Source organism: Lepidochelys kempii, chromosome 24 (assembly GCF_965140285.1).
Source record: "Lepidochelys kempii isolate rLepKem1 chromosome 24, rLepKem1.hap1, whole genome shotgun sequence".
In the NCBI taxonomy this organism is placed as follows: Eukaryota; Metazoa; Chordata; order Testudines; family Cheloniidae; genus Lepidochelys; species Lepidochelys kempii.
The window spans coordinates 3,568,143-3,630,122 of record NC_136403.1 but is presented as its reverse complement, the minus strand read 5'-3'; the positions used below and the strand labels follow the sequence as shown (position 1 = coordinate 3,630,122).

Below are 61,980 nucleotides of genomic sequence, written 5' to 3'. Positions count from 1 at the left end.
ACTATGACTCCTGGAGGGGCAGCAGGGTCTAGTGGCTAGGGAACCGCCCTGGGACCCAGGTGACCTAGGTGCTATTCCCAGCCCTGCTGTGTGACCTTGGAGAAGACCCTTCCTCTCTGTCTTCCCTCCTAGCTTTTATCTGACTGGGGCACTTTGGAGCCCTCTCTCTGTGTCTGCGGATCTCAGCTGGACCCTCTCAGTGCTACTGCCACACAAATAACAGCAATGGAGGGTTCAGGTGAAGGCCCAGCTGGAGAGGACGTTAGGAAGATGTTGCACAGGGCAAGAGCCTCATGTTAGCAACAAGGTTATGGGGGGCAATGCTAGGGGGAGGCTGGGGTCTCCTTCCCCAGCATTCCCTGGTCGGGGGCGGGAGGGGGGGATAGGGATGAGAGCCTGCTAAGTCACCCTCCATGAACCATGCTATTTTTTATGGGGGAGGCATCTGTCCGATGCTTTCAGGGGGCTCCGTCCATGCACTGCACACGAGGGTCTGGGGCAGCAGGGACCCAGGGTGGGGGACCCTCATTCACTGAGCTCAGGGAGCCTTTCCCTTAAAGGATCCAAGCGCACATCCTTTCCACAATCCCCAGGAGGCCTTTCGCTGCCCAGAGGGCGGATGAAATGCACCCAGAGCCAGGGCAGGTACGAGGCGCCACGACTTCCGCTACTGCAGGGCGCCTGGGATAGTCCCAGGGCATGCATGCCAGGGAACAAGCTGCGTGCGTGTCTCCCACGCTCGGGTAAGCAGCAGCAGCGCACCCTGGGCTGTTTGCAGCAGGGCTGGCATCCAGCACCCCAGCGAACCAATGCCAAGCCACTGAGTCAGGCTGCGCCTGCACCTTGCTTGGGCAGTGCTCGTGCCAGGCTGAAATAGACGGGCCAGGAAGGAGCACACCGGGGAAGTTACCTTTTGTATTGAAGCCCCAGGCGTGGTTCCATGTTTGAAGACTGTAGCGTGGCCCCCAAATTCCAGCCCTTCCTCTCTGAGTGTAGAACTGGCACGTAAATCCGCTGAGACCTGGCACGTAAATCCGCTCATTCGTTTATGAGTTAATTCGTTTTTAATGAGCCCTTTAAGAAACTTAGCACGCTGAGCCAGACCACTGTTTTCATGGCCTGACAGGTCTTAATAATGGAGTGGTGTAACTGATACGTGCTCCCTGTTGCTACTATAATCTGGTCCTACTACCCTCTCCCCTCCCGTTTAGTCACCTGTTGCAATGTCCTGCTTTGTGAATTCTCTGGAGCCGGGGCTGGCTCTTTGCTCTTTGTGCAATGGGGTTCGGAGGTGCTACTGAGCTACGGAGAACAATGACCACCACGTAGGCCTTTCTCTGAAAGTCTCCCATCCAAACATTGACCCAACTCAACCCTGCTTAGTTTGCGTGAGTCACTAGGTCACGGGCATGGGGAAATCCCGAGTATTGACTGGCAGCCTGAATAGGTTTCTCTTTCCCGCCCCGCTTTCCAGGCCTGTGCTGTGTGCACAATCAACCAGTTCAAACTGGAGGTACAAAGTGGACAGGTCTGCCCTAGCTGCCTTCAGCTGCCTTGAGATGAGCGGTCCAGGGAGTGTGTATTGACTCACTTCTCAGCCGACAGGAACTTTCTCTGTTTAGGCACCAGCCTGTCAATTATACACCCATCCCTGTGGGGCCTGAGCACCGCTCAGTGGCTGAGCTCGGGTGCTATGACCCGCAGTGATGAAGATCAAAGGTCCTGTCAGGGACAGGTTCCTCACCCGTCCAGTCTGCACCTAGGGGTATGAACGGCTGCATTACCTAGAGCCCCCGCCATGCCCTAGCATCCTACAGCTCACACCGAGTTAAGCCATAGTTGCGTAGCGACACCGGTACACACGCAAGCCCGGCTCTTGGCCAGGGGGATGGGATGTGGGATTTTCACCTCTAGGTCACCAGCTCAAAGCCAAGCCTGGGGCACTAGCAAAGGGAAAGCCACCTGAACGTGGGGGGCGTTGGGTGACATGAGCTGCTGGGTCTCAGGCTGCTTCTGCACAGAGAAGTAGTCACCCACCGCTGCAGCTGTCGCTCAGTCCCCCCCTTGCTGGTGATGTCTGCATCGTGTTCTCTGTGGCTGCGGGACAAGGATCAGCAAGGCCAAGGACTGATTGGGCCATGGAGATGGAGCTCCTCTCTAGATGACAACTCTCCAGGGCAGGAGGGCAGTGCAACAGCGTAGCTTGCTTTACCGCCGGCACTGTGCCTCCCAGACTGTGAGCAAAGCTAACTTAATTTATAAGATATGGGTCAGATCCGTAGGTGGCACAAATCCTCATCACCCCCCACAGGAGTCGATGGGCCAGATCCCCAGCTGGTGTAAATGGGCACCACAGCAGCAAAAAGACAAAGCCTCTCCCAGCCAGGAGAGCGGCCCCAGTGTGTGTGTGGGGGGTGTGTGTGTGAGAAATTGGGTTTGTTGATTTAAACCTGCTCACCCAGAGCACCCCCTCCCCAGCTCTCAGGGCATCCTGCAAGCTCCAGGGAGGGGAGAAATGACACCGTCTTCCTTCTCTGCATCGAGAGCCTTATTACAACACTGGCTCTGATTGTCACGAGGGGTATTTAGTGCAGTGCCTGCAGGCCCCACCTGAGATCAGGGCCCCTAGGTGTTGGGGCCACACAAACACCCGGTTCCAGGCTCGTCCACGCAGGCAGCTACTCAGGGAATAACTCCGTGTGTGGACAAGCCCCGAGAGGCAGTCCCTGCCCCCCAGAGCTCACAGCTTGAATAGACAAGGCACATGGCGAAGGGGGTTTTTTACGCACGAAATAAATCTGCTAGTCTTTAAGGTGCCACCAGACTCCTCGTTGTTTTTGTGAATACAGACTAACACGGCTGCCTCTCTGATATGAAGGAAGGGTTATTCTCCCCATCATACAGGTGGGGAACAGTCGGCGGGTAGGCATGGCATTGTGCGAGGGGCCCACTGTGTTCCTGTAGTTATCACTCAGACCACACGGTGGCGCGGCTGTACCACGAAAGAGCCCCCCAGGGGCTAGGCCTCACTCCCCTGGATTTGTGGAGCTCCACCTGGGACGTTCTATGCAAATTATTTAATGGAGTCATTTGCATATATTCAGATTAATTTGCAGATCACCCACACAAATTCCATCTGCAAAGAAGGCAGACATTTTAAACAGGAAGAGCAATTAACCACTGGGACCACTGAGCTGGGGGCGTAGGGGATTCTCCACCACGGACTGTTTTAACATCCAGATGGGGTTTTTCCAAAGCTCTGCTCTAGGAATTGCTCTGGGGCCGGTCTCTGGGCGGTGCTGTATGGGGAGCGGGGTGGGGCGGGGGTCAGATTAGATCATCACGCTGGTCCCTGCTGGCCTTGGTTGCTATGCAAGGGGCATGGAGGTGCCCAAAACTTGGCAGCTATGGGGCAGGGCAGGGTGAAGGGGGGGTAAATGGGGGATGGCTTGGTGGGTGCTCGGGCGGATGCTGGAGGGTGTCGTGGATGCTGAGGTGTCAAGTAACTGGGGAGGGGTCAGAGGTGGTTACTGGGGTGGGGGGATGCTGGGGTTGGTGGTTGTCTGGGTGGAGATCTGTGGGGACAGGTGGCTCTCAGGGGGAACTGGCTATGTTTTTTTGGGGGGACAGAGGCCTGTGGTCTGTCTGGGGTCTTTCTGGAGCAGGGGTCTTTTGGGGGCCTGGCTGAGGCTTTTCTGGAGGCTGGTGTGAGTCACTTTGGGGGCAGGGGTCTCTGGGGGGGGCAAGGGGTTTAGTAGGGTCACTCTGGGGGAAACTGGTATTAATACTCAGGCCCCCTCACTGCTGCTGCTTCTCCCTAGACACAGGTTACTGTTTCCCTGCTCAGATCCAGAACTGCTCCCTCCCGCCCAGCTCAGCCCCGGGCGTGGGACTCTGGCGGAGACACGGGCCGGCTGATGGCTCTGCCCGAGATGTGAGTGACATGTGAAGCGGCAGAGACATGGCTTCCCTGAGTATGCAATCCCACAATTTCACCCCCACCCCCACCCTCCCCCCTACCATTCTCCTGAACCACGATTCCCTTCCCTTTAGTCTCACCAACCCTTGATACTCTCAGCCCCATCTGGACACAAGGCCCCCTCAGCGGAGCGTTGCTTATTGATGAACTCCAGGCTGCTATCACGAACCCCATCTGCATCCTGCATAGCTCAGTCAGGAGAGTGCCAGGTGGCAGCACCGGGCCACAATAACCAACACCGCCTTGTTCCCCAGGGCCACCCCCAAATTCTCACCATTCCTACCAGCCGGGAATCTGTCTTTGCCTGGCAGCCATGAAAGGCGCTTTCCAGCATTACCAGCTCCCGTGAGCAAAAACCTCAGGAGCCGGATGGATTCAGGAATCCTGATTTTGCAATGCCTGGAGCTGGCGAAACTGCTAGTGATTTGTGGGAGGGCCTCTGATTTTGGGCACCCAACTTACAACCCTTTTCCAGGGGATTGATTGATTGTCAGCGGGCAGGGGATTTGGTACTCACTGAAAACCAGGCCCCATGAAGGCATCTCAGCTCACGAGTCATGTTGGACAATCTCGGCCTGAACCAACAAAAAAGAAAGTGCAGCTGTAAGGTCTGTGGGGCAGGGATGGTCTCTTTGCCCTGGGTTTGTACAGCGCCTAGCACCATGGGCCCTAGGCCAGGATGGGGGGTGTGGAGCGCTACCGCAACGCAGGGAGTAGATAATAATAAAAGCAACGGCGGACCCATCCCTGAAGTCAAAACTTCCCCTACAAAGGAGCGCATCTGCCAGTTCCTTCGATGACACAGCTGACCTGACCCCCGCAAGAGCTGGTGAAGTGACTCATGAGCCTAAACACAGCCGACCACGCTCACCGAAAAAGAAAGCGTGACTTGGCAGCGTAGGCCCTGTCCACCGTGGGCTTCCCTCTGCCCACGCTTTGGGGAGGTGCCCACAAAAATCTCAACAAGAGTTAGGCTGCTGGTGACCTGGTACCCCTGCCAACATGTCTATCTGTCGTCTCTCAGATGGCAAGCGCCTTGGAGCAGGGACTGTCTTTTCATTCTGCTTTTGTACTGCACCTAACGCCACGGGGCCCTGATCCGTGGCTGAGGCTCCCAAGCCTTACAGGAATACAAATACGTAACACTGCAAAATTACAGGCTAGGAATGGCCTTTTCTTGACAAACACCCAGGGCTTCAGATCTGAAACGTTTATTCAGCCGCAAGGATTATGAGATCATTAGTCTGGATATATAACTATTTAGATTTTGGGGGGGCAGTCTATGAGTGTGGCATGCCACTGTAGGCCCTGCCTCAGTTTCCCTTCAGGTTCCTGGAAGTATTCCATTTACGGACAGAAGTCTTTAAAACAATACTCCCAAGGGCTCTCACCGCCCCGCCACGGCCCAGCCACCCCCTTTGCCCCACCTGCCATTAAAAGTGGGAGGCTCGTATGGGGGTGGGGCGTGAAATGAACGGCCGGGTCTCAGCCTGGCTAACACCAGCCATGGCGGGCGGCCACTCCCGCAAGGAACAGTGGGAATCCAGGCACCGAGCACCAGGTCCAGCCCTTCCCTGCCCCCCAACAGACAGGCCACAAGACTGAGCTCCTAGGGGGTGGTTCCTTTTGGGGCAGGGGCTGCTATGCGGCCCAGCCGCGGACGCCTGTCTCCGGGATCCCCGCAACCAGCGGAATTTGTGCACGATGCATGATGTGTTACCCCCCACGCCCCCCGCGTGCTCCAACCCCTGAACCCCCCTGCCCTGGGTCCCTGCCACATCTGTCCAGCCTGGCGTCCCTCCCCCGTGCAGGTCTGCAGCAGAGCTGGGGGCAGGCAGCGTGTGCAGAACTGTATTTGTTCAGGTGCAAGCAACCACACGCATCCTCCCGCCCCCGTGTGCGAGCCCCAGCTGGCGGAGCAGGTACGAGGCAACCTCGGCCCTGCAGCACCAGGCGGGAAGTGCAAGGTGGGCCGTCCCCGGGGCGCCATGACATACATACCTCGGGGTGGGCCAGCTCCGCGGAACTATTCTAGGCCAGCTGGCTGTGGTTTGCGCTGCTTGGAGCTCAGGCGAGCTTGGCCTCTCGCTTTGCTAATTAATGCTCAGCTGGGAGCTGCCTGCGTGAACGCCAGGTGCAACCCAGCCCCCCACCCCCCCCACCCCCAGGCAAATGGCTCCACTCCCCCCTGCAGCCTTGTGGCATCACGCTGCACCCACAGGCCTCCGCAGGGCTGCGCTGGGCTGGTACCTGGATGAGAGGCCACTCTGCACGGAGTGCTAGGGGTGAGCCTGGTCCGCGGGGAGGTGTGTGTGTGTGTGCGTTCCCTTCTGACTCAGTGAGGAGCCCAGCGGGGCACTGTGCTGCAGGGAGTGGGGCGGGTGGCTCCATAGGGGGCACTCTCCCTCTGAGGCAGGGCTGACCCCAGTGCCCTAGCACAGTGCTGGGCCCGAGCGGTGACTTCCCTCGCCCACTAAAATGCAGCTACCTCTGGGGTGCAGTTAGCAGCGAAGAGGCTTCCCAGCTGCAAGCACAGGCCGGACACGGGGAGGCAGAACATAAGGGCTCGAGCTGGGATTTTGCCCTGATGTCAGGATTCACCCCCCAACCCCGGGGCTTAGACGCTGGTGCCCCTCCATCCTGCCCCCTCATGCCGTACCAGTCCTGCCCACTTTATCTGGTTCCGACATGCGCTGCGGGGACGCTTTTTGCTGGGGTCGTCTGGCCAGAAGCTGCAGATTCCAGATGGCAGAGGCCTGGAGAGATGCTCATACGGAGGAGGTGCAGCCGGTGGGCAGAGCGACAGGTGGTCCTCTGCTCAGTATCATCCCGGTGAATAGAGACCCACGGAACCGCTCTGCAGGAGCAATCGGCATGGGCACAAGCCGGGGGCTTCAGTTCAGCGGGCAGGGGTGAAGCAGTGGGGAGGGCAGTTAAAGTGTCTCTGAGTCACTTCCATGCTTCCTCTCGGGGTGCGGAGGCCATTATACTGTGCCCCCCAGTGTCCCCACGAGGGCAGAGAATAGCCAGAGAGCAAGCGCCCTCCGGCCACGTCCCTGCTCACCCCACAGTGGTCCAGGGGAGCCGAGAGTAGCCACAACACACTGTGCCCTGGCCTCACCTGCGATCTGCCCCCTTACCCCAGGGCTGGAAGCAGGGTGGGTGTGGTGCCCTGACGCCCGCTTCACGCTGGCTAGGAGGACCCCTTGGGCAGAGGGAATTCTCAGGGGTCAGAGCAGCCTGAAGGAGCTGGAGTGTAACTGAGAATCAGGCCGGGGCCTTAGCAGAATCACCCTGTGCTCATGCAACGACTCAAGGACAGAGGTGCCCAGAGTAACTCCAGTCCCCGGGGCAGACCCATGCCCGGGTTGCTGCCTGATACGTGGTGACCCTAGCAATGAGAAAGTCACGGTGACCGGGAACCCCAAAGCAAACTCTGACACCACACCCATCACCAGGCTGTACTGAACAGGGCTGTGTGCACCGCTGCCCTCTGCTGGCTGGAACTAGGATTGCTCACCTGTGTGTCATAGGCACTATACTGCAACCAGCGTGCGGAGATTCCCTTGAGGACTCCACAATCCCTGCAGAATAAGGGGTGGTGGGGAAGGTTGGGATGGAAAGAAGGGAGCTGTCCCAAATTCTGGTACTCTTGCTCCCTTCAAAGATTGGGCCCTCAGCCCCCAAAGTTACCCAGCTCAATTAATTGCCCCCGGCAGCAGTGCAGTGGGCAGGAGCTGGTCATGAGCTTCCCTCCCATCTGGACCTCAGTAGCTCACACCTTCCTGCTGGATCATGGCAGCGCTCTCTCTCTCTCTCTCTCTCTCTCTCTCTCTCTCTCTCTCTCTCTCTCTCGCACACTCACACACATATTGGCCTGGCCGCACACGCTTGTGCACCAGCCCCGCGGCCTCCAGCCCTCTCCCCACCCCGCTTCCCCTGCCTGTCATCATCCCCATCCCGTGCAGAATCCAGCCTTTGCAGTCACTATTATGGTCGGCCTCGCCCCCCTCCCCGCTCACCCCACCTTAGCAGCATCCTCCTCTAACCAGAGGGGAGGTGGGAAGCCGCAGGCAGAGGTTCCTCTGAATCCTCTCCCATCACCCCCTCTCCTTGCCTGCCCCACAGGCTACACTCTCTCTCTGTCCCCCCCAGATACCCACGGCTCTTCCTGCAGCAGAAGCCCTGGGGTTTCATGCTGCTTGCATAGGATCCCCTGGCCCCAGGGGGCTGCTGCTCAGATCCCAGCGCTGGGGCTTTTCACGTCACCCAGTTAATCCTCTTTTGAAAAATTCAGAAGTCGGGCTCAGGAGACGGCCCAGCACCAGCGAACTCCTGGTTCCTGGCGTAACAGCCGCTATGCAGCAGCCCTGCTAGCGAGGAAGGACAGCCCAGTGGTTGGGGCTAGCCTGGGACTTGACAGACCCAGGATCACTGCTGTGGACGCTGTGTGACTTGGGCAAACTCATCAAGACCCAGCTCCGCAAAGGTATTTAGGCGCCTAACTCCCCTTGACACCAATGGGTTCTGTGCCTCAGTTTCCCCATCTATGAAATGAGGATAAAGAGCCCCACCCAACCTCCCAGGGGTGTTGTGGGGATAGATATGTTAAAGATTTGGAGGTGCTCAGGTGGGCTGGGGACCACAGAGGTGCCGTAGCTAGACAGACCCATGCATGGGGGATTTAATTCCTTCCTTAGGTCAGACTGGTGCCTGGCCTCCTAGACAGAACAATCCAGAACAGGCCAATAGCTCGTCATCCAAGGAGACCCAGGACTGGGCTGTTTTGATAACAGGATCTAGGTTTTCTGTCTGCAAATCCGGCTCCTAATGGGGATTTGCTCACACTTGGTACGTTAATAAAGGTGCTAATCAACTGGAACAGAGTCCAGGAGGTCACCAGGTTGCTTGTTACCAAGTGTAGAGTCTCCTGCTGACATGCCTAGAACTGTCTCTAACGCATGCCGGCCCCGGCCGTGCCGCCTTTCCCCAGCCGTTCGGTGCTGAGGCTGCTGGAGACAGACCGACTGTGGTTCTCTCTGGCCTGGGCTGCCTAAATCCTGCCCTGGAGTTCAGCAGTCATGGAAGAGACCGTATTATCTAGGACTTTATTCCACCAGGCGTTGGCTGGGAAGGGCGAGGGCCAGGCTGGTGCAGTGGCAGAACTGGACCAGGGCAGCAAAACCAGGAACTCGGCTTCATTTCTTTTTTCGCTCCTCCACGATAAACTTTCTTCCCCACGTTGCTGAGTGCAATCTCCCCCCAGGGAACGTTTCACAGCATTGTTCGCTCACTCCGACAAACCACGAACGCACTGTGGCTCACAGGCACAGACTGTTCAAAACAGACTCTCGCAGCGGGAGAGCAGAGACAGCAGGGCCAGCGGTTAGAGCGCCGGACTCATAGAAGGTTAGGGTTGGAAGGGACCTCAGGAGGTCATCTAGTCCAACCCCCTGCTTGAAGCAGGACCAATCCCCGATTTTTGCTCCAGATCCCTAAATGGCCCCCTCAAGGATTGAACTCACAACCCTGGGTTTAGCAGGCCAAACTCCCAAACTCCTGAGTTCTATTCCTGGCTCAGTCCCTCCCTCACCATGTGGCTTGAGGCTGGTCACATTCCTGCTCTGCGGGTGAAAAGGGACCCATGTAACTGTATGTAACCCACTGGGGAGGGTGAATTAGGAATGCCCCTTTTGGGCTGATCCACAGGGGCTATGGGTCTGTTTCAATGCCAGGCTATAGAGATGTGATTCCTTAGCTCAAGATGTAGCTGCTCATGCTTTTAGCTGCGGGGGTCCCTGGTTCAATCCCTGGCCTAGCAGCCAAGCACTAGGCAGGTACCCGGGTAGCATCAGCTTGGGAAGCTGCTCCAGAGAAAATGTACAGGCTGCTCCCCCAGTTCGGTGTGGCTCTGGGATGAGCCAGAGCGGAGCCGGACAGCACCAAGGTAAATGAGAGGCTGCTGCGGGTTAAGTGCCTGTGTTTCTCCTGTCTCTGGTCTAAGGGTGTAAATCGACCCGTTGCTTTGCACCAGAGGATTCAATGCGTCTGTGCCAGGGGTCTGGCCAGGTCGGGTTTGGCCGTACCCTGTGCCCATACGGAGTCGCCTGTCGTGCCCTCCCCAGCGTCGCGGGGCTTGCCAGCTCCCCTGCACAGCTGGTGAACTTCCTCGCGAGCTCCTTATACATCCCACTCTGCTCCCCACCCCAGCCACCCCTCCACCTCCAGCCATGCCTCCCCCCAAAGCCCCCATGCTGCAGCCCTGCAGATCCCTGGCCAACCATCCAGCCATAGATCGCCCACGAGGACAACACTGTCCCCACCACCTGCCATACCCCTTGTTCCCCCAACCACATGCCCAACACATGAACCCCTCACCCCAGCTCCGGTAACACTGTTCTGCAACCTGTCTGCTCACCAGACACAAAGCCAGCCCTGATGGGGGCCAAAGTCCCCGCTCAGAGAGAGGGCATGGGGCTGCTGGCATGCTGCATGCCACCCTGAGTGGGGAGGGGAAGGTGGATCCGTCTCGCCAGCAGAAAGGATCAGACCCCTGCCTCCCTTTCTGGCCCAGGCCAGGGCTGGAGCAGTTCTGCTTTTCGAGGCAGCAACCTGAACGGAGCAGCCAACATCCCCCAGTGCCCCCAAGGGCGACAGGAGCAAAGGGACAAAAATAAACATCCATCAGTCTAAGGCCAAGCCAACCCCAGAGCAAATTCCAGCCAGCTGCTACTGCCTGCCTGTGTCCAGCCCTTGCAAGGTCACTGCAGCAGAACCAGGCAGAGCCAGTCCCAGCCAGAGGATGCTGTGTTTCCCAGTTTCGGGGTAACTGCACCTGGGTTCCCTTGAGGGCACCCACTTCAAGGTTTCCAACTCCCGGTTGTCACCTCTCCTGAGCGAAGACCCACATCTCGCTCTCTCCTGCCCGGGGGTTTTCAGGCTGCAGAGCTCCCTGGATCACGGTCGCGCTCTGCTTGCTCTCCAAGGACTATGACCAGTGTGTCGCCCGCAGATACAAGTCACCACACCGCTGCTGCTGGGCAAGCACCTTTATTCTTCAGGTAAAAGCATTACAGAGCAAACAGATGAAGTCAACAGAATAACCTAGACACAAGCTCAAAAGCTTCCCAGAGCTCAGCCCCAGGCCCAAGATCGGGCTCTGGTAGGTTCAGTCCTTGAAAGCCCACGACTGGGTTTCCCCCCACGGTTGCAAGTTCGTCTGTCTTAGATCTGGAACCAGAGCAGAGATTGGGCAGATCAGCTTTTTTTTTCTTGGCCTCACATCACATGTTTGCATCAGGCAATGAGCTGCTCCGCAGGGCACAGCTTCGAAAGGCTGGGGGCTTTGCAGAACCAGAGTCGGGGGAACTTGCACGAACCTCTCCCTTGGGATTCCCCCAGGGAAATCCACATCTCACTTCTCGTCCCAAAAGGCCCTGCGTGTCTGGCACATTTTCAGCAGAGTCTTGTGAACTCCAAGGTCTCACAGCTGCCTCAAGAGGTGAGGCATATGATCCCGACCCACAATAACACACCCACTCTCTACCTCCTCCCAGGATGTTGCAGGACTTTGCTGTCTCAGCGACACACTTTTCTTGGTGCTCCTATTTTGATACAAAGCAGAGAGACACAATCATATTTTGCAAGGTCGCTCTGTGTGTGCGCGGGGTGGGGGTGGGGGTGGGGGTGGGGGAGGGGGAGCGTGTATGTCTTTTGCTAAGGAATCTCCAAGCACTTCAGCTGGGTTTTACACAAAACCCCTCTCCTGGAGGCAGGGAAATCTCATTAACAGGAAGCACAGGGGAATAGGGAGTCGTGGTCTCCCCACGCCTCCTGCTCTAACCATTAGACAACACTCCTCTCCCTTAACTGGGCAGACAACCCAGGAGCCCTGACTCTTCGTCCTCCCACCAGTAGACCACATTCCTTTCCCAGAGGTGGGGACAGAACCCAGGAGTCCTGACTCCCAGCCTCCTGCTCTAATTCCAAGACAAAACTCTGCCTCACTTCCTCCCACCTCCCGCCAAGGAGCAGATTTGTGGTTCTCTGAAAGTGTGCGTGTCATCCATTTGTTATCGCCCTGCCAGATGGCCTTGACCCCAGATCACTAGTTGCTTCTGCTGACCGGTACCATCGTCAAAAGTTCCACTCCCAGTCACAAGGCAGACGTTGCTGCGCTGTTCCCAGGCCATCAGCCTGATGGATGAATTTAGCAACCCATGTGATTTATGGAGAGGGAAGTAAACAAGGGATGTTTGTGGCAATACACCGCGCTCTGTTCTCACAGTGTTTCCATTGCGAGAGAGCCAGAGTATTAAGGGAAGCTCCTACATTTTGGGGGGTGCTATTTCTCTGTTTCTCCTGAGCGTCCCTGCCACATGACCTAAGGGCTTGTCTACACAAGGGGAAGTTATTCCAGATTAAAGCAGGGAAGCACTATAGATATTCCTATTTCAGAGTAACAGCCGTGTTAGTCTGTATTCGCAAAAAGAAAAGGAGTACTTGTGGCACCTTAGAGACTAACCAATTTATTAGAGCATGAGCTTTCGTGAGCTACAGCTCACTTCATCGGATGCATATCGTGGAAACTGCAGCAGGCTTTATATATACACAGAGAATATGAAACAATACCTATTCCCACCCCACTGTCCTGCTGGTAATAGCTTATCTAAAGTGATGATAAGCTATTACCAGCAGGACAGTGGGGTGGGAGGAGGTATTGTTTCATATTCTCTGTGTATATATAAAGCCTGCTGCAGTTTCCACGATATGCATCTGAGGAAGTGAGCTGTAGCTCACGAAAGCTTATGCTCTAATAAATTGGTTAGTCTCTAAGGTGCCACAAGTACTCCTTTTCTTTTTAGATATTCCTATGTATCTCCCTGTATGGACACGAGAGAGAGTCTTATCCAAAATGAGCTTAATCCACTTCCAAAGCACTCTTACTCTGGAACTGGAAAGTCCACATGGGGAACTATTCTGCAGTAGCTATTCCAGTTAATTTCCCCATGTGGAGAAGTCCTAATTTCTACACTAAGGCCCTGGCAGTGTTCCGGAGTCTTAAAATGGGTTTAACTACAATTTATGCCCACTTTAAGGACTCTTTATGCAGCCACGGTGGTGCAAAGGGGGCATAGTGTCCATGAGAAACAGACCCATTATGCTGAGAACTGTATATTCCCCACAGTCTGTCGGGATCCTGGTATATTCCCCACAGGGCGCTTTGATTTAGAAATGCCACTGCCATGCCTCATGGGAGTTGTAGTGTGGGGGGCCTCATGCCCTCATTCTCCTGTGTGGATCAAGCCCCCTGGTGGGACAACATCTCCCACAATGCACAACGGTCACCTCACTGGCCGATCACTGGCTGTACCCGTCCCATGGCCCCGGTGCATCATGGGAAAAGTAGTCTGGCTGGGGACTCCAGCCATACAGCAGAATGGGGCCATGAGGCAGCCAAACTGTAAACCCCATGAGGCAACGCGGTAGCATTTCCCATTCAATTTTTTTTCCAGTTTGCGGCGGACATATTTTTATTTTCGGGTGTTAGGGTTTTTTGACCAAAAAGTTGAAAATTTCCACACGAAACCTACTATCAACGCCCCCGCCTGCCCTACATTCATTTCTGTCCAAAAACAAGGTTGTTTGGAAATTTTTCAGCCAGCCCGATGTGTAGCATACCTTCCCCCCACACCCAAAAGCTCTCCTGAGGGTCCAGACAGAGGCCAAATCCCCTTTCATTTAGCCTGGCTGCTCGCAGGGGACAGCACCATTACAGACTGCCCCAGGTCCGCCCCAGCCCACAGCCATCCCACAATGCACGGAGATGCCTTTAGTCTCCCCGAATGCCCTGTGGGATAGATACCCAGAGGGCATCGCAGCTAGACCAGCGCTAGTGTGGATAAACCCACCGCTGGCCAGGACAGCAGTCTGAACACATTTCTGAAGCTCTGTGCTCGGAAACCAGTTCCACTCAACTAGCTCCATTAGGAACAGTTCTGCGGTGTAGACGCAGCCTGAGATCCATCCTAACCACAACACTCACCTGGCCTAGGTGAGCTGCTCAGAGGGGCCAGCTGGGACCACTCGGATCTGATCATAGATGGTGGTGACCAGTGGTCTCTCGCTCGGGCAGCCAGGGTCCTAAGAGAACAAGAAAAAAGAAACTAATTTGTTGTCTTTGTTGGTTAGTTATCCTGAACTGGAAATGGCCCTTAGGGGCTGGGTGTGTGTCCCTGAGTTCAGTAGCTGCATAGATCATAGAATATCAGGGTTGGAAGGGACCTCAGGAGGTCATCTAGTCCAACCCCCTGCTCAAAGCAGGACCAATCCCCAATTTTTGCCCCAGATCCCAAATGGCCCCCTGAAGGATTGAACTCACAACCCTGGGTTTAGCAGACCAATGCTCAAACCACTGAGCTATCCCTCCCCCTTGGAATTCTCTCAATGAAGAGGGAATTCCACAATGAGTCACAGTCATTTATCCCCTTGCCAGCCACACTATAAATAAGACCATTTTTCTCTTCGAGGAACAATGATCTTGTGTCTAAGGGGAATCGTGGGCAACAGGAAATACCCTCAGTCATACTGGGCTAAGTCTTTACTCAGAGTTTGCTCAGTCCTCACTCACTGCAACTCCTTTTGCTGTCAGTGGGAGTTTTCCCTAAGTAAAAATTGTAGCTTATGTAGAAATTTCAGTTTTGCCCACTACTGAAATGCAGCCACCTCTGGGGTGGGGTGTGGCAGCTGTTTCGTATCACACAGCAACACAGTACAGGGATCGCTTGCTCAGCTCTGAAATGCAGCCACCTCTGGGGTGGGGTGTGGCAGCTGTTTAACAACCACACAGCAAAACTGCTCAGTAGCTTAGGACGGGAAGTGAAGAAGACACCCCTATCTCTGAAACAGCAGGGAGAGTTTCAGAGGCAGAAGGGAGTTACTAAAATACACGGATACATAAACAACAGACTGGAGATAGGAGCAAGACTGACACCCTTCCTGGTGTGCGTCATTTACCAGAAGCCGCTATCTCTGTAGGGAAACAACAGCTGGCAACTTCGATATCATCTTGCTGCAGCTCAGGATGCTGCTTGACTCTCCAGCAAACAAGGCTGAGTAATATCGTGCAGGGTCACAGCCCTGTCGGTGCAATTTCCTGCGGTTACCGAGGTGTCAGGTAATTTGAAACAAAAATTGCAAGCAAAGTAGAAAGGCCTGAAGGCCAGAGCGGAGGTGCTCAGAGTCAGAGGTGCTGCAGATTGCCCGAGTGGGCTGGCCGGGTCACCCCGAGACCAGGAGACCATGTGCTGCTGTGGGGTGCCATGGGGCCAGTGTGATGCAAGTCCACAAGCTGTTCACTCATTAAGCCCAGCCTTGGCTTTGCTTTCCGCTAGAGGTGCCGGGGCCCTAAGAGAGAACTGAAGGCTGCAGGAGAACTCCCCCCCGAAGGGAACTCACCTGGTCGTTCCCCTCCGGAGGGCTCCTCCTCTTGATCTCAGCATAGTGGGGCTCTGAAGGACATTCCTCCTCTGGGATCGTGGGGACAGCAGCTTAGGGGAGAATGTGGGACAGATCATTATCCTACACTGAGAGGCTGTGGGGACCCCGCCGGGTCTGGGGATGCGGTGACCACGTCCCAGCACTAATAATCCCCACTGAGGGCCAGATAATAATTATCTTCCTTTACAGATGGGGAAACTGAGGCACAGAGGAGGGCAGTGACTTGCATGAGGTCACCCAGCAGGTCAGGGAATAGAAGCACAGGTCTCCTGAATCCCAGTCGAGTGCGCTATCCATAAGGCCACACTGCCTCCCGGATTCTGCTCTCACTTACCCTGGCCTAACTCTGAAGTCAGTCCAGTGACTCTGATGAATTGACCCTTTCAAGGGCAGCCATGCAACTACTGCAGACTTGCCCCAGCGTAGCTGAGATCAGAGCTTGCCTCTTTGTGTCCCTCTCCCCTGGGATCCTGCCCAGTCTTGGGCATGTTAGACCCAGGCCAGCTGCATGGGGGAGTTTTCCCTTCTGAGCAAGGACAATACTGATACTGGCCTGTCTCACAGGGACTGCTGTAGCAATGTATGCCACGGATGGTTGTGTGGCAGCTGCCAACTTGGCTGTCACACCAGCGATTGAACCGAGGACCTATAGAGCTAAAAGCCAGCATTGTTACAGGTTCATCAGAGCGGCCGTACTGGGTCAGACCAATGGCCCAGCTAGCCCAGCATCCTGTCTCTGACAGTGGCCGGTGCCAGACGCTTGAGAGGGAATGAACAGAACGGGAGAACTGTGGAGTGACCCAGCCCCTGTCGTCCAGTCCCCGCTTCTGGCATTAGCTTGAGCTAAAGTTCTCCAGGAGGAGCCGTAACAGAGTCTGTAGATGTACAGAGAGGGCCCGGCCCCACACTCCCCCCTGTGGGTTACACATGCAAAACGCTCCGTGAAATGCATGATACAAAGTGCTATTAATTTAAACAAATCTTGAATGGAAATGTTAACACAATGCCTGCCGTGACTACCAGCTGTAACCCTTTAGTAGCCCCATTGGCTATGGTACAACTCCTCTCACCAGTCAGCATTACACCGAGCAATAAGCATTCGTAGATTGACCCCCCATCATGGATTGTCCAGCAGTTTAGAACCTATGATTTTCACCTCCAAAACACAATAGTCTCCCACTTGAGCTAAAGGAGTTACTCCAGTAGCTGGTAGCAGTAGAAGGTTTTTATGAACCATCCATTAGAGAAGGAGGCAACACACACTTTACATGTATGTTACATGTGCCAGATTGGACCTTGACTATATAACATTCAAGAAAAGAGAATCAACAGTGTAACCATAAAATACAGGAAAGTGTGGGAGGGGAAAGTGGCTGGCAGAATTACTCATGAATAAGTTAATAATCAGCAATTATTTATTTGTGACCCATCAGCTGACTGGGGCCATTAGTGTTTCTGTAAGAAGGAAGTTACCTACCTCGGCCGACTGGCTTTTTCCTCCTTTTCTTCCACAGCCACATCCCGACACAGGCTGCTGTGACGACGATCAGCCCAACGCACAGAGGCCCCATCCACATGGCTGTGTCTGTGCCTTTGTCTGCGACGACAGATCAGAAACACATGACGTGGTGCCCAGCTCGACGCCGACCAGGAAAACACAGGACAAGGCCGCGTTCCCAGAACATGGCTGCGTGTGGGAAGAAGGGCTCTTTGTCTAGCACTTGATCCCACGCCTGTGGTACCCATTCTATTGGCTCCAGCGGACTTTGGATCCAGACCATCTGGCCAGGTGCTTTATAAATAAGACACCAAGGTCCTTGCCCTAAAGCGCTGGCAATCTGAATACATGCCAGAGCGGTACGTTTTAAGGCCAGAATGGACCAATAGGATCACATAGGCCGACTTCCTGACCCGTGACCTAAAACTCAGGCTTCTTAGCGTATGTCTACACCGCAGTTCAAAACCCGCGGCTGGCCCGTGCCAGCTGACTCAGCTCGCAGGGCTCGGGCTGTGGGGTTGTTTAACCGCAGCATAGACATCCGGGCTCGGGGTAGAGTCCGGGCTCTGGGACCCTGCGAGGTGGGAGAGTCCCATAGCCTAAGACAGAAAGTCTCCTCTGCAATAAAAAGGCCCCTAGCCCGAGCCCGGGAGTCCGAGTCAGCTGGCCCGGGCTAGCTTGGGTTTCTAGCTGCAGTGTAGACACACCCAAAGTGCCAGGGCAGCCGCGCCTTAGCTGAGGTTTCTGCAGAGGGGGATTGGCTGCGTGCATTGTTGTGACCTCCTCTGCTGGAGGAAACAGGATTCGTGTGCAGTCTTTAAATAAATAAATGATACTGGAAAATACCCAGGCTCCGCCTCATTGATTTCTCACAAGAAGCTGTCCTGCCAGACCCTGAATTCTGCTGCTGCTCGGCAGAGGGGCGACGCTATATTAAGTAATAAAAGGCAAGGTTGGGACAGGCTGTAAATCCCTCACCTCCGCTTTGGCAGATGCTCTGCAGGTCAGGAGAGACGCTCTTCTGGTCGACAGGGTTGCTGGCCATGCAGGTGAAGGTAGAGTTCGGGGGGTTGGGCTGCAGAGACAGGCGGAGGGTCCTGCCATCAGGGGAGAGCTGGTACCGCTCAGAATTGCCCAGGCCTCGGGGTGGGTTCCCTTTCCTCCAGGAGATGTTAACCTCTTCCCTGCCAGACACCTGACACTGCAGAGTGACGTTGCACCCATCGGCCGTGCTGGAGACTGAGTGACTCTTTATCTCCGGCTCTGGCACAGGCTCTGTGTTTCAATCACAAAGAAAACCCAGAATCCCAGCAATGCTCGAGAAGTCGTCTACTCCAACCCCGGCACTAAGGCAGGGCCACGTCAGCCTAGACCAGGCCAGACTGAGCCCACTTTTCGTCTCCTACCTCCAGTGGACACAAGAACAATTGATCCCTGCCTCTTTGTCACAGCCCTTCACATGTTTGAAGACTATTAGGTTCCCCCAAACCTCCGTCTTCCTTTCCCAGGACTAGACATGCCCAGTGTTTTTAACCTTTCCTCATTTTCTGAACCTTTTGTCATTTTAGATATTCTCCTCTGGACTCTCTCCAGTTGGTCCGTGTCTTTCCTAAAGTGCGGCGCCCCGACCTGGACACGGGACTCCAGCTGAGGTTTTCCAGTGCTCGATAGAGCGGGACAGGGACGTCCCGGGTCTGGCCTACGACGCTCCTGTTCATACACCCCAGAGGGATGTCAGCCCTTTTCACAACTGCATCACACCACTGACCCATATGCAGTTTGTGATCAACTCTAAGCCCAGCTCAGCAGTTCTGCCACCCAGCCAGTGAGTCCCCATTCTGCAGCGGCTTTTCCCTTCCTACGTGAAGGCAGGCCCTGCAGGTGACAGAGCTGCCCGAGTGCCAGCGGGCAAGTCACCCTCCATGTCCAAACAATGGCAGGATGAACCGGCAGGGCTCGATTCACACCAGCTGGGCCGAGCTGTGCTGAGCTGTGCTGAGCTATCAGAGCCGGATACTCCCCGAGCAGGATTAACCCCTGCAGGAGGGCAGGCGAGCTTCCATCGTCCTCTGCCCCCAGGGACTCCCCCCAAGTAGAAGGAGCTGTAAGCCCCACCAGTGGCTCCACTGAGACCCACTCCGGGAGAAGCTACATCCATGCTCCCCTGGCTCTCCCTAGCATGTTGCCCCGTACTGGGTGCTACTGGCCACCTACGATCCCCACCCTGGAGTGGGTAACAGCCTATTGCACCTTCCCATTGCTGCAACCTTCCCCCTGGTAAAATTTCTCTTGCTGCGGCCCTGGCACCCGCTCTGTGCCAGCTTGGTTAACGTACCCTCCACTGCGGGGAATGGAATCGACAACAGCTCTAGCTCCCTGTCGTTCCACGGGCAGGAGCCCAGCGAGCTCCCAGTGGGCCCGGGGAAGGCAGAGTCTGACCAGCCGCAAAGCGATGGAGTCCCCGGGGTATCACTTGGCCGAGGGGTCAGTGGAAAAGGGAGGGGAGCTGACTCATCCCACAAACCACATATGTGTGTCCCAAAGTAACTGGCCAAATTGTCCTTGTGGGGTGTTGGTAGCCCATCTTGGGACCCCGTGAGCGCTGGGCGTTTGGCTAGGATGGAGGGGAAGGGTGATTGCGGCTAACGCAGACAATTGGGGTCAGATTCATAACCCAGATGTACCCCCAGCCACTCTCCCAGCTGCCAAGGCCAGGCAGGGCTCTGCTCACAGGATACTGCCCCACACCAAGGGCAGCGGCTCAGATGACCTGGGCGTAAGCTCAGGATGGGTGGATGAATAGGGAGGATCATAGACTAATGCTAGATACAGAGACAGAGCGATGGATAGTCAAACCCCTGCACATGGTCCCTTCTGACCTTGGTGTCTATGGGTCTATCAAGATCATCTAGTGGGACCTCCTGCCCATCGCAGGCCACACAACCTCTCCTGGAAAGACCCCTAACCTCTGGCTGAGTTAATGATGGGTAAATAGACAGCTGATACGTAGGTAAATAGACTTTTCTTTTCCCCTTTTCCTCACTGCACTAAAGTTTTATTGCCCATCAAGAGCCATAATTTGTTTCAATTCACAGATGGCAGGCTTGTTCTGTGTTTCTAAATGTGGGTTTTATGGAAACTGATAAGCTTATTTGCATTAGAAACATACAGGAAGATTACAAAGAAGTTCAACAGAGATGGGCCAAAACCTGATCCCGGAGTCTGAACCCCTTTGAGTTTCAGAGACTCAGTGTGAATCACTGGATTCATCCTCGTCTCTCTGATTTTGGTTCTAGGTTGGACCCTATAAGGAAAAAGGGCCTATTTCCCAATCCTCATTCAGACACAATCAAAATCCATCAGGAACAGCCAGTCCGGTGAGATTTTGGCCCAAGATGGCAGAAATCTCTCTGAATGTCTTATCTCACTGGATTTCATCCACGCTGGCCTGAAACATGAGAACGGCCCAGCTGAACAGCCCATCCTGACGTGGCCTGGAATCTATGGCACCTCTTGTGGAGACAGGACTGGGTTGTGAGAGATATGAAGGGGATATTTTAGAGATGCTGCTGCACCTGGACAAACCCTGTGGTTCCCCTTAAGCCCTATTTTGAAGGCGTAAACGGTGCAGAGACCTCGTGCTGGTTGCACTGCACAGGGGTGAATTGCACCAACGTGCACAAAATCAGAGCTTCAGCCGTACCCTAGTATTTCTGGAAACTGGGTTACAGCTAAGAAACCGATTTGTCGTCACTTACCATAGACCGTGAGGAGAAAGGCCTGTTCCTCCAGAGTTGCTGGTACGATCTTAACCCGGGCCTCATAAACTCCGCTATCGCCCAGCTCCAGAGCCTTGATCCTCAGCGAGGTCTCGTACATTTCTAGCCTCTGCTGAAATCTGTCGCTGGGATCCGGTCGCTCAAACTTCTCCCCATTGAACTCAGCCAGCTGGATCGTCGCACCTGTCCCAGCCTTAAAGCTCCATTCGATTTTTTTCACCTTTTTCCCGGGGGATAGATCCACAGACAGCACGACCGATCCTCCCAGAGTCCCATTCACCTGCCGGTCAGGAGTCAGTTCTTGGCCAATTATGATGCCTAAAAAAATGCAAAACCAACCAGAAACAACCAAGCCTCCACCAAAAAGGATTGTGATATTTTATCAGGATGATGCTGAAGATGAACAGCTAAAGCTGTCACTTTCTTTTATAACGCTTTGGAATAAAACACAGGGCTGACAGGCACGTGGAGGACAAGAACGAAGGAGTTAACAGAATATTATATCCCTTCACCAGGTATTTCTTACGGATAAAGGCACCAACAGGTTGTGAGTGGTGAGAACATTTCATTCACACCCACCCACATAATTTCACATTCATCCTTAAATATAACTTAGGCTCTCCTCAGGTTTTTAAATGGTATTTGGTAACCAGGAATAGTTTGTTCTCTGCAACAGAACCTATCCTTTTTATATGCCAACAAAGGGTTTAATCTATTGCAGCCATCTCACGAATTGTTGGTAACCAATATCCATGTTTTTCCCTTGTAGTCTGTAGTGTCATTTTTGTTTCCCTTTTAATTTGATATCCAAGGTAATTCTGCTGGTGTTAAACACACCTCGTCTCCCCACCAGTGTAAAAGGGCCTGGGCATATTATCTTGCTACACACATTTGTTCTTGGTGGTGTCCTTCCGTCGTCTCCCTAATTAACTACTGCGATTCCAGTGGGAAGGAGGCTCCTTCTTCACTGACTTCCTCCCCTAAACTACTGCTGTGTTGCTGTGCGCTGTTGAACAGCTGCCCCGCTCCACCTCAGAAGTGGTCGCATTACAGTGATGGGTTCTTCGTTATTATTATTTCTATTTCAGCAGCACCTAGCAGCCCCAGTTGAGACCAGGGCCCTATTGTGCTAAGTGCTGTATGTACTGACAGACAGTCCCTGCCCCAAAGAATGTGGAGACTGGGGAGGGAGGGAGGCAGATTTTCAGACAAGCTCTGTATGTTGGGAGCAGAGCTCTTGTGAAAAATCCAGTCCTGTAGGTCCTGAATCTAGAGCCTTCCCCACATGCCTCTCCTTCCTCCCATAAAGGACCAATTTCTACCTATAGGCCCAAATCACCTCACCCTTACGCAGGCAAAGCTGCCGTTAACTTGACTCTTAAGGGGAGCTTTGCCTGAGTAAGAACTGCAGGACTTGGCCCGTATTTTATAAAGAGCATTGGGATGAAACTGGCTGTATGAAAAGTAAGGTCTTCGTGAATTTCAGTCTCATCTGAGCCAGTGTTCTTTGTTTGCCATGCTGCCCTTTGAGGGAGAAGCGACAGATGCGATTGTATATTAAAAGGAAGATCAGGTGACCACATCACAGCATTTATGCTGCATTAACTCTTCCAGTGGCCAAAATTATAAGCTGCTTGTTTCCTGTATTGCAGAGACATTTCTGCGCTCAGAGTCAGGAGAGGTGGGGGTTTGTGGGGGTTGGGTTGTGTTTTTCTCCCCCTTACTGGCCACTGGTAATTTCTTCTCAGCCTCAGCTCAGTTATTTGAATTCCCCCACCCCCACCCCGTGGAAACTGATCTTGATCTCCAACCGAGGGCGATTTGGTTTGCAAAGCACAAGCTGAAATGGCTAGCCAAATGCACGACCAAAAAAAACCGCACACAGTACGTGATAGAAGCACACGCAGCATGTGTGTCCTTGTATGAGATGCATAGATTTACTACTTGGGAGAGTGCAAACTTGCTTCCCCCTCTCCAAAATATTCGTTTCGCTGTCTGGAAAAGGGCCGGGGCTTGAATCTCATAGAGGGCATGGTGTTCACTGCAAAATAGCTATCTACCTGTACAGATATAGGTAGACAGCTATAGATAGCTAGATGTGTTCTTACCTCGGCTTTTCACTCTGGTTAGCAGTGTGTTGAGCCCCAGGCTGCCCTGCTGCGTTAACCCCAGATAAAAGCAGAGTTGCCGTGTGTTCACTGCTATTTTAACCAGAGTTAGATCAGCTGAGTTCAGTACACACCTTTCGGGCCGGATTTAGGGGCAGGCGACCATCTGGGGTGCCGGGCTAGGGGGCGCTGGGCTTGGGGGGCTGTTTTTGTTATTAGCGACAAAAGGGGAAAATAGAACGTTTGAAGTAAAATGTTTCGGGTGTTCTGTAGGTAGATTCATTTGTCATGTTAGGCCATTTCAGTTAGTCTTAAAATGAAGAAATTTCTATAAACGTAGAGGAAATGAATATTTTTTAATTTGCTTATATATGGCATGAATAAATACAGATTTACAGAACCTGGTGTGCAAATTTATCATCCTACATGACAAGGATAAATCATGCATGCAAATCGTGCAGTCATGAAATGGGCTGCAAACGCCATACAAAACAAGGCATTCAAAAGTTTAACACATGGGGGGGGGGCGCCGAAGACGCTCCTCGCCTGGGGTGCTGTCTGGTCTAGGGCCAGCCCTGTGCAGTGAAGCCATACGCTTACACTGAAGCCACTTGACCCTGCTCTAGATGTAGAAAGGGACCTTCAAATTGGCACAAATATAATCTACCCTAATTTGAATGTCTCTCGATGCGGCTGGAGCGGAGTAAAGGGGCCAGGTTGCGTCTACACTGGAGCTGAAGATGTGAAGTCCAGCTCGAGCAGCCCTCCCTGCACTAGCCCAGAGCAAGCTAGCAGCGTGGCTGACCGCACAGGGTTCACAGTGTGGATTTCAGATGGGATCCCACATGGGCCGCGTCCAGGCAGCTTCACGGCTGTTTTTAGTGCATCAGCTTGATCACAGCTAGCGTAGGTACATCCACCCGAGCCTCCAGCTCCAGGGCACATCTACACAGCAAACAAAACCCGGCAGGAGCAAGTCTCAGAGCCTGGAACAACTGACCTGGGCACTCTGGGGCATTCAAACTCCAGGTCCCGCTACGTCTAACTGGGTCCACCTAGATACAAATGAGAGGCTGTGTTGTATCAGTGTGTTCCGGCACACTGATAAGAGGGATAACCAATGATCTTACATAAGCTCTAAAATGAGGCAGTTTTTACACCTGGCTGGAGGCCGTGGTGATGGACAGCATATTAAAGAGGAAGAATGCAGCGGAGTAAGAAGCGTGCATGCCAGCCAAACCTTGGCTGGATACATGATCCTTTTCCTATAGACACGCTTCTCTTGCCCTCGGGTTACACAATGAACTTTAAGTCTGCAAGGAACAGAGCTGGAGCCAGAGGCCACGTCTACACGGGATACTGGCTGGTGCATAATAATGCGGACACAGCTGATAGCCGCAAAACGGCGCTTTTGCAGGTATCACCTATTCCACCGTTCCTGAACCAAACCAGATATACTGGTAAAACTGCGTCTACACCAGTGGCTTTTGTAGGTCAGGGATCACCCCTCCTCCCACCCCGACTGACAGAACTGTGTGCGCAGAACTGGGCCCACCTGTGGTGTAGATATAGGCTGATGCTTTGTCTGCACTGGGGATTTGCCCCAGCTCCAGTCCCTGGCATAGATGCATCACTGCAAAGGCAGGCAAAGCCACTACTTGCCCTGGTATCATTTAGCCCTGATAGGAACTAGGGTGAACAGCATTGGTGTAAATGGTATATAACGGTTGGCCCAGCCTACGGGCAGGTTTGCCAGTTTCAAGTCACCCTGGTGATCTGGGGGGAATTCAGGGCAGTCTGCTGGCTGGAGTCAGTGCAAATCCCCCAGTGTGAACCAAAATTTACTTTCTTTTAATGAAAGAGCAGTTCTCCAGCAATCATATCACTTGCTATACGAAGCTCACTCGTGCTGGTCACAAGTAGCAATATTATAAGATAACGATTGAAATAATTATGTAAATTAGACTGGCGCCAGCTAAACACGGGGTGTCCGACGCCAGATCTCAGCCAGGGGAGTCCAGCAAATGACGTTCGATTTCTCTCTCTTTCTCCTTTCGTACTACATAGTGTCAAATACAATTTAGGAGCTGCTGGGTTTTTTAACTCCCAGCTCTGTTATTAGGGTGTCCTCATTTAAGATCCGCTTGTCCAATTTGCTTCCAATGTAGAAGAAAAATCCTACCTTAATCCTAGAGCTAACTCACCCGGTTTGAGACCGAGAGGACTTTTTCTGCATTTCAGGGAGTGTGAAATGATATGATCACAGTTTTCTGAATATAGTTTTTGACCAGTTTTTATTCTTGCTATAATTTCCTCATGGATGGATGCATGGATGGAAGAAAAAAAAAGACAAAGAAAGACTCTGTAATGGAAACTCAGTTGTAACCTTAACTACGGAGTCCTATCACTCCATAATTTAACAGACCAGATAAACTTTTCCATCTTTAGCCTCCTCTTCCCATGTAGCAGCATGGAAAGAGCAGAAAGAGCAAACCCTGTAAGCTTCGAACCTGTGATCTAGACATTTGCCAATCTCAGGGGTAAAACATCTTTTATCAAATGAAGAAAACACCGGTTAAAATTTCTTTGCTTCTTAAATGTTTCTATGACCAAATTACAAGACCAGTGAGTAACATTAATCCAAAAATATATTCAGAAAATGTGAGAGGATTATTTTAAAGCCTTTATGATTTATTCTGTAGGTTTCCCTTCCCGTCAGTACTACACACATCTGGATGCCCCAGGACTTGGTTTAATTGTCCTAGGAGCAGTTTTAAGACAAAGTACATCAAAATCTAGGTGTACGAATAGCACGTGAGGTGTTTAGACAGAGACAGACAGGCATTCTCTAGCAGTCTGTACATTTGTAACTCCCAGATCCTTTAAACTTGTTGTTTCTCTCGCACTTTCCAAACGTACCCATCTTCTGGCATTCTACGGAAAGCTATTTTTTTTAAAGGGCAGCAGTGGAACAGAATAAAGAATAAATACAACACTGATATGAACCTTCTGGCTTATTTTTGGATCTCTGCTTACTATGGCTGGTCTTGCAAACCTCTCTAGATTTACTGTATATACGACAGCTTTCAAAACCATAAAGTACCTAGAGCTTTTGAGCACATTAATGCAAACAAATAAGTGAACTGAATAAATCCACAGGAAAATCCAAATGGGTTACAGGCATGAAAAAGCAGCACAGATCAACCCCCTTTCATCCTCACAGCCAGTGAAAAAATGAACAGTGCACAGAAATCAAGGTTTTCCAAGGTCTTGGGTTACTTTTGTTTGACACTTGTCAGAAGATTTTTTGATTGATAAGATTCCAACTTCCCTCTCCAATGTTTCATGCCACTTGCCCTGCCTGCTTTCTAAATCCCTAGAACTAAAATTCATTTGGTGACAAAAGAGTTACAAACTAGTGAGCATTTTAAATAGGTTTAGTGGCTCCCCAGATATTACTTACCAAATAATTATTCCGATAATATTCACCAACAGTCACTGACCAGTCACTTCTCCCCCTTGATTCTAAACTATTGCACATATACACACAGTAGCTGCTCTGAGTGCATGCACACAGGATAATTTGCTAAAGAATCTACTTACCCCCTGCAACCCTATGGTTAATGACACCTTGAATCTCCAGTACTTTACTACTGAAGAAAACCTCCTGCTTCCCTGCCTACCTGTGGGTCTTTCCCTTGTGCTGGTAGATTTTAAGCCAGTGATTAGTCACTTACCTGCCAAGAAACTGATCAGTAGCAGTAGCAGGAATGGGACAGAGGGGCGTCTCACCTCCATGTCCTCATCACTGCCTGTAGCTGAAACAATGCAATCTGAGCTGCGAATACAGGGGGAAGTGCAGCACATAGGACACACCCTGCCCTTCTCGCCCATTAGACAAACACGGGGGTGGTCTTGGAATATGCATAAATAAATAAAATGGCTAGCAAGTCGTTAACCAAGGGTGCAGATCAGACTGCCAGCCACCAAGCCATTCAGAATTGGACCTCATCACTTATGAGCCATGCCACATTATTGTACCCTGTCTTAAGTAAAGTGATCATCAGTCTCACGCAGATGGGACCGAAATGAGCATTGGGTTATTTCAACATCGACATCTGGACATTTCTACTCCATGTAAACGTCACCTTAGTTGACTCTATTTTCATCTTTTCTCTGCGGGCCAGGTGAACAGGCTGACCAAACAAAATGTCCCGAAAGTAGCTTTGCCTGTGTTTGCTTTCCACAGGGACGCTGGCAGACACACTGATTGGCAGTATAGTTCTGCTAGCTAACAAAAATATTGCACAGCTGTGGCTCCTATCACCCTAGCGTTAGAACACCTCCCACACGTAGATTAATTATCCCCACCAGACGGGGACTGCTTTGTCTCCTTTGTACATGCAACTCCCTTGGCATTAGTGAGGTTTGAACTTGAGATCTTCAGGCTCTGGTTCTTGAGATAAAGGCCTGGGCATACGCCTACTGACCTTGGTAAAGTGCTTTGAGATCTATTGCTGAGAAGTGCTAGATAAGAGCTATGTATTAGTAAGTCATCACAGTCAAATACACTCACACACAGCTGGATACCTAACATAGGTTAGCTATTTCACAGTAAAATTTGAATGGAGACCAGTTTCTGTCACTTTTACCACACTGTAGCTAGGTGAGGTCAACACTGCTGTCCTTGTGTGATCTCACCTAGCTATGTTGTAGGATGAGCTTCAGAGCATTGTCTCCATTAGGGTTTTATAGCACAGTAGCTAAATCCATGGTGTGTGGGTGGGTGTGTGGGAGACAAATTACACCTTTTTGGGGCAGTGAAGACATGGTCTAAGTCTGTTAGCCGGTAGTTATGCTCCATGGGCCAGCTGTAGCTGTGGGAAATATGACACACTTTGCCAGTGTCTCACCTAGCTCAGGTGGGAGTTGAGATGAAGTCATGTGCTCAAGGTGACAAAACTGAGATATCCCACGTTCCAGGCCAATGACTTGGCCACGGGACCGGCCTCTTGCAGTCTGGCCGAGATGGGCCTGAAATGGTGAAAGCGCCCCCTAGTGCTTCTAAAGGAGCTTTCTCGTCAGCTTCAGTTGACAAAGTGAAAAATCTAGAAGGGGGGGAAACCCAGGGGGTTGAGGAAGGCTGCAGTGAATTTGCAGGTCTCATGCAAACACAAACACACAATAATGACTTGTTAGCTGCACACGGACACAGACAATAGCATTTGGAAGGGCAGCTGATCAAAAAAAATAATAATTTTTTTCCCCTGTGCAAAACTTCGGTTTTCAATAGAAATTTGAAACTAAACAGTTTTGGCCAAACCCCGAAATATTGCAATTTGGAAATGCTGCGGCTTTGCCTGATGGGAGTCGTAGTTTGGATGCCTTAAATTCCAGGCTTCCTGGTCAGACTACAAATCCCCCCTTCATCAGAGAAGTCCCTGGCCATGGTGCATTATGGGAGATGTGGGCAGGTCAGGAAGCCTCACCCATAGAGAATGGAGACAGGAGGTAATTGACCTACAGTTCCCATGAAGCACCATGGGAACATTGCGAAATCCAAACAATTGAGTTTGCGGGCATTCAGTTTTTCAATGACAAATCAAAGTCTTCTGCACAAAGCAGCCACTTTCCCTGAAAAATTTTGGTTTAGTCAAAATCCCGGTTTCCCAGCAAAAACTGTTTTTCATGGAAAAAGTTTTGACCAGCCCTAATTAGAATGTTAATCTCCAAAAGACCGTTACTGGTAAACCAGCTCTTGATTAAGAGAACTATTTACAGACATGCTGCAGCCCAGATTCCAGCCCTGTGCACACAGACTGACTTCTGAGTGCCTCCTCCAAACTCTTCCCCCCTGCAACCTGTGCTCCTCCCGCCAAGTTCTGCGCCAGTTGCTACATCTTTCCTTGCAACCATTTTTGTTGCTGTTGTGTCCTTTGTGCCAGCGTTTGCTGATTTGCTGGGGCTGGAGGTTATTAGTACATAGCCCACTGCCGGGACATGGTCTGTACTGCTGGGCCATTGTAATCTGTTAGGTCTCCTAGCCATTCAAGTGTGCTGGCCTTTGTCCCCCTCTCCCGCTTGCCCATGTTATTGTGGTTGGTGGGGCACTGGCTTCCCCCCTCTTGCTGCCATCATTCTGTTGATCCTCCTACATCAGTCCCTCTCACAGACTTTAAGTAGGGTGACCAGACAGCAAGTGTGAAAAATTGGAATGGGGTGGGGGGTAATAGGCACCTATATAAGACAAAGCCCCAAATATCGGGACTGTCCCTATAAAATCGGGACATCTGGTCACTCTAACTTTAAGGCAGGAGTGGCAGAAGCACCCTAAAAGTGTGGGGGGGGAGGGGCCACAGTCACCCAAACCGTGGCTCCCGCCCCCTGCTCACTCCTCTCCACCCCTCCGCCCATCACTCACCCTTAGGGCCGGTAAAAAGTGGGCAGGTATCGCCCTTGCACCTTTAAAAGTGTGGGGGGGGCATGGCCCCCTGACCCCCTGTTCTGGTGCCCCTGCTCTAAAGCAGAAGGGACCATTATGATCCTAGTCTGACCTCCTGCCCATCGCAGGCCACAGAACCTCCCCCACCCTCTCCTGTAACAGACCCCTCACCGCCTGAGTCACTGAACTCCTCACAGCATGACTTAACAACTTCACCTTCCAGAGACGCTGCCATCCACACTAGATTAAACCTGCAAATGACCCGTGCCCCAGGCTGCAGAGGAAGGCGTAAAACCCACAGGGTCTCAGTCAATCTGACCTCAGGAAAATTCCTTCCTGACCCCAAATCTGGTGCTCAGTTGGACCCTGAGCATGTGGGCGAGACCCACCAGCCGGACACCTGGGAAAGAATTCTCTGTAGTAACTCCGGGGCCTCCCCGTCTAGTGTCCCATCTCCGGACATTGGAGATATTTGCGGCTACATGCCATTGTGGGCAGTCCCATCCTACCACCCCCTCCATAAACTTCTCAAACTCAGTCTTGAAGCCAGTTAGATTTTTTGCCCCCCCCCCGGCTCCCCTTGGGAGGTTGTTCCAGACCCTCACTCCTCTGACGGTTAGAAACCTTCGCCTAATTTCAAGCCTAAACTTGCTGTTGTCTGAGGCTCTTTTACCCCGTCCTGGTCCTGTCCGTGGCCCTGCAGCCCAGGCGTGCCAGCTGTTTGCAGCAACTCCACCCCCCCCGCCCGAGTCTGCAGACCCCTGCAGCGTGCACTGCTCTCACTTCCCTAGTTTCCTGTGGCTATTCGATGGTTGGACCCAACCTGCTCACCCGTGGGTAGCGGCCTCAGGTCTTCGGCTTCTTTATTGTAGCTGCTGCCTGCTTCGCTTGGCGTCTCCTCACAGCGGCTGTGTCCTCGGCCGGGCTGCAGCAGACGACCCCTCATGGGCTCTCCGGCCCATCGGTCCCTGTGCTGGGCCACTGGCTCGTCCCCGGGAGGGTGTGTGCTGGGAGGCGAGGAGGGGAGAGCAGGGGTGGCAGGTGTTGAAACCAGCCAAGCCAGGATGGAGCGGAGAGTGGCCTGGGAGCTGCCTCTGTCACCAAGACATTGGGCAGGGAAGGTTCAACGCGCCGACGCCCACAGGGGACCCACGGCACAGCAGGGTGGCCGGCAGAGGACCCAGAGGGGCCCCACAGCACAGAGTCCTGGTGCTGCCAGGTGAGACCAAGGGCCTAGGAGTAAACTTCCCTTGTAGCCATTGGGGGACCATGTTGGGACCCAACTGAGGCGATTTCAAAACTGCCATTGGGTCATGTCCCTGGGGGGCCCCAAGGGTGGGGAGCAGAGTGGGGGCAGGCATCCCGTCAGGATTTCAGGGAGTACTCCATGTTCCAAGACAGAGGGGGTCACCTCAGAGGCACAAACCCCCACACCAAACAGGAGAGCGAGAGATGACCCCCCGGCTCCTCCGGGAGCGAGAGGACTGGCAAAGGGTTGGTTGGGCAGGTGAGCATAGGCCAGGCTAGCGTAGCATACAGGAAGAAGGGGGCAGGAACGGTCAGGAGCAGGGGCCATCGAGGTTGGGTTTGGGACTTGAAAGGGGGAAATCACTGGGGGGAGACGCTGCTCTGCCCTGCTGAGCTTGTGTGTAATGAGGCAAGCCACCGAAAACAGGAGGCAAGCTCCGGAGAGCCCGTCCCCACTCGTCACCCGTTGGTGAACGGGAATGGCGTCGGGCGGCTCCTACCCTGAAGCTAGCATGGCGCTGGCTGTGACTGTCACTGGGGTGTCTGGGCATTGCTGCTTCTCCCCTCCCCCTGCGAAAGCAGGTAAGGACCCAGCTTTCCCTGGTTGGCGCGGGATGCACAAAAGAAAGAGGGAAGCAAGGAGAGACCAAGTTCTCTTTTCTCAGCGCTGGAATCCCTGAGCATTTTGGTTCGCACATCAGAGGAAATAGCAGGGTCAAGAGACACTCCCTGATCAGCCCCCCGTTCCGAACACCCCACTATTCTCCGGCCAAGGGGGTGAAAGCAGCATCTGTCGCCATCCACCGCAGGTGCGGGAGCTCGCTGCTTCAGGAGAACAGGCCCAAAGAGCTCCAAACCCTACTGGGGTCCCACCCATCATGCAAAGGCCCATTGCCCGCTCCCACCATCAGAAAAAACCCACAGCGGTTGGTTGTAAATTTGCATACATTTCCTTATATTTACATGAAAATAGCACAAATCATCCGATGCTTTATTGGACAGACTAATCTAACCGGGGACTGAAGCCAGGGCAAAAGCAGACTTGGAAACACTTCAGCGGAGGGGGCTACTTCTCCACACACAGAAACCACTGTCGGATTTCCCAAGAGAGGCTCCTGCTCTGTTTTCAGTTATATTACAAGAAGGCCTGGAGTCGCCCACTGAGATGAGGGCCGAGGCTCTGCTCGACTAGACAGTCAATCCCCAGTGTCAATAGACAGGACAGACAGGAGAAAGGAAGCACAGCAATCCTCCAAGCACTAGACCAACGCTGCCTTCCCCCACCAGAGCTTTTCCCAGTTAGTGTGTGGGAGGTGGGTCCGGGATCACCGTGGGCTGCCCAACTCTCCCCATCTTGCATGTGTCACTAGAGAGCCTAACAATCCTGATCCCAGCTGCCCAACCAAATCCGGCAGCAGGTTTTCTTTTCCTCCCCCCCGGCCCCTGAAAGATTTTTGGGCTTTTGATGATTTCTCCTCTGAAGAGCTTCTCTGAACTTAAAGGGGAACTTTCCTGGAACACAGGGCCACTTTGTGCTGATCTTCCAGGTCCTTTAATGTCTGAGGGTTGCTTAGCAGCTCTCGGAGAGGGTTTCCATGGTGTGAGTGCTGTGAACAGCAGGGGGGTGGTACAGATGCCAAATCACAATTACCCCTTTGATGTAGTGACAGCAAGGCCAGGCGCCCAGTAACAGAACACCGTGGGGCTAGCTACCCCTCTCTAACACCCACACCTCTGCCATTCACCTCTACAGGGAACCACCATCCTGTGTAGCATCTTCAGGCCAATACAAGACACGCTCATTGTCCCTCCCGGTAATTCCCTCCTGCTAGACTGTGTCCTTCTCTTCCTTGGCCAAGTAGGGGTGTAAGGGGGAAAAGTAAGACCTTCCAGATCTCGGGGCACCCCACCCTAGACATTACCCCTATAAGTAAGCGGACACATGCTCCCTTTCAGTGACTGCAGTAACTTATTGAATTGCTCTGGGGGGCAGGAAGGGCTGGAAACAGACTCCCGACTCCGATTCTTTCTTGAGGTTGCTCATGGCAGGGCTCAGCTCTGACCTGCAGCTTGTGCCCCTCAGCTTGAGCTTCAGGGCCTTCCCCACGGCCAGGTTCTACCGCCCTGGCTCACTTTCAGTGGCACCTTGCTCTGAGCAATCCTAGCGATCCCAGCAGGTGAAGGCGAGAGTGGCAGAATCTAGCCCTGACTCTTTAACCCGGTCAGTTTGTCTCTCATTAATATCACTTCTGCCAAGTCACCCTCAGCTCCCCGGATCTTCCTCAACACCTTCCCGCCCCAGTCTCAGCCAGAATAGCCCTGGGAAGAGCCTGCTGCGAGCTTGATATTCTGTGCTGCTTTTCTGCCGGCTACGTGTGGCTTTGCCCCTGCGCCTTTCTGCCTTGTGGTATTTGGCATGCAGGGAAATTTTGCTTTTATTTCTTCCACAGGATCCAGAATGTTTTGCGGCAAACTGCAATCTGACTGCCCTTTACTCAGTCAATCCCCAGTACCCTCAGTCAGTCACTAATTCAGACACCCTCCTACCTTCCTCTCCCCCCCTATAGTTCCCCTCCCTGCAAGGCACAGCACCATCTGTTCCTATTTCTACTTTAGAAAACTTCCCTTCCTCCAAGGATCACAAAGAGAACAGGCCCCTGGATCCAATGTCTCAGTCACATGTACATCGACCGTGCAGGGCTAGCATTATCAAACGGAATAGATAAATAAATACATGGTGCATCCAAGTCCCTCACAGCCCACAGCCCTGCAGCATCACACAGCCAGAAGGATGCCTCCATCCCGGGGGAGCCCATTTTCCGACGTTGCTTCTCCACAGTCATGCAGCTAGCGGGCCAGGCTCAGACGTGAGCGGTTTCCTTCTTGGCACGGGCCATTTTGCACCGTGGCACGTGCCCTCTCACCACCCTCCGCTCCTCAGTGGATGGCGGGATTCTGCCCCTGCTGGAGGCCAGTGCACCAACCATGGAAACACAGGCTCCTGTTCCCTCCCAGAGTCTGCTCCTCCGCCTTCACTCAGGTTCCTCCTTCCCAAAACAGTTGCTGAGGGCTTCACACACGAGGTTCTGAAACAACGCGGGGGTGGGGAAGCGTCGCAAGGCGGGCTCCGGAGCTGGAGAAGGTGTCTTCTTCCATTGGGGTTTGTGGGTGGAACTGAGACCGTTCAGCTACAGAGTTTGAGTGGGGCACACGGTGCACTTCAAAGCCCTTGGTAAGCTCTGATACGCCACCACATCTGGTTCCTGGGGGGAAAGAGAGAAGGGCTCAGCACCTGGCCAGCATGCCTCCCCCACCCCACCGCCTCTGTATCCTAAAGCATCGGCATGAAATGACTGATCAGACGGGCCCAGATTCTCAGCTGGTGCAAAACAGCACCTCTCCCCAGAGCTACACTGAGGTACAGCAGCTGATGACCTTGCCCCTCGCAGTACGCCTATTCCTACGCTCCCAGAAGTGGCTCTTTTTATTGTTCTCTTTCTCGTCCCCACTCAGAGGTGCTGGAACCACTGCCACACCCCCTGGTTTGAAGTGGTTTCCGTCATGTACATGGTTTACAGTTTGGTTCAATGGCTCTCAGCACCCCAACAATACAAATTGTTCCAGCCCCCCTGGCCCCATCCCAGCCTGCCTGTGAAGGAGATGGGGTGATCAGCCAGGTGGGACGGGAGGGTCTGTACTCTTCTCTCCCTCCATCCGTCTCTCTGCAGTCGGTGGAAGGTGCTGGGGCTCAGCACCTCTGAAATCCAGGCTCTGCTGGCCAGGTTTTCAAGAGCTCCCCACACTCAGCCAGACCCATTGTCCTCAGCAAGCGAGGAGGGGAGTCTCCATTATTTTCAAGAAGTGAGGAGACGTTTCCATTTTCCCAACGGGAGATGCCAAGTGCTGAGCTCTCTTGAAAATCCAGCACCTCCCGCTGGGACCCAACACTTGCCCCATTCCAGGACACAGGCCGCTTCTGAAATTTGGGTCAAAGCAAAGGCCTTGTCCATCTTCAGTGCTGCAGCGATTTGAGGAAAGGACTGATTTGCAACCAGTTCAGTTAAATGGGTGCTAGCTCCCTGTGTGGACGCTCGTAATCTGATTTGAATCTGGTTTGTGAATGAGTTCGTTCGTCAGTTCCTCATCCCATTCAGCTAAATCGACAAACTGGATTTAAAATGAATTAAGAGCATCCACTCAGGGGCTTGCATTGGTTTAACTAAATCAGTTTTTCAAGCAGTTTAAATTAAGCCACTGTGACTTTGGTTACAGACAAGGCCAGCCCCTTGAGATGTGGCCCTTTGGAGGAGACAGTGTGGCCTAGCGGATAGAGCACTGGGCTGGGACTCAGGAGATCTCGGTTTTATCCCTGACTCTGCCTCTGGCCTGCTTGGCAAGTCACTGACTCGCTCTGTGCCTCAGTTTTCCCATCAGTGAAATGGGCATAAGGATCCTGACCTCCTTTCTAAAGTGCATTGAGACCTATGGACGAGAAACGCTCTGGAACAGCTCGGCACTATGTTATTATTCCCAAAATGTCCAGTTCTGGGTAAACAGCAGCAGCTGTGGGAGAGCATCTCAACTCCTGGATGCTTTATCTGAATCCAGCCTACACTCCAAACCTTTCCAGATCCTCCCATCCCCCAAGCTGTCCCTTGGCCACGTCTTTAAACACATGGACAGAAAGCAGCGTCTCCCTCACCTGGGGGCCTATGTGACCTCCTCGGATGTATTCTCGGGGGTCCTTTGGAGCTGGTCGTAGATTGTGGTGATTAAAGGCTCTTTCTGTGGGCTCCGCTCTGTGTTATTTTCCAGGTGACGTAGGGCCTGAAACAAAAGCAGACACGTTTGTTATGGGGAGGACTTTGCAAGCCATTTTCTCAGCAGATGAATTTGGTAAAAATTCTCCTCCAAAATCAGCAAGGGTTGAACGTGCCAGAGCACAGACTTCTACCACCTGAACTAGCAGAGCAACTCCATTACCTGGTAACAGTTGTAGGTTGTTATCCTCTAGGCAGACCAGAGCGGGACATGACACACAGTGCTGTTACCCTTGCAGCAGTGGACATGGCTTAATCTCACACCTCCAAACTCAAACCTCTACGCTAAATGAGGAAACCCTGGTAGGAACATTGTTTGTATGAAGTGTTTGGTCCTCAGTCCTTGCAATGGTTTGATCTGTCTGTGAAGACCCCACCATGGGTCATCAGCAGGGATAAACCCAGCACCTTCAGCCTCAAGAAGCACAAACCACATCAGCTTGGGCTAAAGGAGCGACACTGTTAACCAATAGCAGTAGTAGGTTGTTATCCTCTGCATACCAGTCACTAGAGGGAGACGTGGCACAGTTGGGCAGCGGGGTTCCCATTCACACAACACTGTCTTGGTGCAGCATGCCAACCGGTGGCTGCACCAGTGCATTCTGGGATCCTGGAGGCACGGATCCCATAGTGCCTTATACTTCTGCTGTCAGCAAAGACCACTGGGTAGCTTCCACCCTGCTTTGCGAGACAGGATGCATCTGAACCCTTGGGACTCCTGGCCTCTCCATCAGTGTATAGACAAAGATGTGGGGGGGGGAAGGGGCTCTTCACATTGCCCACATGTGCATGCAGTGCCTGCCTGAAGGGCTCCTCCATGTGCAAACACAGGCAGATGGCCGGCTGGCCTGCTCCCCTCCTTACACCTAAGCAAGGAGCAATAAACAGGACAGTGCGGATGTGGTGTAGGACGACACACTGCAGGCTCCTAGGGTCACTCTTCACCGCACAGCACAGCCGGGTTAGCCTCGCCCGGCTCTGAGCAGCCACCCTGCAAAGCCCTGCCCATCTTACTGAGTCTTCACTGGTGCTTGCACTCCCCCACCCACCCCGCTAGGACTTCTGGGGGCAGATCCCCCGGCTCTTAGCATTGTCGTGCTCCCAGTCGCTCTGATTCTTTCCCAGTGGTTTGTGGGAGAACTTGTCCGTCCTGCTGGGCATGTAGGGGATTGTGGGAAGGCACTGGAGGGCTAGGTGGGCCGTAGCCTGCAGCCATGCCGCAAAGCGGGTGGGGGACCGGCCTGAGTGAAAGCAACACCCTGGCTCTAACCCACCCCCCGTGGAGCCAGCAGCGCAGGTTTGAAAGCACCACTGAACTCAGGAGAGAGGGTTGTGTGTGGACGGGAGGGAGACAGGGGCAGCCCAAATAAGAGCCAAACAAGAGACATACAAGGGTACCCCCAGCGAGGTACAAAGGTGCAAACGTACACACCCAGGGGAGATCACACTTCCAAAGGGAAGAGAAGAGACATACACACCGCAGAGAGAGCAACCCCCTTCCAGAAAGGACACATGCACCCATTAGAAAGACAGCCCCGGCCCCCAGAATGGAGCAACACACAGAGAAGCTCTACGCACACCCGAATGACAGCTACAGCCCCAGAGGAGATGCACAAACCAGACAGGGGAACGGTGTGCAGCACACAGGAGCATCACGCACACACACAACCCAGCCGAGAGAGAAGTCATGCAGATGCTTACGCACGCCTCCCCGGGTGCAGAGCCTGATGCTCCCCAGAGGAGACACACACACCCACACCCAGCAAAGAGCAGCCACACCCAGACAGAAGAGCGACACAATGGACAGAAAGGAGCAATGCACGTGTCAAAGAGAGAAAGAGCCCACCCGCTACTCCCTCTCCTCCTTGGGCCAGGCAGCTCGTGATTGACAGAAGTGATCATTTCTGCTGGGCAAAACAGCAGAACCTGGTGGCCGTAGCAAGAGGATGTAACTTCCTGGAGCTGCCACAAGAAGGAAGTTTAAAGAGGACGTCAGAATCCCTTCCCCTAGAGAGATCACAGTCCAAACACACAAAGGGCGAGACATCTAGAGGGAGGATCTCTTTCCTACAGCCCTGCCTGCTGCATCACTTATTGCTAATGTCTAATGAAAGAGCCCCGGCCATCCCCCTGCACAAGGCAGTGCTTGGTGGGGAAGGCTGCTGGATAACCTCAACTCAGAGCACTCACCTGGTCATTACCTTCTGGGGGACTCCTCAAGATCTCAGTGTACTGTGGGTCAGACGGACTTTCTTCCACTGGGCCCGTGGGGGTGGCAGCTAAGGAAAGAGCATGAGGTTAAGAGAGAAGCGAGAAAAACCAAGTTCCAAGCAGCCCGGAGCGTCGGGATCTTTGCCACTTGCGCCTCACATCTCTCGTGAGCTGAGCCCTGCACAGATCCAAATCCACAGAGCCACCCCCACAAAATCACGGGCAGGGAATCATGCGAGTCCTTCTCCAGAGAAGACACAATCAGGCATGTTTGATGCTAAGATGCTGAATCCTGGGTACATTTGGATCATAATGAAAAAGGGGTTAAGGCCTTGAATATGACGGGCATTGGGCCTATTCTCCCCGTGGCCAACTCTCATGAGTTTATCATGAGCCTCGCGGTAGTTGGTATGTTTCTTTAAGCCGCAGCTCCTGGAGTCATGTGATTACGGGAGAGTCTCTGCGCTCATTCAAAAAAAAAAGCCAGATTCTAGCCTCCTTTGCAGAAGAGAGTTCAGATCAGAGCCCTGCACAGGACTATTATTTAATCCTGCTATTACGGCAGCGCATCCTGCGGGATCCCAGTCCTGCTGCAGGGCTCTAGTTCAGACATCACATCAGAGTCCAGCCCTGGTGCAAGCGATGGGCTGGAAAGGGCTTTCCTTACCTGGGTCAGCTGACTTCTCGTTGTTCATCCGCCAACACCAGACCGCAGTCCCAAGGCTTAGCACTAACAGGAAGAAAGTCAGCACAATGTACCCTGGCTTCGAGAAGGACGCGTCTGCATCTGGAATGGCAGAGGCTGGAGGTTAGCGGCATCCCGCCAGGGCTTGGGGGTAATGAAGAGCCAGGGCTTAACGTCCCCTAGCCATCAGGCCGCAGCTGAAACAGATGCCGCCGCTCATGGGGCCTGAGCTGAAAGGGAACCTTCAGTGGCTGTGGGACAGACCCATGGTGAGAAGGGGACTTCAGACTCTACGCCCAGCAAGGCCATTTGCTCCCAGTCATGGGGGTGTTATTTGTTCACATGGGGCCCCTCTGAAGAGTAACCAGACCCAACAATGACTGAGCTGGATACAAACCAACGACCCGTTTGATACCCAAATCCCCTGAGGAACGCAGTCCCTTTCTATGCTGTGTAGCAAACGGGGCAGTGTTTCTTAGGCAACTCCTCATGCCCCTCATTAGATCTGCGTCTCCCATCCCCATAGCCTCTGGGCAGCATAAGCGAACGTAGCATCAGGACACCGCAGTGAGGTAGAGCGGCGGGATCGTCCCTCATTTCTACAGACAGGGAAACTGAGGCATGGGGGGGAAGTGGCTGGACCAAGGCCACCTAGCAGGTTAATGGCCGAGCTGGGAATAAAAGTGAGGTCTCTCGAGTCCCAAGCTGGTGACCTAACCACTAGACCGCACTCTCTCCCTGAACCAAAGCATCAAGTGTTGCCATCAACACAGAGACAGGCCACAAGCCCCTCACCTCCACTGCGGCAGATGCTCTGCAGGTCGAAGGAGACGATCTTCTGATCCACAGGGTTGCTGACCGTGCAGGTGTAGGTGGCGTTCCGGGAGCTGGGCAGCACAGACAGCTGGAGCGTCCTGCCATCAGGGGAGAGCTGGTGCCGAGCCGGATCCAGCTCTTGGACTGGGTTCCCTTTCCCCCAGGAGATGCTCACATTTCCCTTCCCCGAGCCCTGGCATTGCAGCGTGACGTTGCACCCCTCCAGCGTGCTGGCGAGCAGCTGACTCCGGATCCGGGGCTGCGGCACGGGCTCTGTGTTCAAAGACAAGCGACATTCAGAGGAATCGGATCCGCTCCGGTCACCGTGACAGCTGATCCCTGCTGCTCGGAGCCCCGACACCCCGTTCACCCCGACCCTGACCCAGGGCAGGTTGGAAGTTCCAGAAGGGAAGAATGTGACTGAGCGCGCCCTTAGTGAGGCAGAAATTCCTCGGAATGCAGGAGTTCTGAGTGTAGCTAAACAGCACGGTCCAGGAGACGGGCCACCTTAGAGCTGGTCTACAGGAGAAGGTGAGGTTGACCCTGTTTTATCCATACAGTAAAACCCCCACCAGGCACACGCCATAATCTTGGAGCTGAATCTCTCTGCAGGACTCTGTATTACCAGCCCCCAACCTTGAAAAAAAATCACGAGTCAAGCCCTCAAGCAAGGAAGATGATTTTTAAGCCAGAGGGTTTTGAAGCCAAACCACACACTTTCCTTGCCTTTGGCGTCACTCCCGTCACCATTTCTAGCTTCTCTCTGCAACCAGGATGAGAAATATTTTTTAGAAAGGAAAGCTGAGATTCTCATGCAGTCTCTTGATTCCAGCAGCTGGGGCTTTAAGAGCCATGCCAGCGAGGGTGAGAATTGCGGTAACATTGTTTGACAGCACTGGCTTTCCTGTGCTCAACGTTGGGAGGGGGAGTCATTGGAGGGGGGTGGTAGCTGTGGGGGGAGGGGAGAGGCTGGAAGTGGTGGGTGTGGCTGAAGCTTTGACTTTGAGCATCCTGGGTAAAATTAAGGCACATGCAGGGAGCTAGGACTGGGGTTATATGCTGCTTAAAACCTTTATTGAACCTTAATAGGTGCATAGACCCCGTGCTGGCCCCTCTGCACAGGGGAGAATTTCACCCCAAGTGCACAAAATCATTTGGCAGTGTGGCCTAGTGGATCGAGCACTGAACTGGGGCTCAGAAGACTTGGGGTCTATTCCTGACTCTGCCCCTCTCCTGCTGGGTGACCTAAGGTGTGTCCCTGCCCTGTGCCTCAGTTTCCCCATCTGCAAAATGGGGGTAATGCTACTGACCTCTATTGTAAATTGCTTTGAGATCTACAAATGGAAAGAGTGAGGGATTACTGTTACTATCAGAGCTTCAGGCACTGTGTACTCCTGGAAACGCCGTTAAATAGCGATTTGTCAGCACTTACCATAGACCGTGAGGAGAAAGGCCTGATCCTCCACAGTTGCTGGTACGATCTTAACCCGGGCCTCATAAACTCCGCTATCGCCCAGCTCCAGAGCCTTGATCCTCAGTGAGGTCTTGTACATTTCTAGCCTCTGCTGAAATCTGTCGCTGGGATCCGGTCGCTCAAACTTCCCTCCATTGAACTCAGCCAGCTGGATCGTCTCACCTGTCCCAGCCTTAAAGCTCCATTCGATTTTTTTCACCTTTTTCCCGGGGGATAGATCCACAGACAGCACGACCGATCCTCCCAGAGTCCCATTCACCAGGTGGCGGGGAGTCGGTGCTTGGGCAACCAGGATATCTAAGAAAGAGGGCAAGGCAGAAATGTTACAGCCTTCTAGCGTGTCACAAGATAAACAGAAAAGCAGCAGAAAGGAGGCAAATCGAAGCAGGGTTTTTAGTTTGCTAAATTTCCCTTCCAGGCTGCATCTCTGTGTGCTCTCAGTAGCTCATCAGGTTATGTCTAGGCTGCAGCTCAGGGGTGCATTTGCAGCAGACAGACATGCCCACCCTAGCTCTAATCTAGCTAGCTCAGGTACTGGCTAGCTACCTGTGTACTCAGTGTCCCGGGGGCCTTGCACAGCCTACGGTGCTGCGGCTTCCCTGCTATTGATGCATGAGCAAGCAAGATTAAAGTGGATCCGTCTACACCTGCCACAATCACACACCCTGAGGGCAGCATAGACACAAGCTGAGAGGGAAGGGAAACGCCTCTGTGACACGTGGCTAGAAAGGGTTAAACATCCGGCCAAATAAATAACCATCATAAGATATGTGGGGAAATAATGTTTGTGGTTTTGTGTACTTACATATGTATGAGTAGGGTGGACAATGTTAATCAGGTTTCAGAGGAGCAGCCGTGTTAGTCTGTATTCACAACAAGAAAAGGAGGACGTGTGGCACCTTAGAGACTAACCAATTTATTTGAGCATAAGCTTTCGTGAGCTACAGCTCACTTCATCGGATACATACTGTGGAAAGTGTAGAAGATCTTTTTATATACACACAAAGCATGAAAAAATACCTCCTCCCACCCCACTCTCCTGCTGGTAATAGCTTATCTAAAGTGATCACTCTCCTTACAATGTGTATGATAATCAAGTTGGGCCATTTCCAGCACAAATCCAGGTTTTCTCACCCCCCCCCCCCACACACAAACCCACTCTCCTGCTGGTAATAGCTTATCTAAAGTGACCACTCTCCTTACAATATGTATGATAATCAAGGTGGGCCATTTCCAGCACATATCCAGGGTTTAAGAAGAACATCTGAGGGTGGTGGGGGTGTGTGTTAAACAGCAGTCCCTGTCTACACTGTATTCTGATAATTCAGAGATCAAAAGAACATCCTGTCATGTAAATGAATTGTAAACACGGGATATCTCAGTATTCATCTCTCTTTGAAATGTCCTGTGAATGGTGGAGGAACAAGCAAATGGCCTTATGTTAATTCTATAGCTAAGTACCGGTGATAGACCTCCTTCAAAGTCTTCCTAATTCCCTTTTGTTCCCTGAGGAATTCCAACTTGTCAAAAGACATGAAATTGTATAAAAGATCTTTGGGTCCTGATTCTGTCATCTCACATCTGCTTAGGCGTCTCATCAGGGAAAGTCTGAGTTGCAAGAGTGAGGTCCCAGTTATGCTGGTACACCCGGAATATGAGATTTGGACATTGAACTATGACCTATGACCTATTTCTGAAGGAACTCTTTGCCCCTACAAAGCTCACCAGCTCTGCTCTGAATCTCAACCTCAGTGAACCGAACTCATGTCTTTGTAAATATTGATCTTTTAACCATATCCTCTCTCTTTTTTTTAATAAATTTTAGTTTCGTATAAATAAGAACTGGCTGTAGTATGTATTTGGGTAAGATCTGGAACATTCGTTAACCTGGGAGGTGACGTGTCCAATCCTTCAGGATTGGGAGAACCTTTTCTTTTAAATGATGAAATAAGATTGACAGAATTTTTCATCATATTTGATGTGGGTACCTGGATGGCAGCCTGAGACCGGATCACTTGAAGGGAACTGTGTTGTTTGGACTTCTGAGTAACCAGTGAGGTAATAAAGAAGCTGTTTTATGCTGGCTTGGTGAATCTAAGTATTGGATTATCCACCAGCTTTAGGGGGGTTGTCTGCCCCATTCTTTGCAGTTCACCCTAATTGAGGGACCACAGCTGGGCCCCCCCAGGACTCCGGTCACAATCACACACCCTGAGGGCAGCGTAGACACACGCGGAGAAGGAAGGGAAACGCCTCCCTGTGCAGAGGGCTTGCACAAGGCATGCTGCACCACTTGAGTTCTCAGCATAGGGTTTCAGAGCGTGCTAAGTGGCACTTATGCCTTCTGTAGTGGCCCTTTCACGGGGTACATTCACTCTTCACGAGTTTTGCCTGAGCCTGCAAATTGTTATCAGGTGAATAGTCACATAGGCCACAAAGATATTTAAGCTCCTGACTGCCCTATAGAAGTTTGATGGCATTTAGACTTCTATGATCTAGACCATAGAACTTAGACTGTGAGCTCCTTGGGGCACGGACTGTCTTCGTTCTGCATTTGTCCGGCCCCTAACACAGCAGAATCCTGGTCCAGGAGTGGAGCTGCCAGATAATAATTACAGCCCCATTGAGATCAAGGGCTTGCAGGGCTAGAGCCACAAGTGGAGACCATTTGGTCAGGGTAATGCATTTCCCCAGATCCAGCCTCCCGTTTGCAGGAAGACGTTCCTGTTGACAAGGAAACCGGCGAAGATTCTGAGCTCAGCTGTTTCTTTTTAGCCCACGTTCATCAGAACCGCTTTGGTCGAGAAGAATTGAAGCAGGAATCTCATCAGAACAACAGCCCCTGAGATTTTGGGAAGGGTTCCCCATAAACATGGCCACATCACCTTGCTTTCTTCGTTTGCCCTAGTAGATTGACAGCAGCGAAGCAGCTGGTAAGCTGAGACCCCCTGCTGAATAATAGCTCAGGGAGTGTGTCTACACGGCCATCATGCACCATTAAGATACATTTTAGTTCATGCTGGTCTGGTTGTGTGATCCTCTGCGAAAGCCTAGCCCTGAAAGCACCTTGGAGGGAGGGGAAATTAATGTTCTATATTTTGTTTCTATAACAACAAATGCCAGCCTCATTAAAAGCCAACTAAAGCCTGCTGAGAAATCTGATATTTCTTTGGGATTAGGCCATGGGATCCCCCCCCGCACACCATCTGGTGCATTTTCAAACTGTGTTGACGCAGGCACGTGTGTGCAGTGCAGGGGAGTTTCACCCTGGGTGAAGAATGATAGCGGGCCAGCTCAGATGTCTTTGCGGAGGCAAAGCCTTCCTTGGACTCAGCTGGGGCATAGGTCCACATGGTGTAGATTAGCTTCACTTTATTGAAGTGAATAGGAGCCCCCAATACCCAGAGGATATCCATCAGCATTGCTCCATTGATTGCTATGGGAATAGTCTGATTTACAACAGCAGCAAATTTGGCCCTGGGTAAACAATAGCCAACACCTTTCACCCTTTAGGATCCCAAAGGGGTTTGCAAACTGGATTGGCTAGCTCCTCCAAGCTATACTCTAGCTCAGCCAGGAGTTATAAGATGGAGGCAGGAGGCACTGGGTGAGGTTCCCAGGCTGTGCTCTGCAGGTCAGACTCCATGTCAGAATGGTCCCTTATGGGGTTAACAAAAACCATCTATAGAAAGGGATCATTTCACCCACCACCAAAATGCAGCCACCTCTGGGGTAGAAGAGGGCAGCTGTTTAATACCACACCTCCAATCTGATTTTAAAAGCTGACCAGGTCTGTTCTCATCCAGTCCTGGATGGAAGGGAAGGTGCTGTAGGCTGTTGGCCTATTGCCCCAGCTCAGGAAAGGCTCCCACCAGAACCAGAGCCCTCTGCTCTTTCAGCCTTTATAGGCATCAGGTGCACATCAGGTAGTCACCTGGCCCCTTCCCAGCTGGGGGTGATCATGCCGACCCCCAGGCCCAACGCCTGTTACCAAGAATCGAGGGAAAAGGGGAAGGGGAAACAGGGAGGGGGGAAGACCAAGGGGTAGGGGGGTGCAATGGGATGTGGCATTCATTGCAAGGGTCGCCCCAGTGGTTAGGGAAGCAGCTATGACACAGGATGCCAGGCTTCCTGTTTCAGAGTAGCAGCCGTGTTAGTCTGTATTCGCAGAAAGAAAAGGAGTACTTGTGGCACCTTAGAGACTAACCAATTTATTTGAGCATAAGCTTTCGTAAGCTACAGCTCACATTTAGGCTCAGATCTTCAGAGGTATTTAGGTGCCTAACTCTCACTGAAATCACAGGTGTCTAAATACCTTTGACAACATGGGCCTACATTGCTCTGTGCCTCAGTTTCCCCATCTGTAAAATGAGGTAAGTAGCACTGCCCTGCTTCACAGCGGTTTGGTGAGGACAAATCCATTAATGATTTTGAGGTGCCCAGATATTAAGGTGATGGGGGGCCAGGAAAGTACTTATGATTTACAGTTTTAACCCTGGTGCCCTGACTAAATTCCAGCTTGGCTACAGTCTTGTTTCACATCCTCTTGTATAATGTTGCTGGGTGCTGTTAAACAGCTGCCCTACCCCACCCCAGAGGTGGGCAAAATGATCTCTGGCTTTAACGTGTTAAATCTTTGGGATGAAAGGTGCCATGTTACTGAATTTAAACCTAGTCCCACAAGCCATGATTTCCCTTCTCCCGTCGCCAGAGTGGATGTGGAGAAGAAACAGCTGTGCCTGTGTATTAAAGAAGATTAAATACCAACATCAGAGAGTTTACTTCCTATAAACCTTCCCGCAGCCCACATTACAAGCTGCCTCTTTGCATTGCTTTGTACACAGCTCTGCATAAGAAGTGCTCAGCATCCGTGGGGCTTTTGTTATGCTGATCCTATTTGTCTGATTTCAGAGTAGCAGCCGTGTTAGTCTGTATTCGCAAAAAGAAAAGGAGTACTTGTGGCACCTTAGAGACTAACCCATTTATTTGAGCATGAGCTTTCGAAAGCTCATGCTCAAATAAATGGGTTAGTCTCTAAGGTGCCACAAGTACTCCTTTTCTTTTTGCTATTTGTCTGAGGCGTCCTTTGATTTTCTTTTTTTTTAAATCTGTGCTTTAAAACTCTTGTGGCTTTCCTGTGATTTAGCTCCTCTTGCATGTCACCTGTGTCAGGCTAGCAGGTTTACAGTAATTGTACAGTGCCTGGTGGTTAGGGTGCTAACCTGTAATGTCTGGTCCTGACTCAGGAAAGTCACTAAGCACGTGCTAAAGGGTCAGATTTTCTCCAGAGCTCAGGGCCAGATGTCCCAGCACTCAGCACTTACAACTGGGGCTGGACTCTCCAGAGGGCACAGCGCGCCCTGGAGAGCCAAGGTACGTAACTGACCATCTAGCCTGATTTGTGAGTGCTGAGACCTTTTGAAAATCCTGGTCTCTGGATAAAATCCAAGTCCCACACACAGATCCCACTGACTTGAACGGGGACCTGGGTTTCACCCACGGCACTTCCCTGAACGGGGGCCTTTGTCAGCGGTCAACAGGCAGCACAAAGCGAGTTGGCTTTGGCTGGGGGCCATTTGCCATGAACCCCCACCCAGGAAGGTAGACGAGGCCCCAAAATCCTACTTCAAGTTAATTTGCCTCATCAGTATTTCCAGACTCTTGGGACAGTTCCACAACTTGAAAGCTCTGACAGCCGACCTGCACCTGCCTGTATCAGGTACTTCTGTGGCCCCAGGTGTGTTTCCTTTGATGTTTCCACAACAAACAAACAAAAAAAACATGTATTAACCACCTAGGCCCAGCTGGGGCTCAACTAACCGTGTCTACCCAACACACATGAACGCACCAGGCCTAGCTACATGCATGCTACTTCTCTGGCTGGCTTCTACAACGCAGAGCTCAGTAAACACCATGCTTTACTTGGTGGCTTTACTCGAAGGCTTGCAAACTATGTAATAGGATACTGCTCTATTCCTGGATGCAGCAGCCCCTGCAACAGTAGCACCTGAGTGCCTCACATTTTTAATTTATTTATTCTCACAACATCCCTCTGAGGTAGGGGAGGGTTGGTACCCCTGTTTTACATATGGGGAAACTGAGGCACGGATAGACTAAGCCTCACACAGGAAGGTTGTGGCCGAGCAGGAAATTGGCTCTCTGAGGTCAAACACAATTTGACTGGGGAAAATTGGGTGAAATCCTCGGTCTTGTGGCCAGACTAGATGATCAAAATGCACCTTTTTGGCCTTAAAATATATGAATGAAAGTTTCAGGCTAGGGTGCTAACCACTGGACCATCCTTCCTCATCTCTGGAATACTTGGCTTTATTAATGCTTCCAACTGTATTTAATTTTAGGGATGTTCATCAAGATCTCTGCAAAACTCTGCACATACTAGCAACTGGTACAGCCACATACATCAGCGGCTTGGCGCAGAACCACCCAAAATTTTTCCCATTGTCCTCATCTGTTGTCAGGCCAGTTTACCAGAGGCCAGTAGCTCGGCTGATGTGTGGGGCTTGCCATGATCCTGACTTGTTCTTTAGAAAAGGCAACCGTTCCATAGCCACATATTTGGTCTCAGCTGTTCTGTTTCCGTTTGCTGCTTCTGCACCATTGTTCAGGGTAGTTTTAGGAAATGATGGGTTGGAAAGCCACCATGGCTGGGTGACTTTGCTACAATGAAATAATTTCCTGAGTTTGTCAGCGTGGTGCGATTTTTATCCTGTTTACCCAGAAGTTGTTTGGAACAGGTTAATCTTGGTAAATCCCTGGTCTCAAACTGCGAAAAGCTGGCTGCTCGTGGGGGAAGAGTGGATCATAACAGAAAGGTCTACGAGTTGAAGGGGAGAAGCATAAATGCTATGGTGCCACAGGAAACTTTAAGATAGATAGATAGATCAGATGGCAGGATAGATAAATAGATGGGAAAGACCACTGAATAATGATGAGAGATAGAGATAGATGTAGGATGTTGTCAAGGTTCCTTCCCCACTCTGAACTCTAGGGTACAGATGTGGGGACCTGCATGAAAAACCCCCTAAGCTTATTTTTACCAGCTTAGGTTAAAACTTCCCCAAGGCACAACCTATTTTACCTTTTGCCCTTGGACATTATTGCTGCCACCACCAAGCATCTAACAAATATATAACAGGGAAAGAGCCCGCTTGGAGATGTCTTTCCCCCCAAAATCCTCCCCAAACCTTACACCCCCTTTCCTGGGGAAGGCTTGATAAAAATCCTCACCAATTTGCATAGGTGAACACAGACCCAAACCTTTGGATCTTAAGAACAATAAAAAAGCAATCAGTTTCTTAAAAGAAGAATTTTAATAGAAGAAAAAGTAAAAAGAATCACCTCTGTAAAATCAGGATGGTAAATACCTTACGGGGTAATTAGATTCAAAACATAGAGAATCCCTCTAGGCAAAACCTTAAGTTACAAAAAGACACAAAAACAGGAATCTACATTCCATTCAGCACAGCTTATTTTAACAAAACAGCCATTTAAACAAAACAGAATCTAACACATCTCTAGCTAGATTACTTACTAAATTCTAAGACTCTATTCCTGTTCTGTTCCCTGCAAAACATCACACAGACAGAAAGAATCTTTGTCCCCCCCCCCCCCCCAGCTTTGAAAGTATCTTGTCTCCTCATTGGTCATTTTGGTCAGGTACCAGCGAGGTTATCCTAGCTTCTTAACCCTTTACAGATGAAAGGGTTTTTCCTCCGGCCAGGAGGGATTTTAAAGGTATTTACCCTTCCTTTTATATTTATGACAGATGTAGTTAAGAATTATCACTGATTTGAAGCAAGTGATCATGGTGTATTTTGTACGTGGATCAGTCCAATTTCGGTCTAATCAAATCACAGCAGGGACGTGCAGTTGTTGAGAGATATTTTGGATCTGCGTTTGTTCAGTGCTAACCCATTTTTGGTGGCAGCTCATCGTTACACCAGACCTTTGTCCTACACAATTGTGCAGACAGAGGAGAACAAAGAGAGCAATCGGGAAGAGCTACATCATGAGAAATGTCCTTTCATCTTCCTTATCTGCACGGCAGAATCATGAACCTGGGGGTTGAGACAAGCATCCTTTCTTTAAAAAAATGGTGACATTATGTTTTGCAGCAGCGTATTTTGTAAAAACAGCAAGTTTTAGGAACAAGATCTCTCTGCTGCTCTGTCTCTGCTATTAAATGGTTTCTCTAGAACTGTGGCTTTGGTGAGAATTATTAGATCTGTGGATTAGCAAAGTGAGAATTAACGGAGGTTCTTCTGTCTTGCTCTACATAAGAGCCCAAGCTCTCAGCTGATATAAAATGGCAAAGCTGCACTGGGTTCAGTGGGTCTACAGCAGTTTACACCAGCTGGGCACCTGGCCCGTAACGTTCATGAGCTGTTGATAAAAATCAGATGATAAATTTGCAGAGACTAACCTCCTTTCTTCAGACACCTGAAAATCAACAACCTAAGGAAGAAATCCCGATTGTCAGCATCCTTTATTTCTTCGGTGATACAGTTATAAATTCTTAAAAAAAACCAACACCACACAATCAACTGGATTAGATAACACTCTGGAAAATATCTAGCAACAAATCTGCAGTGGGTGAAAATAAATTGGTCTAGAGAACTGTTACACCTCTATTAATATATCTTTGATATTCCACTCGCATTAATTTAACATGCAATAACTATCCAATCTGAAAAAATGCATAGAAAGCTGCCATAAATGCATTGAAAACAATTTACTATGGGGAAAAATATACCAGCTGGTTCTCCCTTCAGTCTCCTGCTCTTTGCTATACTTTCTGACATTATAGTATTCCTTTGTCCTTGTGCCAGACTCTGCCCTGTGTGCGTAGAATTTAAACCAGTTCTGGTTCACCTACCTGGAGAAAGGCTGATCAGCGTCACTAGCAATAAAGGGAGAGAGGGTTTTTTGCTGGACACCTCCATGTCTTCACCACTCTCTGGGTGTCTCCGCTGATCCTGATAGCAGAAGCAGATGCTGGGAGATGGGGAGGAGCAACACTGCATCATGGCACACCCTCTAGGGGTCTGTGTATCCAGGAGCTTAGCACCATTATTAATTAACTGATTATCCATTGGTACACGAGAGAGTATGCAGGGCACAGGTCAGTGTGTACAAAAAATCATAACTGCTTCTCTGACGGCTGGATTTGCAACATGGCCCTTCTGCCAGGCTGTTGAGTGCTTGCTTATACCCAAGTATTGATGTCCTGGCTCGTTACGGAATCTTACATCAGGACAATTAAATCGTCACCTCCCCAGATTCAAATCCCCCTTGGGCTAGGGGCATTCCTAGGACATTGTCTCCAAATCTAAGGTCTGGCCTGTGCACGGGTTTAACTATGTCTGTGTGTCGATCAGCCCTAAACAAGGATCCACAGGGAAACCCCAAGAATGAAGGAACCCAGGGCTCGATCCTGGGCAGTGCTGAGAACCTTCAGCTCACATTGACGTCAATGGGAGCGAAAGACTCTGACCCTGAAAGGGGTCTCGCCCCCGATCTCCCATGGGACCTGGGAGGAGCTGGACGAAAGGACTTTGTAGGAAGAACTGAGAATCCTGCAGGATCCTGGGATGACTGAAGACAAAGGCCAAAGATCCAGGGCCGCTGTCGCTGTGAAGTCATTTGCCGCAGCGCAATGGTCTCACCACCCTTCTAAGCTGGTGGCGCTTTACACCCACTTTACAGAGGTCTAAAGAAGGGCACAAGACACAGGGTGGCAGAGACCTGGGCCCACCGAGGCCCCGCAGCCTCCAAGCCTGAGGGGAGCCAAGAGATCTCCACACTGATTGAGTGCGACTGACTAAATCAATTCCACTGGGGGCTGAAAAAGCCCTCTGAGCAGCTGCGGGAGAGAACAGGGTGGTCCTGTGAAAAGAATCACGTTCCAGAGAAGGGAAATATCCCCCTGTTGGGCTCGTCTATGTACCTGGCTTGCTGTTCTGAGGCACAGAATGGGGACATCCGAAATCCTCTGGAGGGAGGTGGCTGGGACGCCTGTTACCAAGTATTATCATCAGCAACAAAAAGGGATCTTGAGCCACAGACAATTGAAGTAGGGCCTGGCCCAGGGCAGCCGATGGAATTGCTCCCCACGACAGGTGCAAGAGTCACTGGGGTTTGCATCAGCCCCTTCTACTGAAGCCATCTGGCTGCTCTGCCATCTGGCTGGCAATCTGGGCTGGCTTATTCGACTCCCAGGGAAGTCAATAGAGGGTCTTTCCCTGAGAGTCGGCTCCCTTCAATCAATGGGAGTCTTTCCATGGGCTGAGGCACTTAACTTATCCAGTTTTCAGCACCTAGCGATCCCAGGGTATGCATGCACCTGTGGCCAGGCCCCAAACCTGGTTCCCTGATGCGCTTGGGAGCTGCCGTCTCTGAGAGCCGGGTGTCTCATGTGAACGATCAGCATCTCCATTGACCTCCGTGCACCCAGGCCGATTTACACGAGCTGTGGATCCGGCCCAACGCCTCTCCCAAGCAATGGTCAGTGGGATGTGCTCTAGATGCCTGCAGCGGACTGGAACTGAAACGCTAGTTTCCAACCGCCTCGTCTGTGGGGAAGTAGAGGGCAGACAAGCTACTTTGAGAACAGAGAAGTATTTGCAACCAGCGCTTTTATTATAGACTTGTTCAGGGAGCCAAATTCTGCCTACAGACATGTAGTCCAGCCAGCAACCCTGTGCAGTCCAGGCCAAGACTCAGTGGGGCCACAATCGGCAGGACACACTGTGAGCTGGGGGGCCAGAGGGAACCACAGGGTCTGACTGGGTCAGAATCTCCTTTATATTCATCACAGACTGGCCCTGTGTCTTCTCTACACGGAGGATGCCATTCCCATTAACTCTTAGGAGCGTTGCAAATTTGTATCTGCAAGGAGCACTCTGCCCAAACTCTCCTGCTTAGACAAAGCATCAGGCCCAGCTTTTACCAAAGGAGGTTGCTGGCTGCTGAAGCCATGGAGGGAGGCAAGCACCAAAAACAGGATGGCCACATGCGGGCATCACCCAGATGATATTCAGACCTATGGAACAATACTGGATGAACGAGCCCACTGGTCTGATGTGATCCAGCAACACTGCCAGTAAATAGGACAATAATGAAAAGGAGGGGGTCACAGCACGACCAAACACTGGACTAGATAGAACCATCAGTATTAACAAGAGGTTGGGGGGGAAGGGTGTCCAATGGATAAGGCAGTAGGCAATGAGACCCAGATCCTTAAAATCAACAGCAGTTAGGTGCCTACGTACCTTGGAGGATCTGACCCTGAGTCAGGGCTCCTGGGTTCGAATCCTGATTCTGCCAATGATTTGTGAGCCAGTTGCTTTGCCTCATTTTCCCTATGAAAGGGGGACACTAAACAGGGCTGGTTGAAAGTTTTCCTTCTACTCCTCTTTTTTTGCTGGAATTTGGGTTTTCGACTCCATGTAAATTTTGGCAGAAAGCATCTGCCATCCTAGAAACGTTTTTCATCAGAGCCCCGAGAAACTCAAAGAACAAATATTTTCCCAGTCCAGGACCACACGTATTTCAGGCTCCAACAAAAAATGTCTCCGTTTTCTGCTGAAAAGGATTTCCGCCCCCTTTCTGCTGACATTTTCCAGGAGGGGAGAAACTAGCTAATAATAATCCTGGCCCTCGGTAGCAAAGAGCTGGCTGAAAGAAAGGAAGTGTTTCTAACAAGAAGGAAAGATTATTTTTTGATTTAAAAAAATCGCTCCAGGCAAAAAAACAAAGGAAGAGCGTTGACATAATAGGCTGTTTTGTTTCAGAAGGACAAAGTGGGGGGAGGGGAAATGTCAGGTGTTTCCTGTTCTGCTCTCAGCGGTTCTGGAAATTCAAGGAAAATGATTCACCTGTTCCCAAAAGACTAATTAAGCCCTTCCCCAGCTGGAGCACCTTCCACCGGAGAATCTCAAAGCACCTTACAAATCCTAGGGTGAAATTCACCCAGGAGCAGAGGGCTGGCATAAAATCTAGGCACCAAATAAGCTTGTGCAGCTGCCCAAATATTCACAGCAAAGAATCCAGGACAACCCAGTGGCTTCGCATGAGGCCGCCATGAACCTTGAGCAAATTCACAGAAACTCTGATTTGTCTGGGGCTGGTTCCTGGATGGAACATCTGGGGACTAACTTGTGCAGAGTTTGCCCTTACCCACTGGCGAGAAGGAGGAACTGAAAGCTTCTGATATGAAGCTAGAAGCCAATGGGTGGAAACCACCATCTTCCAAAACAGCTGGGGAATGCAGTTTATAGAGAGGCTGGATGGCATGTAGTAAATGTCCCCTGATTCTTCAGAAAGGCAATGCACTGTTCTAGAAGGAAGAGAAACCAATCAAGGGAGGGTTGGCATCCTTCTGGCAGCTGATGCGGGTACAATTCTCTTTGGGGTCGTTAGATCTCGGCGTGTGCATGTTTGGACCAAACCGCCCATCCTGACCTGGTCCACGGGGCTTCTATTCCCATGTCAGCGCAGTCACTCCCTAACACCTGCCCCTACAGTGATGCCAACAAGTAAGCTGGACCCAGGAGGAGGGCAGCTGGGGTAGTTCATAGTGATACATAATTTACAGACAAACAAACACAGCACCAATAAGATGGGTGTCCATCATTGCCTAGCTATCCAGAACCCTAGACAGTACAGCCCAAAGGGACGACTGTGGCCATCTAATCTGACCTCCGGCGTAGCAAAGCCAGAGGGTCACCCAGTAGTTCCTGCACTGAGACCAACTTGTGAGTGAGCTAGAGTGGGTCTTGGACAAATGCAGCCAGTCTTAATTTAATGACTTCAAACACAGCACCACATCCCTAAGTAAATTGTTCCAAGGGTCAGTTACCCTTGTAAAGACGCGTATCTAGTAGGAATCGGTGGTTAAGTCTCGGGTGTTTAGGTTCTTAACTTCCATTGATTTCAATGGGAGGTAGACACCGAAATACCTTTTACAATCTGGGCATGAGTGCCTCAGATGTTAACAGTTGGGAGGCTCTGCTGCCTGGTCTGGAACCAGCAACCTACCCGTGAAAAGCTCTGCGGCCCGTTGCCAGCCCCCCGAGCTCTCCAGCTTCTCCACCGGCTGCAATATCCATCAGTGAGTCTCATGCAGAAGGCAGCTTGTCCTACAGGACCTGAGCCCTCCCTGGGTGAAATCCCACCCCTAGCGAGCCTGTGGGAGTTTCACCGTTGATATCCCTGGGGCCCGGATTTCACCCACAGTTGCAGCACACAATGGGTTAAAACAAAACCGAATGGGTAAGGCGTGAATAGGGCCTAGAGGGCCCCAAACAGAGAAGAGGTGGGGCAGGGGGATGAGATCCAGTGCGAACCCTGCCCTTGCATGGGAATGTGCTCTTCCCACCTTGCTCCAGGCTCAGCGGTTTTGCCTCTGCCAGCCTCTCGAGGCCGAGGGGCAGCCGCTGTGCCCCTCACTCTGCATTTGCAAGTGGAGGAGCAGATCTCGATCCCATCAGGTTCCAGGGGAGCAGGGTTCGGCTCAGAGGAAATGAAAAACATGTTCCAAACAACAAGCATGTTTCCATCCGGGGGCTGCCAGTGTGACGGGCACAAGACAGCACGGGGCTGGGGAAATTCGGCAGCTGCCGTGTCCCGTCAATCCATGTGAGAGCCGCTCATGACCCAGTCTCCACCCTTGATGGGCTGGAAGGAGGCACGAGTTCCCATGTGACAGACATTAGTCACTGGCTTCCACAGAGGGCTACCGAGGAGAACACAACGGAGAGACTGTATTGGAGACAACACTGTTCTATGCAAGTCAACGGATCTCCGGCATATAGGACGAGAGTGGAACTACCGGCTGTGCGATAAGGGCTTGTCTACATGGGGAGTTGACACCAGAACTGTGTCTGCGCTGTTATAACACCCCATGTGGAGACTCTATGCTGGAAGAGAAATGACTTTATTCTGGTGTAAACGACTTCCTTGGTTACACATAAACATCGACAATGAGGCCCCTTTACATGGCCCTGGAAACCTAGAGCAGCCTTAAAGTGAACGTAACTGTAATTTCTACCCCTTTTCATTCTACCCACTTGGTGCGGCCAGAATGATGCAAAAGGCCCTCAGGGTACGTCTACACTGCAGTGGTGAGGCCATCCTGCTGCAGCGCTGTAATGCCGACCATGGTACTGGCTGTTTCCAAGTCCTGGCAGGTACTTCAGCGGTGGAGGTCATTCAAGTACCTAGCTCGACAGACCGTCAGCTGCCCCTTTCCGTGGGCTGAATGCAGAGTCCGCCTTGCCTTCCCTGCACCATGCCTGGAACAGCTCCGCAGAGACCACAGGTTGAAACCTGCTGCATTAGAGAGAGAACCTTAGAGTCATTATGGAAATCCAACCACTTCAGCCAATCAGTGAGCAGGGCTTTGAATATGTATCACTAGACGCGTGGGTCAGTAACTGCATTGCTAATCCCAACTCAGCACGATACTTGAGTATTAAAGTACTCTCAACTATCCGGTACTTTTATTTCTCTTTACCGTGGAGAAACATCTCCTTTAGACAAAGCTTGCTCAGAATATTCTCCGATGAGCAGGAGATTCTGGGGACCAAGCTACACCTGGGGGTGAAATCCGGACTCCACAGAAGTCATTGGCAAAACTGCACTAGGGCCAGGATTTCACCTGATAGCCTGCTCCCCCCGCCTCCCCGGCAGTCCCAGTCGGCCCGTACACCTTCTCATTAGGGGTCTGCGGTACGAGGTTCGAGCCCAACCACCAGCGTTAGGGCGTTTTTCTGTGCAGCAGGTTCACAAGGACAATGGCATTGATCCCAGGAACAGAGCCACAGTAATGGCTCTCCAATGGCAAAGACTGGGAGCCGCTCCTGCAATGGGGAAAAGACAGAGTCAGGGGGATTGGACTGACAAGCCTGAATCCACATTTGCACTAAGACCCCTTTACTTTGCACTGGCAGAGTAAAGGGGCCTGGAAGTGGGAGTAAATTCCAGAGTTGCTCACTGCTTTAGCGGCGTACATGAACGAAAATCAGGGCTGCGGCCAGTGTATTTATTCCTCTGTCCGGGGACCTGGTTCTCCACTCAGTTACACTGCTGTAAATCAGGAGTGGCAGCACTGAGACCAGAGAAGCTAGGCTAGCATAAAGCCGGTGTAAATGAGCAGACAGACACGCCCGGCTGATAACTCACCTCCGCTTTGGCAGATGCTCTGCAGGTCAGGAGAGATGCTCTTCTGGTCCCCAGGGTTGCTGGCCGTGCAGGTGAAGGTAGAGTTTGGGCGGTTGGGCTGCAGAGACAGGCGGAGGGTCCTGCCATCAGGGGCCAGCTGGTACCGCTCAGAATCGCCCAGGCCTCGGGGTGGGTTCCCTCTCATCCAGGAGACGTTAACTTCTTCCCTGCCAGACGCCTGACACTGCAGAGTGACATTGCACCCATCGGTCGTGCTGGAGAGTGAGTGAATCCATATCTTTGGCATTGGAACGGGCTCTGCATTCAGAAGAAATAAAATGAGAATGAAAGACTCTGGGGGCCTGACTCTCATTGACACAGAAGGCATCTACACTGGGGAAAAAACAACCACCTGGCAGCTCAGAGCCCAGGCCAGCTGACCCGGGGGCCTGCTAGAGTGCTCAAAGGAGCAGTGGAGACATTCCTGCATGGGCTGGAGTTCGAGCTCTGAGACCCGCTCCCATCGCCAGACGTTAGAGCCTGGGCTCCAGGCCCGAGCAGGAAGTTCTACACTGCTATTTTTAGCCACTAGCTCAAACCTCAAGAGCCCGAGTGAGATGACCTGGGCTCTGAGTCAGGTGACCCGAGCGCTGAGACTGGCTGCCCTGGGCTTTTCTTTTTTTTTGCAGTGTAGATGTATCATAAGGGCTCTTTCCATGTCTCTGGCAGCACAAAAGGGCCTTACAATGGGCCCACTTTACACCCCTTGAAGGCTCCTTTGCACTGCCAGGGTGGGGTAAAGGGGCATTGATGTAAATGAGCAGAGCCTCAGGGAGGCTGCCACTAATGATGGGACAATGCAAGACAGTCTAAGGCTATGAATGGTTTGCAGGGGGCTGGGCAGAGCTGGGTGAATAGGGGATGTGACTCTTGGGGCACAGCTAAGAGATACAGGGACACCTCACGAGAATCAGATCTGAATCCCCTGGAGAGCTCCATCCTCCACCAAACGCACAGCAGGGGCTCCCTCTGACAGCTGCCTGGAGGTGTGCTTTGCTGCAACTCGTTCACAAGCAGTGAGCACCACTGTGCTAGCTTGGATGGCATCCGCAACAGAGGGGATAATTGTGCACAGGAGAGCCAGGGAACCGCTATGCAGGTAGCAGGGCCATCACGGCACGAACCCAGCATACAACGTGCAGCTGTGCACGTAACCGGGCCATCACAGCACAAACCCAGCAGCCCCACACAAGGGCTGGAGGGAGGTTCTCAGTTATGCAGAACTGAGGGCTGGGTGACAGCCTTCCTCCCGCACATCCTCCTCCCTGCCTCGTGCAGGCTGGGAAAACCCAACCCCAATGCACGTATTTCCTCCACAGGACACAAGCCAGGAGTTATTATCCACGGGGCCTTTTAATAAAAGCGAAGGAACACGCTTTTATTAACAGCCCTGAAAGATGATTTCACTTGTTCAAACTTCAGTTCAACACGGTTTTAAACAGTCACTTACCACAGACCGCGAGAAGAAAGGCCTGATCTTCCACAGTTGCTGGTACGATCTTAACCCGGGCCTCATAAACTCCGCTATCGCCCAGCTCCAGAGCCTTGATCCTCAGCAAGGTCACGTACATTGCTAGCCCCTGCTGAAATCTGTCGCTGGGATCGTGTCGCTCAAACTTCCCTCCATTGAACTCAGCCAGCTGGATCGTCACACCTGTCCCAGCACTGAAACTCCATTCGATTTCTTTTGCCTTTGTCCCGGGGGATAGATCCACAGACAGCACGACCAATCCTCCCAGAATCCCATTCACCTGGCGGCGGGGAGTCAGTGCTTGGGTTAATCCAGGATCTGAGAAACAGAGCCCAGGAGATCAAAGTTGCGGGGGGCAAGGGTGGGGGTGGCCACTGATTTCCCCACTTGCTGCAGCACAAGCCAGAGAGAACAAACTGACGGGAGTCCATCCCTATCCCCAGCTGCCGGGTCTGGTTTTGGCCTCAGAGCTGACACTAGAGACTTACCCTCGGTGTTTCTAGGGCAGCCATCACCGTAGCATTTGGGCACCTCACAATTATTCATGTTTTTATCTTCCCAACCCGCACTGTGAGGCAGGGCAGTGCCATTATGCCCATTGTACAGCTGGGGAAACTGAGGCACTGAGCGCCTAAGTGACTCACCCAAGTGTGTGGCAGAGCAGGGAATTGCACCCAGAACTTCCATCTCCTAGGCTAGTGCTCTAACCACTAGGCAATCCTCCCTCTCTGCTACTCTTTTCCACCCGCCCCCCCAAGAATCCCAATACCCTACTGTAGAGGGGTAGTCACCCACTCCAGCCCTGACAGGGTTAAAGCCAGCCCTGGGAAAGGGGTGGGGTGGGGAGAAAAGCCCAGGCTGATTGGGGAAGCAGCCACAGCTGGGCCACGCCCTAATCAGGGTGCAGCTGGGCCCTATAAAAGGCTGTGAGCCAGGCACTCAGCTAGTCCCTCTCTAACTGCAGAGAGGGAAGGACCTAGCTGCCTGAAAGCTAAACAGGAACTTGAGGGGGGGGGTAGTGCTGGGGAGCTCCCACCTGGAAACTCCCTGGGGTGTGGGGCTGCAAAGGGGCAGCCTGGGGCTGGGTAGAGACAGTAGGTCCTACCCCCCACCCCGCCTTGCCTATGATGACTGGCTTATACAGAGTGCAGTTGGCCCCAGTGAAAGGCAGTAGCCCATAGGCTGAGGCAAGGTGGGATTTGGGGGTTCCCTGGGGAGAGGAGACCCAAAGACTGAGGGGATACTGCTGTGGCAGAAACCCCCAGATAAAGGGGCATTGGGGTCCAGGAGGGACACAGGGGCCAGCAAGAGGCGGGACACTGGCGCTGCAGAGGCTGGTGAGCTAATTCCCTGGATGACCAGTGGGAGGCGCTGCAGGAGTGAGTCTCGCCTTGTTACACTTACATATCCATTTCTGTTCCCATCAAGCTCTGGGGATCAGAATGGCCTCCTGGTGACACCACCCCCGCCCCCCCCAGTCTCAGGGGAGAGAAACATCTCACCAAACTCCGGCACAGAGCTTGGGGATGGGGGGCTAGGCCCAGCAATTGTTCCTGGCAGGGAACCAGCTATCAGAGCAAGGAAGGAGCCCAACACAGGCTGGGCCAGATTCTGCTTTCAGTTACACTGGTGTAAAGCCAGAGTCGCTGAGCTCAATGGAGCGGTTCTGGATTTGCACCAGCATTAGTCTGGGCACAGGGGCTGTGGTTTCCAAGGTTCCCCTTGGCACGAGGTTGCCACATGTCTCACAGCCGTAATGCCCCATCACTCACCTGGGGCTTGGAGGGCTGAGCCAGGAGAGCAAGCAGGGGGAGCTGAGCACGGCCCCAGCCCATGCTCTCGCAGCAGGAGGGATTTGCCTCCTGGGAGCTTTGCTTCGCCCGTCGCCGCTGAAGAAGGCACTGAGATGACAGTCAACTCTACATAGCTGCAGCTCCCTTGGATCACAAGCTCTCAGTGTTACTTCCTTCACACGTCATTCTCTCTTTGCAACAGTCCACCTTGCCTCCCTCCCACCGCAGCGCTTTACGAACAGCAGCAGCTTTAGCCCCATCTGCAAAATGGCCAACCTGTGGGGAAACTGAGGCACAGAGAGCCCGGTGGGGTCTGGCTCCTGACCAGGTACTGTAGCGGAAAGGGGAGCGTAATGAGCCTCCCATCCTTTCAACCACTCACCCCTGGTCTCGGTCGCTGCCCTTCCCCCGGCCTGAGCACAAGAACAGCTACCCTGGGGAGGAGGAAGGGGAGGGCTCCCTGGCCCATGCTGCTTCCTCCAATGGGGGTTAGCCATGTTCTTATGCCGCCCCTGCACCGGGGAGCACCTGGAATTCAAGGTCCTGCACAGAATTCCCACTGGGTCAGTGCAACTGCAGCCCCCACCCTGACCCGGGCCAGTAGCTCTCCAGCCTTTCTGGAAGTGACGCTTTAGCCAGACACAAGCCATGGGCTCCGTGCAGGGTGACGGGGTGGAATTCTCTGGACTGTGCTAGGCAGCAGCTCCACCTCGGGTCCCTCCTGGCCGTCAGATCTGAAGCATACAGGCCTGATTTGTGACTGGCCCTAGCGGTGCCCAGCGCAAAACCGTTCCCCAGCATGTGCCTTAACCACAAACCCAGGCAGCCGCCCACTGCAGGGACAAGGGCCCCTGCTCGGAAATCCATGTGTTTGGCAGGCCCTAGCGCCCTTTCTGCCTGGATGGTCTCCTGGACAGAGCACTCCCTTCACGGGGAAGCCCTCGTTTTCCCCAACCCCACGGGGCAGCGTGAGACAAGGGGGCACCCTCCATGGGAGGGTCTGCCCGTATGGAGCAGCTTTGCCCAGGATTCCTGTGGGGATGGTAGAACTCCACGGACTCGCCAGCCCTGACTTGGCGGGGCTTGGGGGAGCTGAAGCGGTCACAGCACCTACGAGCATGACGGCTGCAATCGAGCTGGTCAGAGAGGAGGTGAAAATGAAAACGGTCCCACGTGGACACATCTGTCTCCAGAGTCTTAGGGAGATCGGTGGCTCCGGAACGCCACCTCCATCTGGGTTCAAGTGAGAGAGATTTGAAAGCCATGGATGGAGCTGAGGGCTGGTAAAACGTGGTGCGTAAGTGATGAGTGTTTTAGAAAGGTGATGATAGGCCGCTGTGTATGGGGATGGATAGGTGGGTGTGTATGGGGGTAGCCGGATAGACAGGCAGCTATTCCTTGTTATCAAAGCCAACTCCCATTTGGCTGTACATTGCAATCATGCTTGTGTGACAGCTCTGGGTATTTTGTGCACGAACAGGCTGGCCCGGACCAAGGTCAAAACCACATCTCCCTGACAACAGCAACATGTCTCTTGTTGCCAAGAGCTGTGGTCTTGCTGAGACATTCAACTACTGGCCTGCAGGGTCCATCAGCCTGATTCCCAGCCCAGGGAAACCGAGGCCCCTTCATACCCCTCCGGCAGCATGAAGGGGCCTTGAAGACAGCATCAGTTACAGTCACACCCACGCTGCAGCTGTTTCAAGGGGCCTGAGCATCAACAGGGCTCAAGCCCAGAATCCCCACTTCATTCAGAAGCCTACATGTGAAGCCCATCTGTTCCCTTGTGTTCAGCTTCCTGGATCTCCCTCACCACCACCCTCCTTGTCTCTCCCCTCCCTGGACCATGTCACCCATGCTCTGCTGACTCTACAGGTGGCATGAGGCTGCTCCACCCTCCCCACTGATTGAGCTCCATGGATACCCTGATTCAACACAGCTCTTCGAGCCCCACAGCAGACTGCAAAGGGTTGTGCTCGCCCCTCTGCGCTGGGTAAGTTTCAGTAGCTCAGAATGGATGGTCTATTTAGCAACAACTTGAGAGCCTCCCCCTCCATCTCGCCAGCATAGCACCTCCCAGGAGGCGGTGTCCAGCTGGTCTCTCCCTGCTCTCCCTCCCCTGCTCCCTTCCTCACTTCTGTTGAATTCTTCTTTCGCTTTGTCCCATCCCAGGGCTGTGCCTCTCCCACACATCACACTGTGCTGGGCTTTCTCACCCACCCTGCTCCTTCCCATCTCTCTGCACTCACAGATCCAGCCCCAGGTCCAAGGTCCCTGAAGGCCAGCTAGGGACCTGTTTGAGTCTAAGCAGCCTCGTGATCCCCGATCATCGCAGGCATCCCTCACGCTAGCAGGTGAAGGGGCGCTGACATGTCATGTGAAATAGCCACCCACATGGCGCAAACTGATCAGTGCAAGACAGGAGAGGAACACAAAGCAGCTCTAAATTCACTGAACAAAACTGAAAGGAGAAACATTTCCTTTTACAGAGAACACGTCCATGTACCATCCATCCATCCAGGGTCTCCATCTATCCTCCCACCCCCATCCGCTTCTCTCTCACACACCTGTCCACCGTAGTGTTTAAACTCTGCTACTTTGCAACCTCCTCTTGCCCTTTTTAAAGCCCCCATCACCATAGTATGCAGACACTGAAACCCGCAAGCCTTCCTGGCCTAGGTTAAAGGCAGCAGAGTCCTCCGCCATCAGAGGGTTAGCTCTGCTGCCTAGCGGCCCCACGGTAGAAGGTGGGTTAGCTCTGCCGCCTAGCGGCCCCACGGTAGAAGGTGGGTTAGCTCTGCCGCCTAGCGGCCCCACGGTAGAAGGTGGGTTAGCTCTGCCGCCTAGCGGCCCCACGGTAGAAGGTGGGTTAGCTCTGCCGCCTAGCGGCCCCACGGTAGAAGGTGGGTTAGCT

The 61,980-nt window shown here is 52.3% G+C and overlaps 3 protein-coding genes across 6 annotated transcripts; all 3 read right to left on the bottom strand.

Moving 5' to 3' along the window:
- Nucleotides 1-11,020: 11,020 nt before the first annotated feature.
- Nucleotides 11,021-26,889, bottom strand: LOC140902650 (SLAM family member 8-like). 2 transcript variants are annotated; one of them, XM_078850475.1, is made up of 7 exons: nucleotides 26,601-26,889; nucleotides 20,735-21,073; nucleotides 17,955-18,251; nucleotides 16,956-17,075; nucleotides 15,437-15,528; nucleotides 14,025-14,122; nucleotides 11,021-11,209 (listed from the first exon to the last, which is right to left on the bottom strand). In XM_078850475.1, exons 1-6 carry the CDS (start codon nucleotides 26,755-26,757, stop codon nucleotides 14,030-14,032), a joined length of 1,098 nt encoding a protein of 365 aa, XP_078706601.1. In that variant the 5' UTR covers nucleotides 26,758-26,889; the 3' UTR covers nucleotides 11,021-11,209; nucleotides 14,025-14,029. The 2 variants fall into 2 exon arrangements, with proteins under 2 accessions (XP_078706601.1, XP_078706600.1); XM_078850474.1 differs by having other exon boundaries at nucleotides 11,021-11,583; nucleotides 26,601-26,888.
- Nucleotides 26,890-31,484: 4,595 nt separating this feature from the next.
- Nucleotides 31,485-49,785, bottom strand: LOC140902687 (SLAM family member 8). 3 transcript variants are annotated; one of them, XM_073323028.2, is made up of 7 exons: nucleotides 49,456-49,781; nucleotides 40,518-40,856; nucleotides 39,065-39,358; nucleotides 38,252-38,314; nucleotides 37,564-37,652; nucleotides 35,256-35,380; nucleotides 31,485-33,816 (listed from the first exon to the last, which is right to left on the bottom strand). In XM_073323028.2, the coding sequence occupies exons 1-6, from the start codon at nucleotides 49,670-49,672 to the stop codon at nucleotides 35,264-35,266; spliced, it is 1,119 nt and encodes a 372-aa protein (XP_073179129.1). In that variant the 5' UTR covers nucleotides 49,673-49,781; the 3' UTR covers nucleotides 31,485-33,816; nucleotides 35,256-35,263. The 3 variants fall into 3 exon arrangements, with proteins under 3 accessions (XP_073179129.1, XP_073179128.1, XP_073179130.1); XM_073323027.2 differs by having other exon boundaries at nucleotides 38,252-38,371; nucleotides 49,456-49,780; XM_073323029.2 differs by lacking the exon at nucleotides 31,485-33,816 and having other exon boundaries at nucleotides 35,267-35,380; nucleotides 37,575-37,652; nucleotides 38,252-38,371; nucleotides 49,456-49,785.
- Nucleotides 49,786-54,504: 4,719 nt separating this feature from the next.
- On the bottom strand, nucleotides 54,505-61,772 carry LOC140902491 (CD48 antigen). The gene is made up of 5 exons (XM_078850572.1): nucleotides 61,703-61,772; nucleotides 59,046-59,225; nucleotides 57,253-57,591; nucleotides 55,764-56,060; nucleotides 54,505-54,911 (listed from the first exon to the last, which is right to left on the bottom strand). The coding sequence occupies exons 1-5, from the start codon at nucleotides 61,770-61,772 to the stop codon at nucleotides 54,775-54,777; spliced, it is 1,023 nt and encodes a 340-aa protein (XP_078706698.1). The 3' UTR covers nucleotides 54,505-54,774.
- Between the last annotated feature and the right edge of the window lie 208 nt (nucleotides 61,773-61,980).

What these genes read in the sequence shown, in the direction of transcription:
- LOC140902687 (XM_073323027.2), bottom strand. Translation starts at nt 49,672, where the DNA reads ATGGATAATCAGTTAATTAATAATGGTGCTAAGCTCCTGGATACACAG. An exon ending in GCTGATCAGCCTTTCTCCAG is followed by an intron (nt 40,857 to 49,455) that starts GTAGGTGAACCA and finishes CCTCTTTCTTAG; the next exon opens with ATATCCTGGTTGCCCAAGCA. An exon ending in GAGCATCTGCCGCAGTGGAG is followed by an intron (nt 38,372 to 39,064) that starts GTGAGGGGCTTG and finishes CTGCCATTCCAG; the next exon opens with ATGCAGACGCGTCCTTCTCG.
- LOC140902491 (XM_078850572.1), bottom strand. Translation starts at nt 61,772, where the DNA reads ATGGCGGAGGACTCTGCTGCCTTTAACCTAGGCCAGGAAGGCTTGCGG. An exon ending in CTCAGCCCTCCAAGCCCCAG is followed by an intron (nt 57,592 to 59,045) that starts GTGAGTGATGGG and finishes TCTGTTTCTCAG; the next exon opens with ATCCTGGATTAACCCAAGCA. An exon ending in GAGCATCTGCCAAAGCGGAG is followed by an intron (nt 54,912 to 55,763) that starts GTGAGTTATCAG and finishes TCTCTAATGCAG; the next exon opens with CAGGTTTCAACCTGTGGTCT.
- LOC140902650 (XM_078850475.1), bottom strand. Translation starts at nt 26,757, where the DNA reads ATGGGCGAGAAGGGCAGGGTGTGTCCTATGTGCTGCACTTCCCCCTGT. An exon ending in CTTTCTCCTCACGGTCTATG is followed by an intron (nt 18,252 to 20,734) that starts GTAAGTGACGAC and finishes ATTGAAACACAG; the next exon opens with AGCCTGTGCCAGAGCCGGAG. An exon ending in CTCCGGAGGGGAACGACCAG is followed by an intron (nt 14,123 to 15,436) that starts GTGAGTTCCCTT and finishes TTGTTCTCTTAG; the next exon opens with GACCCTGGCTGCCCGAGCGA.